Source organism: Cupressus sempervirens, chromosome 5 (assembly GCF_028749045.1).
Source record: "Cupressus sempervirens isolate cs-2001-9-10 chromosome 5, ASM2874904v1, whole genome shotgun sequence".
Taxonomy (NCBI): Eukaryota; Viridiplantae; Streptophyta; class Pinopsida; order Cupressales; family Cupressaceae; genus Cupressus; species Cupressus sempervirens.
Genome location: NC_143122.1, coordinates 5,240,443 through 5,312,531, shown reverse-complemented (window position 1 = coordinate 5,312,531; position 72,089 = coordinate 5,240,443). Strand labels below are relative to the sequence as shown.

At 35.7% G+C, this 72,089-nt stretch overlaps 1 protein-coding gene across 2 annotated transcripts; it reads left to right on the top strand.

Annotated features, from left to right (window-relative positions):
• Positions 1 to 19,208: 19,208 nt before the first annotated feature.
• Positions 19,209 to 63,840, top strand: LOC149554325 (serine hydroxymethyltransferase 4-like). 2 transcript variants are annotated; one of them, XM_089828445.1, is made up of 5 exons: positions 19,209 to 19,432; positions 19,840 to 21,203; positions 32,820 to 33,225; positions 34,683 to 34,784; positions 62,655 to 63,840. In XM_089828445.1, the coding sequence occupies exons 2-5, from the start codon at positions 19,869 to 19,871 to the stop codon at positions 62,936 to 62,938; spliced, it is 2,127 nt and encodes a 708-aa protein (XP_089684571.1). In that variant the 5' UTR covers positions 19,209 to 19,432; positions 19,840 to 19,868; the 3' UTR covers positions 62,939 to 63,840. The 2 variants fall into 2 exon arrangements, with proteins under 2 accessions (XP_089684571.1, XP_089684570.1); XM_089828444.1 differs by having other exon boundaries at positions 19,209 to 21,203.
• The last annotated feature ends 8,249 nt before the right edge of the window (positions 63,841 to 72,089 follow it).

Here is a 72,089-nt window from a genome sequence, read left to right as displayed (position 1 = left end):
TTGTTCTCACATAGTTATCATATGCATTGTAAATTTCTAAATCTCCTATGGCTCCAATTTTGCAGTTACAACATCTGTGAACATCTTGGACCATAACAACTTTATCAAGAATAACTGATAATGTACCTGCGGGATCATTCTTGTATGCTACTTCTGGAATGGGTTTGAATTCAAGTTGTTTTACTTCATTACTGACTAGCTATATTTCATGACTCTCTTTACCCTTAGTGGTTCCAGACCCAGATGCCATTATCTATCAAACTAGGGTTTACAGTTTAAAGCAAGTTTATAGACTCTACGTAGCTCGGCACTTAAGTAAAATACCTCAAATCGATGAAACTTGTGCTGAATCGCTATTGAAATCTTCACAAATGACTTCTGAGTTGTCCTTAATCTTCTTCGCTCTTCTCGGCTTTGCTTCACGTTTGAATGGTAAAAAAAAAGATTGAAAATCAAACTATGTACCCTTCAAAACAGAGTAATTAATGCTTAGTGTCCTGACAACTGTCTACTCTACACTTGAAGGATTTTGACATAACTCGACACTTATTGTATTTTCACTTTTCTCGGCTCCCATTAATATTTCACAGCTCGGCATCATCTATCAACTCGGTCGCTGTTAGCAACTCAGCACCTGAAGACAATTTTAACAGATCTTGCAAGACTCTCAATTTTGACTTAGCATCTTTGCTTATGTTGGTTTCTTCTTTGTAGTTATTCTATCTTTTGGGACTAATGTTTGATGTAACTTAGTTTATCAATCCCACACACCTATACTTGTTTAATTTGATGAAGTGTGATCACTTGACCTATTAGGTGAAGTGATCTCTGCACTTGATGTGCTACTCTCATCTTTCTTCTTCCATGTCTTATTCATCTCACTTCTGATGTGTTCAACATTTATCTTTGCCTCTCCATTGCTGAACTCAGAACTTCGTGCCTTTGACCTTGTTGGGCAATTCCTGCTGACATGACCAATTTTTAAGCAACTGAAACATGTAGTTTGACTGAACCATCTTTTATAGTTCCCCCCGAAATGTGTTCTTATGCAATTCTGGGGTGTATGTCCATATTTTTGACAATAATGACAACTGTACCTGGTATTGTAATCCCAAAATTCATGGTTTGATGTCCTTGTTAGTTGATTTGATGTCCACATAGGCTTTGATCTGCATTCAAAAGCTCTATGTCCATATTTCTTGCAATTATGACAGTGACCCTCAAATCTTGATGTCTTAATAGTCTTGGTTCTACATTCATATGCTTGATGACCTTGCTTCTTGCACTTATGACAATGGTTCATACTTTTAGGTTTATCATGCTGATGGGCATTCTTGCTTCTACATACATTAGATGTATGTCCTTTCTTTCCACAGAAATGACATGTAGGTTTGACATTTTTACCTTTATCGCTTCTTTGTTCTGCACTCTTTGATGATTCTCCAACTTCAGTGCTGTTGTATCCAAGTCCTGATGTATCATGGGTTGATCTTGGAGATTTCAGTAATTGTTCAAAATACTTGATGGCTTCATTGGGTTTATTGAAGTTTTCTGAAATTTCCTTCTCTCTTCTTAGGTCATTCTACAAATGTTCATTCTGCATCTTCAGTGTAGATATCTCAATGTCTTTCACATTAAGTTCATGATGAAGGTTCATTATTTGGGCAAGTGTATCCATCTGCATGTTTGAGATCCTTGTCAATTCAGTACATTTTTCTTCAAGCTTGTTTGCAAGATTCCTTTTATCATTTTCCATCATGGCTTTATCTTCATCTGCTCTTTTCTTTTGTTCAGTGATTTCACATAACATTATGGCTTGTGATTCATGTTCCATTTTAAGAGATCTTATCTCATTTGCTTGAACTTTGTTTTTTTCCATCAGTTCTGCAATTGTTGCATCAAACTCTTTAGTATCTCCATTGGAAAGTATGTTGGTGGTATCAATCTCCTTGTAGTTTATCTCATTTTTGGCTATGGCTAAATCTTTCCTTCTTTTTAATGAGTTTCTCAACTTGTTTCTAGATTCCTCCAAGCTATGCAAAGCAAGTTGCACATCTATCACCTAATTTTCAATGATCTTTCCAAGTTTGAAAGCTTCCATCTTTAGATCGTTTCCTCCAAGCTGTTAGGCTTTTTCTTGTGAGAACCTAACTGGCTCTGATACCAATTGTTGGAATATTCAAATATGGAAAGAATACTTATGAGGGGGGGGTGAATCAGAAGTATTGTACTTTAACCAATAAAACTTTTTAACTGAAAGTAAATTGCATGCATGTAAATACATCAAGAGAATATGAAACTAAAACATGCATCAACAACACATAACACTGGAATTTGGTAACCTAGAAACCCTCCAGGAATAAGAAGGTAAAACTGGGGTGGGAATGAAACCCATAAAAATTATTGTAGCAATATTGTTTAACCACTTCTGATGGTCTGCCCTGTTAAAGGCCTATCTTATTAAAGACTTTACACTGTGTCAATAGTGACCTGGTTAAAGGATTTCAAACACTTAACATGAAGTGTCACCCTGTTAAAGGATTTATTCACCTTTTGATAAGGATCTACAGATAGCTGTTAAGCCAACCTATCTACATAGGATTTCCTTTCTAATACAATGGTAAGAGAGTATTAGGTATTATAAACCTGATAGTTTTGCAATCCTTGTTTGCTAAATGCAGGTACTTGTTCTGGCTCTTTCTCTGATTTCGATCCTCTGAGATCTGATTTTTATTTTTCTTCTTTGCTTTGTTCTGATCAACTGATTATTGAATTGCTACTCTTATTTTCTATGTCTCCTTTCACTGAATTTCATTATTTTTTTTTAAAACTCTCCTCTACTTCTATCATCTATCTCTTCAGTGAAACTTTTGTCTTCCTTAAAAAGACTTCAAAGACTTAGGGTTAGATATGGATCTACGATCCATATTGAATCTCAATTTTCTCGCTCAATACTTCCCTTTTTTCTGATTGGTTGCATGCCTTTCCAATTTTCTAATTGGCTCAATGCAGATTGCATAAGAAATGTAAAATATTCGTTCTTATCTCAATATCTTTCAAGATTTACCTTATGTTGGCTACACAAACAGTTTACATCATGGTTTGTGCAATTACAAACTCTTATGCTGATATCCTGAGTTACTTGGCTCCTAAAGAATTACTGATACTCGGCACATGTTATTTCCTGGATAGCTCGGCACCTAAACAAAACTGTATCACTCGGCACTTTATGCTACTCGGCACTTGTTAGCACTCGACACCTTATGTTACTCGGCACCTTATGTTGCTCGGCACTTGTTATCACTCGGCACCTTATGTTACTCGGCACCTTATGTTGCTTGGCACCTTATGTTGCTCGGCACCTACTCTTTGTTCGGCATGTATAATGAAAAATGGTTAAGTGTATTGACACTCAGCTGTCAAAATTATTCTTTAAACCAACATATATGTCTTTTGACATCCCACAAATTTGTTTCAAATTCCCCCAATCCCCACAAAAAATAAGCATGAATGTGCATGCAAAAAATATATTTAACAAAAAGAAAATGATTTATACTTAAATTTTGATGAAATTATTTCTACCCTTTTTTTTGGGGTTCTATTATTTTGGCCCTATTTTTTTTTTGCCCTATTTTTTGGGTCATATTTTTTGACCCCTTTTTTTAGGCCCTATTTTTTCAGGTCCTATTTTTTTTTGCCCTATTTTTCGGGTCATATTTTTTGACCCCTTTTTTTGGGCCCTATTATTTCGGCATCCATTTGGCTTCATATTATTTTGGTCAGCTATTATTTCAGAAATTCTTTTTTAGTTTATAATTTAATAATGATAAAATACATACTAAATATATGATTCATCTACTTTAAATAAATCATTAACTTTAGTAAAATATAGATTTTATTGATATAGTGGCATTATCATTCACATTAATGATAAACTTTAATTATAAAATATGAAAATATAAATACTTTGAAACATGCAAATGTAAAACTATTATGAAACATTCAAATCTAAAGCATGCAAACCAAAACTATTTTGAAATATGTAAATCTAAAAACAGTATGAAACATGCAAATGTAAAACTAATTTGAAACATGCACATTTAAAATATGCAAATGAAAAGTATTATAAAATATATAAATCAAATGGATTTTGAATACAAATCTAAACCTAAATCAAACATGCAACACTAAACTACTAAATGCAAGCCTAAACAATTTTGAATAGAATTCTAAATCTAAATGAAACTAATTAAAATTGAAATCTAAATCAAAGTAGAATATTATAACTAATTTTGAATCTCAATCAACATCTAAATCTAAATCTAAATGAAAATCTAAATTTAAAAAAAAATAAAATTAAAAAAGAAATCTCACCTGCAAAAAAATTACTCCAAAACTTCAATCTACTCCTCTTCAAAAACTCCAATCTAGTCCTCCAATAATCTCCACCTCTTCTTTCCAACAAAAACATAAAATGAAAATGAAATGAGGAGCCTTTGTCTTATAACTTGTGAGAGGCTCCTCATATCCCCCAATGGATGTCTCTTCACATTCCACGAATTTGTTTCAAATTCTCCCACTTCCCACAAAAAAGAAGAAGCATGAATGTGCATGCAAAATTATATTTAACAAACAAAAAAATCATATTTAAATTTTCAATGAAATTATTTCAGCTCTATTTTTATGGGCCATATTTTTTTGGGCCTATTATTTCGGCCTCCATTTGGTTTCCTATTATTTTGGCCAGCTATTATTTTAGGAATGCTTTTTATTTTATGATTGAATAATTTAATATTTAATTTAAAAGTTTGTAACTGCTCCCTTTTTTTTTATTGATGAGGAATCTATTTTGGCATATTCTTGTGCTGGACATTTGTTTTGCCATTGTATAAAATGCCTCTTGACGTAAATATCATACAAAGCATTTAATGGAAGCTAAAGTCAATCATTTGAAGCTATATAGTTGATTTTGAAGTTCATTCAAATCACCAGGTTATTGAATTTTTAGAGCAAAGAATTAAAGCGATTTGCAAAGTGATTTGTGCAAAGTGTGAAGAGATTCCAGTGCATGCTTTTGTCTTAACATTTAAGTTGCGCAAATTTGTCTAAGTCGAGTTGTAAATTTGTGTGAAGTTGTTTTATTTGAAAACCCTAGATTACCAAGAATGACATTATTTGCATCTACAAGTGAGAAGAGGGAAGCATTGAAGGATAGAAAAGCATAAATTATTCATAATGATGCATGTCCTCCACCTAATTTCAAGGCATACCCTAACATTACATTAACTAGAGATATGTCAAGGAGCTTCATTTATGATTCCACCCCGAGTGATTATAGTTCACAATGTCAAATCATGTTATATGTGTAATATTGGAGAGATAGGCAATTTTGAGCTAAGGAATGCCTATGACAAGCTATATAAAATGGGATGTTGAAAGATAAAAACAAGATCGTGGTCGAGAAAGAATTAACTCATGCTCTAGAATTTCCAAAGGTATTCAAGGTTGAATGAATTAAGATCATGTTGAGCATGATACATGACATGAAGTTATGGTTGGAGAACGGGCCACTCAAGATTATAAAGTCCATCATTCATCATGTGATTGGTTACCCTATTTTGGACTGAGTAAAGACTAGTGTTCGTTTTCAAGCAAGGGATGTGATTGAAAACCTCATGAATGTAAAGTGGAATGGTTCAGGTATGTTAATTAACTCTATTAAGGATCCAGTGATTGAGTTTGTAGTTTGAGTGATTTCTCATACATTTTATCATTTGAGCCGACTAAACAACGTGCCATGTGTAATTGTTGACATGGGTTATAAATTGGTCAAGAAGGACCACAACTATGATTTGGCTAAGTTTCAATTGATACATCTTGCAGAGAACCTTGGAGCTATAAGGAAAGTGAAGAACACATCTTGTAAGTTTGAATCTCTTATCATATGTATATTTTTTATGTATATAATTATTTTCCCACTATTGGAGATGTTGTCTCAGATAAGGCCAGACCAGTGACCAAGAAAATTAATGAGTTCATTAATCAGATAGGTGAGAATTTTAAGACCATATTGGATGGCTATTTTGAAAACTTTAAGAGGAAGATGACGAATAGGTTAAGAATACCTAAGTTGGTTATTGATCATTACTATGATCGCATATGTTTTCTTGTTCATATAGATTATACATATATTTAGGCAGTAATACTTAGGGTGGCATGGCTAAGGTCTATGTATTATGAAGTTAATGTTGATGAAATATATGTCGCCACCATAGCTTTGTTAGCGTAAGAGATTGATAAGAATGCAAAGTCATTTGGTACATATGAGACTACAAAAATCAAGACAATGATGCAAACCAAGGTCCTTGAGATAGAAAAAAAAGAAAGAAAGAAGAATATCCAAGACTTAGAAGAAAAGCTTTGAGAAATGCCTCTACATATTACAAAAGGTAAAGGAGAACTTAAAAGTAGTGATGAAGGTGATGATGAAGAAGATAAGGAACAAGAAAATAACTTGTTGTGGTTGAGCCTAAGGAAACTAAAAGAAAATATGTTGTTATAGTCAAGCCTAAGGTGAAGAAGAACTTGAAGAAGGTGATAACTCAACCAACTGCCACACCATAGAGAGTCAATAAGTAGAGATCTAAGGTAGCAAGTCCTACAGCTACCAAGCCAACAATAAAAGGGTTAGTAAAGATTACAAAGCCTATTAAATAAGAAAGTCCTAAGAAGAGGACATCAGATGCTAAAGGGGTCAAGCAAGACCAACAATAGAAGAAGCCGAGAAGAATGTTAGTTGTTAAACCAAATGATGATTCAAGGATGATGAGGCTCAGCAGACTAAATCAAATGACGATTCAATTTCAGATTGTGTCGAGGAAGGAGCCACAAGAAATTGATAAGGTATGTGAGAATGTGAGGAGGTCAGTAGGATTAGTTGGTTTCAAACATATTAAGTATGAAACTTTAGAGAAAAATAATAAAGATAAAGTAGAATAAGCAATTATTGATATGATGGTGAAATTTATATGTACACCAATTGAGTTAGGTAAAGAATTACCAGAAGAATTGTATAATAAAATTGATGCAAAATAGAAATGGGTTGACCACTAAGAGACAAATAAGAGAGGCTACATTCGCCCAAGTTATGCCTAGTCTAGGAAAGAAACACATGTTAATAGCTTTGAAATACTATGCTAAGAAATTTATGTCGAAGACAAGGGCATACAAAATTTTGAGTAATAAAATTAAAGAGTTGAGGAATAAAATTAAAGAGGTTGTTCAAGAAAGTAAGATAGTATGGTAGAAAGTTTTTGGATTGATGCTTGTAGAGGTAGAACAAGAAGAAAAGGATGTAGGAGAAGTTAAGCTCAACAATAAAGAATACATCTATAATTATATAGAGCAATTAGTTGAGACAGTTCAAAAGATGGCATAGGAGAGTGTAAAGAAGACTAAGGTAGTCACAATTGAGGATGAAACTCCAGACACTACATTGCCTGATGTGACTATAGTTGAACATGAGCCAGAAAAGAGTGTATATTCTAAGCTAGAGAAAAAGGATCAAGCTCCTAAATCTACTAAAGATACACTTGTTGGGACTCAAAATCACAAGTGCATTTTGAGTACCTATTCAAAAACTTTTCTAATGTTTACCCCTATAAGAGATTAGCATGCATATGTACCCAGCTGTCATTTTGAGGCCTATGATGTGTTTTAGGTGTCCCTCACATTTTATTCAGTGTTTGCATGTGTTTCATAATGATAAGTTACAATTCTAAATTATTTTGTGAAGTGCCATTTTGAGCTTTTAAGAAATATGCATTTTCCTTCTAAGTGTCAAACAATGGTCACAAGGCTAGTTTGCATTTGAATATCTTGTACCCAATAAAATTTCATGACTCTCCACTTTGGGAAAATTTAGGATGAAGATCAAAGAACCTATGTTTTATATTTCAAGTCATTTTGATATGTTTTGATAGGATTTTAAGTTCCTCAAAGTTCAATGTTTGTCTCTATCATGATTTTGCACTTTGCACATTAATCTGGGTAGCCTTGTTTGACTAGTTATAACTTTAACCCAGATGACCCTATTGAGAAAATTATTTTTCCATTACATTCTAGGGGTTAGAGACATGTTATGCTCTAAATTTGATTTTATAATAAATCCATTTGACTAGTTTTCAAATGTGATTCCAAACACAATTTTTAAAGTTTTACTAGTAACTAAATATGCAGATTGGTCAGGAAGCTTGTTCGGGATGTTGTAAATTTGAAACCATGATAAATGAGGCCAAACCAATTGTACCACTATATTCTATATTGAAAATACTTCAAGTGTGCCAATTTGTGAGTTTTCACCAACCCGTTTGCACACTTTCCTAAAGCCATTCCATTTGCAAAAAATCCATGTTTTACAAGGTTGTCCAATTTTGTAATCCTCAGAAGCCAAATTTGCATGCTTTCCAAATGCACCTAGATTATGGTCATGAGCCAAAAGTGTGAATTCATATTGTCTGTATGAAATTTTGCCAATGTCCCAATTTTTGTTTCCCCAAGCATTTATTTGACCTATTTTCAAAGCCAAAACCAAATGCATTTTTCCATTTCTAATATGTTGTTTGCATGATCAAATTGAAATGAGCAACTTTGACAATCAATATATTTTGACCCATATATCGTCATGAGTTGAGAATTTGCGGTACTAATGATTGTGTAACAAAGCACAAATGTGTCAAGTGTTATCTTAGTCAGGTGTTTTGGTTAGTTTTTAAGTCTGACTTATAGACCTCTCGACATAAAAATGACAATTTGCAGAATAGGTGAAAAGGGAATTCTGAATGATTAATCAGTGGTGTATGTTGAATTCAATCAGTGCAAATGAGTTCAATAGATCAGTTTAAAAGGTCATGTTTTTGAATTTGAATTTTGTTTAGCTAGACCCCACTTTGGGGCCCGACTAACCAAACCAAATTGCCATAATATTATGGATTTTGAGGATATCAAGAAATTATAGTGATTATAATCATTGAAACTTCCAATGGGCACTTGTTCAGTCTTGATTAAATAAGTGTATGATTAAATACACATGTTGAGCATACTAAATGGTTCAAAGGTTCATATTTATAAAACTACTGTATGAGACTTTGGGCTTGAGATAAAGTGTTAAGAGTTATTCATAAGCGACATGGAAACCATATTAAGAAGACAATCAATGCAATTTCCCTAATGCCTAATTACCTCAGCAAAATCTGATATGGGATGCATATTGGGGGAATGTTGACTTGGTGACTCATTGATTTGATTGGGAAATATTAAATGGAGTTTGAATGGCATAGATTTATTTATAATTTGAGGAAGATTTTATGTGATCAACATTGAATTCTTTACCCAATCTACTACTCACGAGAAAATAAAAATACAAGAAAAATAAATGAATTGCCTTCAATTATCCATCATCCTTGACTAGGATCTAGACATGGTTTATATGATGTTGTGGTGATATCTTGTATGGATGGTGTGTTTTGATTGGAGCAATCAAACTTAAGTAAATGAGGTGCCAATTAGATGAATAGCCAATATCTCCAAAAGAAGTGCCTCAATTTCAAATTCTTTTCCAGTTTGCTCACAAGAAAGAAGACAAGTTACTCTTTTCAATTGCTTATGCAGTTCTTTGCAAAATCAAAAGCAACGATTATTGAAATCCAAATCATGGACTGCATGTCTCCAATTAGTAACCAAAGATAAATACGATTGAGATGCATTGGCTAGTCTAGGGTAGTGTTTCCTCAACCTTGAGTATAAATGCATTACAAACCACCTAATTTTCTGAATAGCTTGCATAGTTTTTGATGTCGTGAAATGTGGAAAAGTCATATTGACTTTCCAAGATGAAGGTGTAGAGGAACAATGATAATTTTAGATTAATCTTAATTTGTTAATTTGAAATGGAAGTCTCCAGCATAAGCAAACATGTAGGATCATTGACACACATGGAATGTGGAAGTTAAAAGCTCGACAGATATGAGAAGAGGTATGTGCCAAGAGGCTAATGTCATAAGTGAATCTGAACGATTCCTATTGCCACTTTGAATTGATTTCTCTCAGATGGTTATGTAAATTTTAGAAGATCACCACAAGCAATAGGGTTGAGAAGTTGCTAATGGTGGGTAGGGATGTTCATGTCTTGAAAAATGGAAAGGAAACAAAGACAATGATTTTCTTTCTAAGCTACTTGCATTTTAAACCTTTTCTCATGAGATATAGATGGATCTACAAGCCTGAAAGTGTCGATGAGTTTGCAGAAGAAAAGCTTCACATCTGCATCCAAACACAAGTTGATATTGAACTCTCTTCCCATCTATTCATAAAAATATAGAGAGTCAAGTGCATTTTACAAATGTTTTCCACTATCTAGGTTGCAGAAGTTATTTTGGAACCCTAGTACTGATTGCAGTTGTGCAATTCATTTCCATGATTTTACCTAAGTTGATAGCCTTGATTATTATTTTCTTTCAAATATGCATACAAGCACCAGATAACAATGGTAGTTGTTTGGATTGCTCGTTCAAACATGTAAACTAGTGCCACCTAGTTGGAGGATGTGTTTTGGTGACAAATTGTTCATCCCTGAAATGCGCCCTGAGAATCCATTTTACTTTTGTAGGCATTTTTTATTTTGAAATGCTAAGGGTTTATCCACATTCATAGTATTTCAGATTAGTAGTTTCTTTTTATATGCGAGTGTTAGATGCAAGAGATGTCTAAAAGGTCTACACCTTTTGAGATGTGAGTATTGTGTGGGGTTTATTGGACTAGTTTGTTGATGCCAGTTCAAATCAATTTTGAACTAATGAACGCATGATGAAGGGGTAGCTAGCCAACCAGCTAGATGAATAAGCATGTGACATGTGACATGCATTAGGAGATAAGCTAGCTAGATGAAATTGACAAGTGGCATTCGATGGATTAGTCACTGATGATGTGGCAAGTGTTGAGGTGGCATACAAAAAATATGATAGGCAGATACGTGGGAGGTGTGATGATGAGGCAAGCTTAGATTGAATGCACCACATTTCACCATGTGGCACAATATCGATAGTTGTCACATTCTCACCAAAGAAAGTTGGGACCAATTAGAGGGTGCCATGTGGTGCTAACTGGCAAGTGCTCAGCTAGATGCCAATGGGGCGGTGATGTAGTAGATGACAGGATTGTGTGGGCGAATCAAACATCGTGTGGTAGTCAACAGATGTTTGACCAAGTGGGAAAGTGGAGGAAATTTTGAACTAATGAACGAAAATTTTGAACTAATGAATGCATGATGAAGGGGTAGCTAGCCAACTAGCTAGATGAATAAGCACGTGACATGTGGCATGCATTAGGAGACAAGCTAGCTAGATGAAGTTAACAAGTGGCATTTAGTGGCTTAGTCATTGATGATGTGGTGGGTGTTGAGGTGGCATGCAAAAATATGATAGGCCAATATGTGGGAGGTGCGATGATGAGGTGAGTTTAAATTAAACGCACCAAATTTCACCACATGGCACAAGATGGATAGTTGTCACATTCTCACCAAATAAAGTTACTCACTAGTTAAGAAATGTGAAAATGTGACCCAATCAGGATGTGATTGCAGGCTAGTGGTGAGGTGTCAAATCTAGGGACCAATTAGAGGGCATCACGTGGCATTGACATGACAAGTGCTCGGGTGGATGCCAATGGGGTGGTGATGTAGTAGATGACTGGATTGCATGGGTGAATTAGATGTTGTCACATAGTAGTCAACAGATGTTTCACCAAGTGGGAAAGTGGAGGAAATATTTGAACTAATGAGCAAAAATTTTGAACTAATGAGTGCATAATGAAGGGGTAGCTAGCCAACCAGCTAGATGAATAAGCACATGACATGTGGCATGCATTAGGAGACAAGCTAGTTGGATGAAGTTGACAAGTGACATTTGGTGGCTTAGTCACTAATGACGTGGCAGGTGTTGAGGTGGCATGCAAAAATATGATAGGCCAATATGTGGGAGGTGCGATGATGAGGCGAGTTTAGATTGAATGCACCAAATTTCACCACGTGGCATGAGATGGATAGTTATCACATTCTCACCAAAGAAAGTTGCTCACCAGCTAAGAAATGTGAAAATGTGACCCAATCAAGGTTGGACTATGGGCCAGTGGTGAGGTGTCGAATCCAGGGACCAATCAAAGAGCACCACGTGGTGTTGATGTGGTAAGTGCTCAGGTGATGCCAATGGGGTGGTGATGTAGTAGATGATTAGATTGTATGGGCAAATTAGATGTTGTCATGTAGTAGTCAACAAATGTTTGATTAAGTGGGAAAGTGGAGGAAAATTTCTAATTTCCAAATATATATGTGCATAAAGATTCATTTCAAAAGTTGAAATAAATGGGTGCATATTATAAAGTTTTAAACTATGATAAAGTGAAAATAATTTAAATATTTAATATGTTGGCAATATGACTAGATAGATGAATGAGTGTTGTCATTTATGGAAACATATGTAATCAGAGTTAGAAATATGTCTAAGTGTTGCACAATTTGCAGCATCATAGAGACAGTTACAGTATGTATGGATGACAAACTTTGAGTTAGCTCTTGCATACTTGAGGATAAATAGTTGACAATGTCATGATGATGTATGTTAATGCGCATATATTTACAGATTGTACGACATAACTTACAGAGGAATTGTAAGTAATTAACAAAGCAAATAAGAGCATGTCAGTAAATTGAATTGTACAACTTAAGGAATTATTTTGGTAAGAAAAAAATTACTTAATCATGATAAGCCAAAATCCTAAGTTATAATTAGTTAGGTGTGTGACTATATTAAGGCCAACTAAGCATAGTTTTGATAATTTGCAAGAAATAAGTAAGAATCATATCTTGCACAATAAGTGTGAAGTATGTATGCAATGTGAACTGTTGTGAAGAAAGTACAAGTGATATGCAAGCCTTATGTGATATAAAATCTGATGTATGATGAGAACAAGTGCAAGATACAACATCGAGACACGTATTGTATGTATATCTACTCTTGTGAAGAAACTTATTTGTATACTACATGTTAGGGTAGTGGGCTCGTCTTGCATTCCTTGTAATTACTCTACCAACTCCTAACAGGGTTGAAGCAACTATTAATAGGGTTGAGGCTTTTAACAGGGCCTAGTCCTCTAACAAGGACTCGAGACACTATACGTAATTCATAGACTCCTTAAAGGGTCAATATCCTTAACACGATTCTTTTGTTTAGTGGGTCATCTTATGGGTATCATCCCCATCGGGGTTTTGCCTTGACCAGGGTTTCCCTAGATAATAAATAATGTTGTTATGAGTTCTCTCTATGTATGGTTATATCTATTGTTCAATATTGTTGGTTTAATTTCATATGCAAGTTATAAAGTAATTAACAATATCCTGTTGTGCGCAAAAGTTTGTAGAATACTAATTCATCCCCCCCAACAATATTATCTATTTCTAACAATTGGTGTCAGAGCTCAGTTACTCAAAAGAGGCTTAATATCTTGAGTAAGATCTCTACGGATATGGAACAATTGAAGAGAGACCTTGAAGAAGCTCTTGATCAAATTGATCTTCTTACTGGAGAGAGAGATAACCTAAAAGATAGGTACGAGGATGCAAAAGTTTACTATGGAAAATTGAAAGACAAGATTGATGATCTAAGATCTAGAAAGGAATCAAAAGAGAAGACTAGTGATAATGATGAAGTAGGAAATCTCAAGAAAGAAAATGATATTATGAAGCATGAGTTGAAAATTGTTGAGCTTAAGTTAAGTCTTAAGAAAGATGATAAAAAAATTGAACCAGATCTGAAATTTGAGAATGCAGACCTTAGATCCTAGTTGAGTCAAGTAACATCTAAAATAGATTTTACTAAGATAGAACATGCAAAATTAGAAATTTACAACACTATTATGAAAGGAGAATTGACATAAGCTAAACAACAGTTAGAGAAGCTTTATACCAGTAGTGAGAAATTTGATGAACAAATATTTCACTAGAGACCTTCTAATGATAAGATGGGCCTTGGATATCTTATTGGAGAAAAATCAGCCAAGAAAGTTGAAATTAGAAAATAATAAGATCTAGTTGTTGAATCCCCTAAAGAATTTGATCTGAGTAAGATTGAATAAAGCATAACTACAGAAGTATCTAAAGAAGTTGAACAAGTTGATTTATATTTGAAACATGATGAACCTAAGAAAATAGAGCAATTTGATGAACCTAAGCAAGATGAATCATCTAAGGAAGTTAGACATGAATTCAGAGGTAGATGTGTCATATGCAATGAAGTTTGTCATATGAAGAGAGATTGCACATGTATGTCTTTTAAACCTACTACTAATTTCTATTGTTATAATTGTCATGGTTATGGACATAAAGCAGTAGATTGTAAGAAACCTAAGTTTGATAATATTAATGCAAATACTAGAATGTTTAGGAATACTAACCCTATAGGTAATGGGAGAGGAAGATCACAAAACAAATCTAATGATGGAGAGAAATCTAATGGTGAAAGGAAACAAGTGGTATGTTACAAATGTAACAATCCTAGACATATTGCAAGGAATTGCAAAGCACTTGAAAGTCACAATGGAACCAATCAGAGAAGAAATGCACTTGTATGTCAATTATGCAATAACTTTGGACATAGTTCTATCTCTACTCTTTTGTCGCACTTGGCTTAGATTGACTCACTCAGCCTTCTATATGCTTAGTTACTACTTTAGTTTTCTTCTTCATCTTGCTCGGTCATAATCAACACTCAGCTAATACTATTTTCTTGACTATCTTATAAGTTCCTTAATCTCATGCTTCAACTTCTTCATTGACCTAGTGAATTGTCACTCAGTCAAGCTTAGTATTTTACTCAACATCTCTTTTATACTTCAACTCAATTTTCTTCTTCACTTATTATAACGTTTAAACAACACATTATCTTGTCAAATTCTAACTGATCAAGTGCCCTTGTAATTCTATCATACTTACTCCTCTTTACTCAACAACTTCATTAGTTCATCTTGTTATCTTCTCTTTTCAAATCCTCTTTATCAATCAGCTGATATAACACTCTACACTCTTAGAAAATATCTTACTAGTAAGGTTTGACATCAATGACAACATAACGATTGTTGCAACTATAGTTTCCAACAATCTTAACCACTTGAGGTAGATCTAATGGTGCAAAAATTAACTATTCTTATGTTTTAAGGATTTAAGTAATTTTTTTGGAAAGTACACATGAGAGGATATATTATTTCAACCTATTACACTACTTGGAAAGCTATGAGACAAATTATTTTGCACCTGAGAATGGCCCTACTACTCAAGATGCAATTTCACGCTATGAGGAGAAAAAGAAAGCAAGCTATGCAACCTTTAGTACTTTATCAAAAATGAGTTGACTAAGGCTATCTTATTAAATACTTTTTTTGAACTTTTTGAAAATCTAAAAGAGATCTATGAAGAAAATGACAGACTTAAGTATTTGAAGAAGTTAATATGAGAACCTAAGAATGGAAGGAGAATATATTACAAGTTACTTCAGAGGATTGCCATTGCAATGGATGAAGTCAAGAACTAAGGAGGTAGTATTAATGATGAATATGCTATGGATGATATCTTGATGACCTTACTAGAAAGTTAAAGTAACAAGATCTTGGCTAGTGAACTTTGGTAATGATAAGAATAGATATAATAACCATATTTTATTCTAAGAAAATTTGCTAAAGATAAGAATAGATATGAGATAGCCTTTAATGCCACAAAGACAAATGAAGATCTAGATGATGATGATTCATATGAGATGGAATAAAACTTTGCAAGGAAGCTAGAGAAATTTATTGGAAAGTATAAAGGTATTTTACTCCTTAATTTTTGGAGTCTATTTGATAAATATAGATATGCACACATTTTAATTAAACATAACAATGTTCACTTCAAAACATTAACACTTGATATATTTGATTAAATAAATACTTGTTTGCCCTTGAAATTTTCATATTATAAGACACAAATTATCAACCAATAAATGACTCTAAAATTTAATGATACATAAATAATTCTAAAATTTAACAAAATAAAATATGAAATATATTCAATGCCATTTATTTCATTATTGCTTCTATGAAATCTCAAAGTTTATTGTTTCTATGAAACCTCAAAGTTTATTGTTTACTATTGTTTCTATCAAAGCTCTCAAATTTTATTGTTTGAAATCTCAAAGTTTATTGCTTCTATTTGAATTCTTAATGTTTATTGTTTCACTTTAGTTTTTCTAGCATTCATAATGTTAAACCTTGTCACAATAATATCTACTAAACATGAAATAACTGTGTTGTCTTCATTAATTCAACCAAGCATATGACGTCAAATTTGTGATTCTACAAATAAGATTAATTTGTGGTGAGCATGTAAGACAAGGAATACCTATGAATTATTTTGCAAATAAGCTCTCCAATTGCAAACATGCATAAAACTATAACTCCCAAAGCCAAAGCACACACATTCTCCCCACAAGGCTACACTGATTATAAATTCTCAAGGTATCTAATGTTTCTCATTTTTTATGCCTTCATGCAATGAAAAAATATATAAATATGTAATCTTATTTTTAATTTCAAAAGTGTAGTAGAGTTTAAACTCTTATAGTTGCAAGTACAAATATATGAACTTTGTTTTTACTTTTTCTTTGAAGTCATTCTTAATAACATTCCTCCCTTGAACATAATAAATATTTAGTGCTATTTAAAGATTTGTGTTGTTGATAATATAGATCATCCTCTTGTATCCCATTCACAAGTTCATGTTTAGAATTGGATTTATTGAAAATAAAATGTTTATATTCTACGATTATCTTTTATTTTTTATTGGGTTTTTTAAAATTTAGTTAACAATAGACTATAACATATAATTTATATCTTTTTAATATTTCATTTACTTTACCACATTAAGTTATTTGCCTTGATATTTGTTTGTGTTAGTTTAGTTACTTTTCTTAAATATTTTAGTTTTTTTTACTATACTTTGGTTAATTAAATTAGTTTAAGTTTTAATAAGTTTTATAATTTTTTCTAACTATATAATATATTCATTCTATTAACTACAACAAGTGCATGACACTACTATGTGACACTTGTTTCAGTTCATTTCTAAGTCTACAATATCTTTTTTATGTTTCTTTTTAATCTATTGAGGTCCATGATCTCAAGATCCACAAGTTTAAATAGTCCAACCAACACACTCCTTCAACAAACAACTGTGTGTCCACTAGGCTATCCAACACCATAGTGACCCAACATCTAGGTGGTTAGGAGGATAATGAATTCTAATCTTCCCCTCTTACTCATCTTTTGTTAGCTCGTGCTTAAAAGTCTCGCTAATTTGTTCAATTTTACATATATTCCTAAAAAAATATAGAAAGAGAAAATTAGTGATTTCAAAATAGTTTGTAAATTTTATTTATTATATCTCTTTAACTTTGATTTGCTTGTTTATCAAATGTGAATTAAAAGACACTCTTCACCCTTGTCAATAGACCATAGATTACAAGAAAAATCAGTATTGAAATTAAATCAAAAGTGATAAAATTGGTCGAATGTTTGATTACCAAATATAATAAATGAAGACAAGAGATGCATTTTCATTCTTGAAAGTGAATATTGTATTCCATATAACTAAGTCCTTGTTTGTTTTGCGAAATTACCCTGGAATTGGGATACCCTTGGTTTTGACAAAATTGGTGTTTGGGGTGAAATTCTCAAAACAGGATTAGAATTCCAATATTCTAATTTTTGGTCAAAATGAGGTTTCTAGTCTTCTGTCAAGATAGCAGGAATTGGGAATTGAATTCTAGGTTTGAGATTTTGGGGACTAGATGAAAATTAGAATGAACTTTTTTTGAAGTCCAGTGAGTTAAAAACTTTGCTGCCCACTGCAATGGCAGTGATGTTGGTGTTGGGCAAAAAGGTGGCCACATTTTTGTTGACCCAATTGGTCACCGAGGAGCTCAATTGGCCGATGCCTAAAAGCTGATTGTTGGGCACACTCACCATTACTTGAACGCTATTGTTCGCCATTGCCAGAAGCATCTGGCGATCCACGTCAAATTATCCGACATGGGTAATGTTCTATTTCTTCAGTAGCGCTACGACATTTGATACCGATGACATGTCTGAGACATTTGTGCCAATGTTCACTCCCACGAATGCCCAACCACAAATCCCATCAAATCAGAAATGCTCGATCAGGTTTCAAGTTCAAATCCTATAAGTTACAAAAACATAAACACTACATCAAAAATACTTGATCAGGTCCCGAGTTTGAACATAACCAATAAATTAGAAACGCTCTATCAGGCTTTGAGTTCAAATCTTATAAGTTACAAGAACATAACCAGAAAATTAGAAATGTTCGAGCAAGTCCTGAGTTTGAATCCTATAAGTTACCATAACATCACCACTAAATCAAAAACACTCTATTTTAAAATTCCAATTCCAATTTTACGGGCCAAACGCGAAAGATGTATCTTCCCACTCATCTTCTAAGTTAACCAAATAGGACAAATCTTTTTTCAAAATCATATTTCAAAATTCAAAACCTGATTTAAACCAAAAACCAATTTTGCTAATTCCGCAAAACAAAAATACCCTAATTTTTTTTTATTAAAATAGTAGACATTTTTCTAAACATTGCTCACAAAGATTTATATGTTTTTTTTTATGAATAGTTGCTATTTCCGACTGATGTCGTGCGTTTAGATCCAGCTTAAGTCGTTTGAACTATTTCGCGAGGTAATCTTATATCCCCGACCCCTTTTTTGTGAATTGTATTCTAAGTATATTTTTTTAATAAAACATGACTATTCATCAAAAAAAACATTGCTCACATACGAATTCTTAAAATAATTACTTTAACCAAATACGAAACCGATTAAATGAAAAAAACAATTAATTGTAAAAACCGTAAAGCCAATATTGACAGGCAGCCTTGACGCAGAACCCCGCCGAGTCGACCGGAGAAGCCTGTCCCACTCACCGGTTTAACCATGGTGCATCCCCCCTGGCGCCCATTTTGTCCAAAGATATTCTTTGGCGTTTTCCGTTTATTTCGATGCTTCCTACCTAGATATATCTTCGAATTTAATTTATATTTTCTGAAAGACAGCCGTATTGAGTTTCTCCTAAATCTTTGTAAGCCTCCACACCAAAGAGATTCAGTTTCTGAAGCGAGGGTTCGAATCCTGTAGGTAGCAAAGCATCTATGGGCAGAGCAAAGTCCTCCGATCGCATTGCATGCTGTAAATTGCATATTCACTGTTTTGGGTGTCGTTCCTGTTGTCCTTGTTGTCGAGCCAACTAGTGCTCATATGCGGAATCAGAGGTAATTGTGGAGCTTCAATTTATTTCCTAAACCATAGAATCCCTTGTGCATTTTAAGGGAATTAAGAAATTGCACTGTGTCTGCTTTACTTAACCTATGACCTCAAGCACTTTTTACTAATCAGGGCTATTCATAATACTCTCGAAAAGATAACGTTGAAAGCTCAATAGCCACGTTTTATAAAAGCGAGGGACTGATAGTACTGAAAATATTGAAAACCTAAAACCATTTTTTCCCCCAAAAACACGGAATTTGGATTGCTTGCCCTTTTCTGTATTTGTTTTTGGTTAATTGAATGGGTTTCTCAGAAGACATGGATCCTACGGATACTAAACCCGATTTATCTCTTGGTTTTTTTCCCATTCACGGTGTTGCTAATCAACCTTCCGTTCTCACGTCGATGCCAGTTTCCATTTCAAATTCTCTTCAATTGAGCATGGGCAGTGGGGACGTTAACGACAGCTCTCTTACGGACCAAAATTCACGGCAACATGGTTCAGTTCAATCCGAATGTAGCAATAGCAACGTCAATACATTTCTACAAATGTCCAACGATGGTCCTCAGTTGCAATTAATGGGTCACTCTGAAATTAGTTGCAGCAATAACAGCAACAATACCATGCACGGGATGGGTGTGGCACCAAAGCGCGAATGTAGTCCTCTAGGCCCTTTCAGAATAAAAAGGAGGAGGGATGATGAGGATTCACATATAATTCCACAGCAACAGGCCAGACATGCATATGGATCATCCTCACCTTGTATGCGTTCAGGCACTCCCCCAAGGAGCCCTCTTCATAGTACCAATGTAAATCAAGTGAATCAAAATGGTCGTCAGTATGTCCAGAATATCCCCATGAATATGCATACAAGTAGCGTTAATATGAGTATGACCCCCCCTTACTCATCAGAACCCCATTCACAACCTCAAAGCCCCATTCACAAGCCAGTCCCCTGCTTACAGGGACTTCAAGTACAAAGGCCGTCTAATCAGAATTCTTGCCATGCTTCTTCTCCTCTGCAAACTTTTCAGTTGTCTCCCCATGCCAGTGCCTTTCATGAACCCAATTCCTCATGTCCTGACTTGGAGACACGGGGAGCTGCAGTCAGAGCATGGGGAAACCAGCCTCTTTCTGCAGCAGATCCTGATTTGTGGGACATCATGGAGAAGGAGAAACAGAGGCAATGGAAGGGAATTGAACTCATTGCATCTGAAAATTTTGTTTCTCAGGCTGTCATAGAAGCTCTGGGGAGTCATTTGACTAATAAGTACTCCGAGGGGTTGCCAGGTTCACGATACTATGGAGGTAATGAATATATTGATCAGATTGAGTCCATGTGCTGTCAGAGAGCTCTAACAGCATTTCATCTGGAACCTGAAAAATGGGGTGTGAATGTTCAACCCTATTCATGCACTTCTGCTAACTTTGCTGTTTATACTGCTCTTTTGCTACCGAAGGATCGGATTATGGGTCTTGACTCTCCATCTGGAGGCCATCTGAGCCATGGATACTATACATCTAGTGGCAAGAAAGTCTCAGCGGCATCCATCTTTTTTGAGAGTTTCCCTTACAAGGTCAATCCACAGACGGGCTATATTGATTATGAGAAGTTGGAGGAGAAAGCACTTGATTTTCGTCCAAAGATCTTAATTTGTGGTGGGAGCTCCTATCCAAGAGAATGGGACTATGCACGTTTTCGACAAATTGCTGATAAGAGTGGGGCCATCCTTATGTGTGATATGGCTCATATCAGTGGCCTTATTGCAGCTAAGGTAAGAACTCTGTGTGCTAATGTACTGGTGAATTACATGCAATGCAATTACAAATGCTTATGTTAATTAGGAATTGGAGTGGATAAATTCCAAATTTATATAAATATAATTTTGGAGGAAGCTTCTAAGCCTGATTATATTCGAAATTACAGCTCTTCTGCACCCATAATACATGTCCTATAATGTCTGAGTTGGATTTACTCACTATTATGGAATTCTAGCCTGTATTTTTCAAGGGAGCTAAATTTGGCAGGGTGTTCCCTATAATAGAATAATCAACTTGTGGACCTTGGTAGCTTTTCCAGCTAGAGCTTCTACCTGTAGTGCATATCTCAAGTTTATTTCCGTTGGAACTTTCATTTCTACCTGTCTTTCTGAATATTGGCATTTAATTGCCTGACAAGTAGAATTTCAATTCTACATAGTAGGGGATAGGAGACAACACTTGAGCACTTTCCAATTATTTTTTGTTTTGTTTGGTGGGTAACAATTATTTTTAATCATTGCTAAAAAACAAATACAAGTGTGTCTACCTCCTTCATTTCTTCGTCGCACTGCTTCTGTTGCTGCTCCATGGTTTCAGAATTCTCCTAGCCCTCTCTTTGTAACAGGTGAGCACAGAAAACCCATTCAATCGGCTTTCAAACTTATGATTTCCTGCATGTTCATTCAATCTAAGAGCCCAATTTTTTCAAAAATTGACACCTCGCCACATCTTCCACAGCATCAAAACATCCCCAAAAAACAGCACCTCTCTCAGCACTGCACCATTTAAACTGCTAGGTAAAACACCCTAACCCGCATCCTTTGGCGTCGAGGAATTGCAGAGCGTCAACGGCAAGGAATGACCATCGGAAAGCATAAGACCCGCTTTCCCTGAGCTTCCTGAAAGCACCTTATCTCAAGCTTTAGTTTACCCATGCCACCGCGATGCCTTCCTTGTAAGCTTCTTGATCATAGCGCGCGGGCCACCAAAGGAAAGAGGTACGTCCCTTCTCCATGCCTTCTTCCCATTTTGCAAAACATTCACTATAATTGGAACCGAACCCTGGCGCTGCCCATTCTATCAAAGATTCTACGCCTATAATCAGATCACGGGGAAAAAGCGGGTGCATCACCCACAACACTATGTTCTCCTTCTCATTCAATTCCAGTCCCCATGCCATAATCATTGCCGCTATGTCAACATTGACCTTCCAGTGGTGTTTCACCTCCTGGAAGAGCAGCCCTAGAGTCTCTTTGACAACCGCCATAACCCCTGGTGATGGGCATTTCAGGAGCAATTTCAGCCGGTGATCCGTCACTGGCCCAAACAGAGCTTTCTGCTGTTTTTTAGTTTGAAAGGTGAAAGTAGCCTCCATTGCCCCCACCGTCAATTCTTTCAAACAGAACCTTCAAACCATAAACCAGCTTTGCCTCTTCTTTAAGAACCTGCTATTAATGACCACACTCACACCCAATCCATCCTTTAGATCATTTAAAGCCTTATTGAATCACAAAAAAATGGCCAACCATCAAAAAAATCATTGCCCTGTCATCATAAAAACTTCTTGCATCCGAAATCTTAAAGGAATAAATTTCGCACATGTGAGTGCACTGTTCCTTTTTAAAACTCCTGTCCTACGTTGTCAAATCTTTCAAATTCACAATTCCCTATAGATTCGAAATTTATTGCCCATTTTGACAACCTATCTGCCTCATGATTGCCTTCCCTTCTTACATGGCTAAGTCTAAAATCTTCTAAACTGTCCAAAACACTTCTAATTTTCTGCAAAAAATTGACTAAGTGCCAAACATGAATCTGATTTAGCCGGATGGCCTCTATCACGACCATTGAATCGCCTTCTAGGCGCAACTTTTGAATCCCCAAAGCTTTTGCACATTGGACTAGCAACAAAGCCGCCTTGAATTCCGCCATATTGTTAGTGCCATTCTCAATCCTCTTTGCTGCCAGAGCTAAAGTATTTCCTTTCCAATCTCGAACAATCACTCCTGCCCCTGAAGATCCCAAATTGCCTCTAGCCGCCCCATCAAAATTAAATTTAAACCATCCCTTCTCCGGAGCCGCCCAACTGATCTTTTCCACAACTACCTTCTTACTCTTCTGAGTGAAACATCCCTCTATTTTAATCCTAATCACTGGCCATAATCTCTGTATCCAACTATCATTTTTAGTGAAGCATATTTGTTTCATCTTACTTCTAAAGGTGGCAGCCAAAACAACCTCTTCAGTTGAAATATCAATCCTCCCTTTGACACAATCAACAAACTCTTCCCTCCCTTGAAAAATGCATCTATTTCTCTTCATCCAAATTTCTCAAACGACAATTGAGGGAGTCACAAACCATATGTTTGATAACATAGAATTGCAGGTTGACCTTGGCCAACTAACAAAGAAACCTCTCATCGAATTTAACCATGGACCTTGACAGTTCAGCTTCCTTATCACTCCACTCCACATTCCTGAGCAAAGGGGTAGCTCAGGAGGAGATTATCCACCGTTTCTACTTCATGTTTACACATAACACATCTGCTAGGCCCTACGAACCCAAACTTCCCTCTTCGAGCATCTGTCAGTATGCACCCCTGCATTGCTAGCCATGCAAATGTTCCAGCCTTAGGTAAGCAATCCCGATTGCAACACAAATCACTCCCTACGAAGTCATTACCCTATCCTAAAGAAAGTAAACCATAACCTAATTTAACGAAATAATCTCCATTTGAAGAAGCACACCAGGAAACTTTATTCTCCCCATATGTTTTACACACCTTCCTTTCTAAAAAAATGCTTTTCAAGAGTTCCTTCTGCTGATCAGATATGTCCTCTCCTTCAAAAACTTTCCACTTCCATTCACTTCCATAAGGCCCCTCTACTTGAGTCACATTGTCAGCAACTTTCACCCACCACAATTGAGACATAACTCTTCTTAACTGTTCAAACCTTGGGTTGTCAACAAGGGTAGGGTAACCATTCCACAAGTCCTCCCAAAAGTTTGATTTCTCCCCATTTCCCACCAACTAGGAGATATGATCCGTTATAACCGATCTGCACAAAACCACAAATTTCCATATAGCTGAACCTGTAGGAGGGTTTCTAATGGTTAAGATCCTTTCTGGTTTAGGTGAGTCTAGATATTTTGCCCAAAGAATCCTTACTCAAAGTTGATCCGAGCATTTGTAAATACTCCAAACTAAGTTAGCACCTAATGCTGTATTCATAATCTGCCAAACTCGTAAACCAGCTCCCCCAAGTTTCTTTGACTGACAAATCCTATCCCAAGCCAGTAAAGGATGCTTCTCATCCTCCCCCACACCAATCCAAAAGAACTTCCTCATTTTCTGTCTTAGAATATTAATAACTTTTGTAGGGATATTCAAACACATCATTGAGAAAATCGGCACAGCTGACACTACAGACTTTAACATTAAAATGTGTCCTGCTAATGTGAGCCGTCGACCCTTCCATCTCTCCATCTTTCTGACACATTTATCCACCAAATATTTCCAAAAATCAGCCCTGTTACGTCCTTGAATCAGGGGAATACCCAGATATTTACCTGGAAGGGAGCCACACTTTATGTTGAGGATTCTTCCTATAGATCTCTGCCCACTAACTGGTACATTAAAAAAGAAAATCTCTGACTTATTGCAACTGATCTTCTGACCGGAAACCTGACCATAAAGATCGATTGTATTCTTCATTACTCTAGCCTCCCTTTCAGAAGCATCCCCAGCCAAGAAATTATCATCCACAAACTGCAAATGAGAAACAATCTCAACACCATTAGCAACCTTCACCCTCGTCCAAGAGCTTGACGCTCTCTCCCTAGTTATCAGTCTGCCTAAAACCTCTGCCATAATAACAAAAAGAAAAGGAGAAAGGGGGTCCCCTTGACGAATCCTTTTATCCATTTCAAAGAAACCTTGAGGGCTTCCATTTACCAATACAGAGAAGCAAGGCATGAAATACAACTGTTCACCCATTTCACCCATCTTTCATTAAAACCAAACCTCTAGAGAACTTTAACTAGAAAACCCCTATCCACCTTATCATAAGCTTTCTTTATATCCAATTTAACCATCATCTTCTCTAGCTTCCTTAGCCTAATAGAATGAATCATGTCATGGGCTATAATTAGTCCTTCATAAATAGATCTTCTTGGAGATAAACCACTTTGTTCAACGGAGACCACCGAATCTAAGACCTTTTTCAGCCTATTTGCCATTACCTTTAGAAATAATCTTATATATTGTGTTATATAAGGCAATTGGTCAAAAATCCTCAAATTTTTCCACCGTCTCCTTCTTTGGGATCAAAGCAATAAAAGTATTATTCAGATCCTTAAGACAAAACCTCCTTGTTGAGACTCCTCCACAACCTCCCATACTTTCCTTCCCTATAACATCCCAAAGTTCTTGAAATAAGAGTGCAGAAAACCCATCAGGGCCTGGGTCTTTGTCCCTTCCCAAACCCCATAAAGCCTTCCTCACCTCCCTCTCCGAGACCCTATACATCAACATTCCATTTTGACTGTCAGATATCTGTTGAGGAATAACATCTAAGACCTTCATTACCTCCAGCTGATCCACCTCATTTCTATGCCCTTGGTTCTTGGAAAAGGTTACTGCTTCCCTATTTATCTCTTCTTGTGAACATAGCATTTGACCTTCTACCAAATTTATTGAAAAAATCTTATTTAAGGCTCTTATTCTCACCGAGTTGTGAAGGAAATTTGTATTTCTATCCCTTTCATTGAGTTAGGTCTCACGAAGTTTTTGTCTTGAAAAAACCTCTTTCCTTGCTAAAACTTCATCATATTCCTTTCTTAAAAGTTTTTTCTTGACAAAATCCTCCTCTTGCATTCCTAAGCCAATCACCTTTTCAATTTAAGACCTTCAAGGAGGCTTCTAAAAACAACTTTCTATAAAATATATTCTGGTAATGTTCCCTATTCCAAATTTTTAATTGCTCTTTCAAGAATTGTAATTTTTTAAAGAAAATAAAGGCTTTGTTACCTTCATACATGGGAGCATGTAACCACCAACCTTTCACTAAATCTTTGAAACCATCCGCCCTGAACCACATAGATTCAAATTTGAAAGGGCATTTATTCGAGGAAGACTCCTCTTGAAGTCTTAAACCTATAGGAAAGTGATCAGACCCATGAACTGGTAGGATCTCAACATCAAACGTCCAATTACATCCTGACCAATCACCAAGCAGCAAGAAGCGATCCAGTTTCTCAGCAATATTCACAAAACGTTGTCTATGGTTTGTCCATTTAAACTCCCCTTTCTTAAAAGGGATAATGTATAGCCTGTTATCCATCACAAAATTATTGAAATCATTTTGGCTTACAGAACACCATCCTTGCCCACCTCACTTCTCCAGGAGACTTAAAATGGCATTAAAGTCTCCCCCCAAGGAGAGCAATTTCATACCCCATCATCTTAAGCAATCTTGTTAGGGTTCGCCATATATCCCTCTTCTGACTATCTTGGGTGGGGCCATAAACATTTATAAGATTGAAACCAGCATTAAGTTGTTTAGAGAAAGCTCTAACCCATTGCCAATGCTGGGCACACTGAACCACCTCCACTTGCATTGGTTCCTCTCTCCATAAGAACCCTAGGCCTCCAGAAGCCCCAGGAGCTTCAGATCAACAACTCTTCCACCTTCCAAAACATCGACTTATGAAAGCAACATCCTCCTTTATCTTTGTTTCTTGTAAAAGAATAACTTTCAATTTCACTTGATCAAGACCTCTCTTGATCAAGCGGAGTTTGTTAGGGGGTAGGGGCATTGCAATCCCTGACATTCCAGGAAAGGAACCTCATTGCCTCCAGGAAGAGGGATAACCTCTTCCCGATCTTAATTTGCTTTGTGCTGCTGCACTACCAGCTTCTTGGAGCAAAGTCTTTTTGCCTTTTCGGCCTCATTTCTTTTTCTCCCCAACTCAAACTAAAGAATCCTTCGCATCCGTTTGGGATAAAGATCTTTTATCAATGAAGATACAAATCTCCTCTAAACCCAACACATCTTCTTCATCCCCATCAGTTTCCTCCTTCGATTCCGATTCCATCATTTGACCACTTGAATCCTTCACAGACTCAAAATAGCATTCTAAGTTTGGTGAGATCTGGATATTTTAACCCTTCATCCTCCTGACCCACCTCTACTAAAACATCACAACCAAGTTCTTCATCCTCTTGGCAACTTATCTTTTGAAAAGCTTCGTTAGGGTTTTTTAGTCTACTTGAGAAGTCTATCCCTCGGCCATCCTTAAAAGGACACAAGATCCTCCTCAAGTTCTGGGGATATACAGTTTTTAGGAAGACACTTTGTGTCAAAACCATCCGCCTCTCTTTCCATTCGCCCCATGTCCTTTGTAGCAACCTCCTCTTCTTCACCTTTGGAACCCTCAGACTCATTTCCTGTTGTTTCTATCCTAACTACTCCCCCCCATTTTTCTTCTGGAGAGACTACATCCTTCGTCATAAGCATTAAGGCTTGCATATTCAACACACTTCCTTCCCATCTAGAAGCCTCTCTAACGATTCCTATTCTATCTTCGTCTTTGGAAAGGATCATTTTGCTGCCATTGCTAGACACTCTGTGCATGAAGTTTCTAGAGGCTTTTGAGAGGCTGATATAGTGAACACTCTTTGTAGTAGTTTCTCCTCTTCAGGGCTTTTCCCATTCCTAGAGATCACAAATCCATCCTCCTCAAGATCTTCACTAAGACATGCCGTGCAAACCATTAAGTTATCCTCGATAGAAAGTGGTTGTCACCATACCCCTTCTGTGGTATGAAGCTCAATAAGCTCTGGTAGTTGGTGACACGCATTCCATTGGATGCATATTCTAGGAAACATTTGCAAGGTCACTTTGCCCACCATCTCTACTGACTTGAAATACCTACCCAACTTATCCCCTATTAATCTATAAGAAGCCTCATTCTAGTATTCCTGTGGGAGATTACGCAAGCCTATCCATATCAAGAATGTTTGAATAACTTCCTTTGTGGGATCAAAATTTGCCACGCATGGTTTCATATAGAAACCTTTCCCTTCCAACATATAAGGACCACTATTTAAGATCCATTCTCTATCTTGTGCATAGTCAACAGTCACCATGTAGAAATCATTTTCTAGGGATTTAAATCCTTTAACCCGCCCCCATTGTTTATCACACCAGCATTTAACCTTTTCTATCATAGGCCACTCTCCACTCCATTTCGTAAAGAAAGCATGACATTTTAAAAAACTAACTGAATATTCCCATACCTTTGTATTTAAATCCATACCAGTCACTGTGCATTTCATTTGTGTTGGGTTTTCTGTCATAGCTTTCTTCTGATCCTTTGCTATTTTTGGCCTCTAGAACTTTTGGGCTACCATGCTAAAATACACCTTTCCACCTGAATTTGTCAAGACAAATCTATTCATTGGGTGCTCAGTTGGTTCCTGTCCTCTACGATCATACTCATTTCTTCCCTCCGCATTTGGCCGTTCCTTCTAACACCCTCGAGACTTCACAAGAGCCCTATTCTTACTGTGAGGACTCTAACGCTTTTGACTGTTATTTGCCGAGAAATCTTTGACCGTTTCTCTGTATCTGAAGTCATTATGACGTCTAAAAGGACTCCTTCCCATCCTTTGCTACAATATTTGACCATGATCATACAACTGCCATGGAGGCCTCTGGTTGAAACCAAAACTCCAACGCGGTCGCTCCATCTCCTTTCAAAAGGGTTTGTGGTAACCAGTGTGACTCGAATTGGAGTTGATGCGTAGCATCGGGATCATTAGCCTAATGCTACACCTCAAGACTCGCCTTCACACCAACTCGACTATTCACTCACCCTTTTCCAATAATTACTAATTGTTATAGTATTTGTATATTAAAGCCTGACATTTATCAAAGTGTAGTATAAGTAGCTGTGACTTAAGTGTATTAATGTTTTACCACTATTACCCATATTTGAATGAGATATGCTCATTACATCCAAAAAACAACAAACCATGTGATGCCACATCGGTGCACCAACAGAATACGACTTCATGTACAGGTGTCATAACATAATGCACGACAGTAAATCTGATCTATTTTGGGGCCTTTTTGGACAGGTGGGGGGGGGGGAGTATTGGTTAATGGGATGTTGTTGCAAATGCTCAAGTTAATTAGGAATTGCAGTGGATAAATCCCAAATTTATATAAATATAATTTCCAAGGAAGCATCTCAGGCTGATTATATTCAAAATTACAGCTCTTCTGCACCCATATTACATGTCCTAATGTCCAAGTTGGATGTATTAGCTATCAGGGAATTCTAGCCTGTGTATTTTCAGGGAGCTGAAATTGGCAGGGTTTTCCCTATAGCATAGAATAATCAACTTGTGGGCCTTAGTAGCTTTTCCAGTCAGAGCTTCTACCTGTTCTTCATATCTCAAGTTCATTTCTGTTGGGACTTTCATTTCCACCTGTCTTTCTCAATATTGGCATGCGAAGGCCTGATAAGTAGAACTTCAACCCTGCATAGTAGGGAAGTAGGACACAACACTTGAGCATTTATCAATAATTATTAATTTGTTATAGTATTTGTAGATTAAAGCCCGACATTTATCAAAGTTCAGCACAATTAGTTGTGACCTAAGCGTATTAATATTTTACCACTATTACCCACAATTGAATGAGATGTGCTCATTATATCCAAAAAACAACAAACCATTTGATGCCGTGTTAGTGCACCAAGTTCCAGCAAAACATGATTTCATGTACAAGTGTCATAACATAATGCACAACAATAAATCGAATCTATTTTGGTGCCTTTTTGGACTGGCTATATTGATTATGAGGGGGAGGAGAAACACTTGATTATCATTCAAAGACCTTAAGTTGTGGTGGGAGCTCATATGCAAGAGAATGGGACTACGCACATTTTTGACAAATTGCTGATAAGTGTGGGACCATCCTTGTGTGATGTGGCACATATCAGTGGCCTTATTGCAGCTAAGATAAGAACTCTGTGTGCCAATGTTTTGGAGAACTATATGCAATGAGATTGCAAAGCTTAAGTTAATTAGCAATTGGAGTGGATAAATCCCAAATCTATATAAATATAATTTCGGAGGAAGCATCTCGGCCTGGTTATATTTGAAAGTACAGCTTTTCTGCACCCATACTATGTGTCCTAATGTCTGAGTTGGATGTACTGGCTATCAGGGAGTTCTAACTCGTAACTTTTCAGGAGCTGAAGTTGGTAGGGTGTTCCCTATAGCATAGAATAATCAACTTTTTGACCTTGGTAGCTTTTCCACTCAGGGCTTCTATCTATTCTGCATATCTCAAGTTCATTTCTGTTGGGACTTTCATTTCCACCTCCGACTTGTTGAAGATTGTAGCTGCGATAGAGATCTTTATCTCTAGAAATATGGGCGTTATTATTGTTATGGTCACCTTCAGCTGAAGAGGACATTTATGATAATGATTGTAATATTAAATATAGAGATATGTGTCATATGACATGCGTTGAGGCATGCATATGGAAATACAAAGAGTCGTGTTTTGGGAAATTCAAGAGACCTTTGGTTTTTCTGCTAATATTCTCCTTTGTTTTGAACATTTTTTGATCAATAGAAGTGATATTTTTGGCTGTGTGGCTGGGTTTTTCCCTTCATCTGGAAGGGTTTTCCCAGGATGATTTTGTGTCTCTGTTGTATCTAGCTTGCATCTATTTTATTCTTCCTTATTGATGTTTATCATTATTTCGGGCAAAAGCTTAACATGTCTTTCTAAATATTGGCATTTAAAAGCCTGACAAGTAGAATTTCAGCCATACGCAGTAGGGGATAGGACACAACACTTGAGCATTTTCCAACAATTATTAATTGTTATAGTATTTGTAGATTAAAGCCTGACATTTATCAAAGTATAGCACAAGTAGTTGTGACTTAAATGTATTAATGTACCCATAATTGAATGAGATGTGCTCATCATATCCAAAAAACAACAAACCATATGATGACACATTGATGCACCAACAAAACACGACTTTATGTTCAAGTGTCATAACATAATGCACAACAATAAATCTAATCTATTTTGGGGCCTTTTTGGACATCTCAGTAAATAGCATGCTAATGTGCCATCATGTTTAGTCATCAAGACCTTAGGTTTAAACAGGAGGCTTGCCAATTAGGCTGGTGTAAAAATTTGGGATGATTCGAAGCTGTCACATAAGATTTTGAGATATGTGAATTTAGTGTGCTCAACTACTGGGTTCTCTTCTCTTGTACATTGACTGATTGGTTCTACTTGGTAGCCCATATTGAATATTGCATTCCATTAAATGCATTTTATTATATGTTTATAAATAAGCATTCTTAGTTCCACAAAGGTCCATTTCCTAAGGTTTGTGTTATACCTCTTGGATATTGTTCACGCTTCTTCAGCAGGTTGCATAATCACACGTAGTAGGTTATTTCACACGATACTGTAAGTTCAGCTTTGGTATCATGCAAGTGCCAATTTTTTATGCAAACATTGCAAATTCTTTCCTGTTTTGTTTGGAGTGATGTTGTGGATGAGAATGCATTTGGCGCATCAGATTCACGATTATGTTTTCACAATAAAGTTTGGTACATCTTAATGAGGGTCAAACCCCTGTTAACCCTTGAAGATTTCGTTGATTTCCAATGTCATAATTTTTGGTCAAATCCCTGTTAACCCTTGAACGTGTCGTTGATTTCCAATGTCATAATTTTTTTAAGGGAATGAATTGCATGTCTTGATAGATTAGAAAGATTAGAAGTTGATATATATGATGATTTCTCAGCGTTAGAATTGTTGTTAGTGTGAATAGTCAATGAATTTAATTTTTCTACAATCCAAGGTCTGTTATATCTCCCATAATAGAGATGGTTGATGGTATTGCCATGGAGATAAGAGCAGAGGGTTCATTTGATTTCTAGCTATACAATCTTCTTTGGAAGAAAAAATCGTGTGGGACAATGAGGGTTAACTATTTTCTTAAATAGTGTTAGGGAAAGAAGAGAAGCAGGGGATAGGAAGGGTGACTTAGGTACTGAATTTCAAACCTGTAGTATTAAAAGATCATAAGCTGAAGTTGTCTTCATTAGAGAAAGCTTTTTTTTTTTTCCTACTTTGTCAAAACTTTGTTGTTAGCAATTAATGAAACATGACAAACCTTTTTTGCATTCATTGGTATCTACAGAGTTGTTCCACCAGTGTAGACTCTATTAGGGAAGTTACTTGTTTTAACAGAATCTGGTTGTGTGCAATAATAGCATATGAAGCAAAATTTACACCACCTCGAACCAACATTTAAGCTCCTTTTTTTTGAGTTTTCATTTGTTGACAAAGGAAATGTGACAGCAAATTTATGAGTTGTTCTTCATGCTATCCACAAAATTCTGTCAACAAAGCAGTGTTGAAATTTTATTTTTCATTTTATATTGACATATATATCATATTTGATTTTTTGTTATCCATTGACTTTTTACTGAGAAAAATAGCTAGAACCATAAAGTTGTGTGATATGCATATTTTTCTCTATTGAATTTTGGAAACTGGAATTGTGTTATTGTACACAGGAATGTTTGAGTCCATTTGATTATTGTGACATTGTCACATCAACAACTCACAAGAGCCTTAGGGGTCCTAGGGGTGGAATAATCTTTTATCGGAAAGGACCTAAACCACGGAAGCGAGGCACGTGTCTTCATCAAGCAGATGACAGCGGGCACTATGAGTTTGAGGAAAGGATTAATTTTGCAGTTTTCCCATCACTGCAGGGTGGACCCCATAACAATCACATTGCTGCTTTGGCTGTTGCATTCAAGCAAGTAGCAACACCTGATTACAAAGCATATATGCAGCAAGTAAAGAGAAATGCACAGGCATTGGTGTCTGCTTTGCTGAAAAGAAACTGCAAATTGGTGACAGGAGGAACAGACAATCATTTATTATTGTGGGATTTGAGGCCTTTGGGATTGACAGGTATTCTTTTTAATTTTAACCCATTCTTTCTATCATGAGACAAGATTTCTGCTGCTCTTTTTTCATTTAACTGATGCTTATTTCTGAGGTAAATACAGAACTTAATTTATGTAATTTAACAATGCACAGAAGCTTTGGCATGGACAGTAACAAAGTAATAAAATAATATTTGGAGTTCAGATTAGCAGAACTCATATTTTAGCTTCACTTCCATACCTCATAACTAGCAACCATTTGCTACATGCAACTTGGTAAGCATTGTTTAGGAAACATTATTCAATGTTTCTTGGATATTATTGCTGAATGACTTGGACATTTGGTTACATTTTTTTGGAAGGGAATCTGTCTTATAGTCTGAATTAGTTTGTTCCTAAATTTTATAAACATCTCCTGCTATTTGTGCCTTTTTAAAGTTATTTCATTGTTCTCCTCTTGTGCACGCCTTTTATTCTTTATGCTTTAGTTTTTCTTTTCTGTTTTGTAGAGCAGTTTCTAGAGACAATGGATGCAATCGTTATTATTCAATGCATTTTAAATTTTACATGTAACTCTGTAAATTTAAGTATTGTATAGGAAACACTATTCAATGCTTCTTGGATATTATTGCTGAATGACTTGGACATTTGGTTACATTTTTTGGAAGGGAATGTGTTTCACAATGTGAATTAGTTTGTTCCTAAATTTTATAAATATCTCCTGCTATTTGTGCCTTTATAAAAGGAATTGCATTGTTCTCTCCTTGTGCATACCTTTTATTCCTTATGCTTTAGTTTTTCTTTTCTGTTTTGTAGAGCAGTTTCTAGAGACAATGGATGCAATCGTTATTAACACTCTCTCTGCTTTAATTTTTTTTTTTTCTTCTCAGTATTCTGTCTGTTATAATCTTTCATTTGTTATGCTTCTGTTTTATTTTCTCTTTTGTTTTATTGATCAGTTTCTAGAGAAAATGTATATAATTGATATTAATGCCCAAGTTGTATATGGGTGGAAATCTTCCTCTTTAACTGTTTCTTGGCCTCCATTAGTTAAAAGAATAGCCCTTTGTCTTTTAATAGCCCAAAAATGAATTTTGCTGTTGTTTTTTAATAATCATCGTCAGGGTTTATCTTCTTCTCTCTGTTTGTTAATAAATAATTCCCAGTGATTTTGCTTTATGTTTCTTATCAATGCCTATTCAAAGTGCAAACTACTCCATGAAAAAGGAAATAGTAGGTAAAATCTGAAGTACAGTGTCTGAAAAATTGGAAGTACAATGAACTATAAAAGGACATATTGAATAATGCTTTATGCATAATTATTTATCAGCTTGAGCCTACGACCAAAAGTCAAAAGATAAGCTAACCTAGGAAATAGACTCCAGTGCATGCTTTATCCCCAACTTAAGTTCATCTTCTATTTCAATTGTCTTGTTTGGCAATTTTATAAGTAATGATACATAAATCTTTGTGATCTTGCAGGGAATCGTTACGAGAAGGTCTGTGAAATGTGTCATATAACAGTAAATAAAAATGCTGTTTTTGGTGACAGTGGTGCTATGTCTCCTGGGGGTGTGCGCATTGGTAAATAACCCTCTTATCTCTTCTATATTTATGCTGCAACCATATTTTGCTTTCATTCAGTTTATAGTTGCTTGCTATGCAATATTATTTGGGGCATCAAGGTTATGTGACTGCACACAAATATACTAAAAGAGTGCAATTACTGATGTTTGATTTCATGGCACAAGCATATAATAGAAAGCCAAAATCCAGTCATGGTTGTTCAGTTGATGTTTTTATCTTTTAATTTTGAAAGATCTAAATTCATTCCAATGAAAATTATCTTTGATTTGTAGAAGTAAAATAACTTTCTCAGATCATGAAATTGTTAAAAACTTGGCTCTTCAAAATAATCAGGGTGGATGCAATACACACTGAACATTTTCTGGTCATGGTAACATGTTTTTCTGTATACCCATTGCATTTAATCTGTTAGGAGTGGCCATAAGTACTACGCTATTTGGTTCAAGTTGAATGAATAATTCTTTTTGTTACTAATACTGTAAGCTCACTTTTTAACTTTATGAGTATTTTTTTTAAATGTTGGATTCAGTTTACAAAGAGACTCCTATTGGCTTCAACTTACATAGCATACCAAAAGTAGCCCACAGAGCAAGAGGACTGATATCAAGCTTGCAAGGAGCATGATAAAGTAGCACAAAATGTAATAGCTATCCAACAAGTTCTTCTCAAATTATTTTTTCAGACGGTTAAAATCTAGAATGCCAGTTTGGGTTCGGTTCCAAATATATGCAGCCTAGAAGGCATGAGTTAAGATTAGAATGTCGCATAATATCATAAAAACATTTAAACAACAAAAACACTTGTAAATTTGTTATCATAGTGATGGTGCCCTAAATTTCAAAATTTTGAGCATCCATTTGAGCATATTTTATATAATCTCTACCCCATTTCCTATCATTTATACAATGCTCATGAAGACTAAATTTAATGCTTTTCTTTGTCCCTCAATTACATTTTCATCAAGATCCTCATACAAGTCATTATTCTTTGGGACATTCAGGAGTATCAAATTCCATGAGCAACAGTGTGAAGATATATATACTTGCTGCCTACTGGTGTTAAAGACATTCTTAAGCTTAAGTCGCATCATAATATACTTGAAGATAATGACAAGCAGCGTGTTACAAAGAACAGTTATACTCAGGAGATCAGTCTTCAAGAGCGCCTTTTATTGCTGAGAAGAAATGCTTACGCAGTAATTAATCATATTCAAAACATTTTCTAACAGGGGGTACATGAGTTAACATCCTTTGATGTGTAATATGAGTAACAAAGACAATTTGAGGATTAATTATAAATGTTTACAAGCTTGCTTATATGCATGACACACTGCTACCAGTAGTAAAGAAAGGTTTGAGTTTGACATCAGAAAAATACCATGAAAGATTCTTCCAACAACCTGGAGCTGGGTCTGCAACCGGGTTTAAAGATTCTGTGTATAGATTGTAAAATTTGCTTGGAAGCTATTATATACTTGTGACGACAACTCTTATCAATCCAGTCCAATGATATTTTCAGCACAAGTTGAGGATCCAGGACTAAGGGGTGACATTACAGTACAAATAATTGGTGAAATTGTGGCAAGATCTGGTAGTGTCAATGGGCTTATTAGTAGTGGATCATTTCTCTGTAATTTTAACAGAAGACTTATCCCGAGATGAGATACCTTACAGAGCAGAAGGATCTTTTCTCTGTAATTTTAATAGAAGACATATCCCGAGATGAGATACCTTACAGAGCAGAAATATTGATACTATTCATGTATTCAGAGCTTCATACACTTATAATATGAGCAAACAAAGATCCATTTGGCAATGCTTTTCCAGTCACACAGAGTGGATAACATGAAGAGTACAGGAGAGTCTCAATACCAAAAGTAGCGATAGTGTATGAACATACAGAGTAGTGATAAAACATAGGCCCAGAAAATGCTTCTGTTATATTAAGACAGTTGCAGCCTTTACTCTAAGGACGACAATGAATCTCAATGTTTTGAATTGGCCTCTGCATATGGCCATGCAAAGTTTTTGTGCATTAAAGTCTGCCGTGAAGGGACACTGAATTTCCTATGAAGAGATTGGATGTTTTCGTTCCAAGAAATTGATAAGGGTCAGACTACTCAACGCAAAATACTGGCTTGTAAAATCTTCATCATCGTGACTAGAAGCATATTCAATTAATGTTGCGTCTATCATCCTCTGCACACAACATGTTGGGTGTTCGAGTCAGCATTGGAATAAAGAAATCATTGGGATGCATATCTTGTCAGACATATACATTGGTTTATCCATCGAAGGTGAGCATAGAATTTCGTACACCCTTGGCTCTTCAGATATCCAACAATATTCATATGCGGAGAGCATATTACGTTGGATGGAGAATAATAATTGATGCACTATTGTCAATGCCTTTTGGAGCAATACAAAATTTGAAGACTTCTGCCATGAGATCTATAGAAACTACAATGACAGGGCGACAAATATGATATCGAGCTTCTCTCGTAATGTTGACAAACATTGATCATCATGTGTGCAAATGGTTCCGAAGTATGAAAGGCGGAAAGGGATCACAGTTGGTTGAATCTGGAAAATTTGATAATATAAGCTCCGATGTCGAAAACGGCATTCACAGGCTTTGTACATAGTCGGAGAAATCATTGAAATAAACATGATAGATATAAAATATTCTTGAGCGGAGATCAAATATATTATCAGACAGTGGAAGATTTGGAGAAAATTAATAATGTTATCCTTCAAAATGAAAGTTCATCGAAGAAAGTAATTTTAATAAAAATTAATTGATGAAGATTATTATTAGTGGCGAGGCACGATTATTACTTTAGAGGTGAGACTTTTCCTTTAAAAGGTCATTTCTTTAAAATAAAAAGGTATAAGTAGGGAAGAGATATTTGAAAAAAAACCCAACATATTCGTTATTAAATATTAAGAAAAAAAAGATTCATATATTTATTTGTATGGAGGAATAAGGAGCAGAATATGACTTTGTAGTATATTCTAATATTACATTTCAATGATTTATAAAACCCTGTTACTTTTTGATTATTCAAATGGCACAGAGAATTAAATTACAATTGATTGGTCCTTTATAATCATTTGAAAAAAATTTATATCAGATAAGTGGACGAGGTGATCTATAGCATTTTAAACTTGATCATTGCACATATTGTGAAATATTTAATTGTTTCTGAATTTCTCTCCAATTTTTCTCCCCGACCTTAGGAGTTAAAGCAAATCTAGACTAGTTTAGAATTGTGTATATATATATTTGATGCATCATGTCTTGATTATTAAATTGTTTATAGTTTATGTGCATAGAACATTATAAAGTTGTACATTATAATCTTCACTATAGTTGACTCTGTTGCCCGAATAAGCTAAAGCACTAATCCTTTTATCATTGAAGTATTGGATTTATATTTGAAGTCGCAAAAATTATAATTTCCTTCTTACAAACCCCAAATCCATTGTTAAAAACCTATACAAAACATTCATTTCAAACCATCACATAACTCCAGATTAATCAAGTTCAAAGACCTTGCCAGGCGGAGAACTCCAAAGCTTAAATTCACTATAGAAAAGCCTTGAACCAAGTAGTCAACATTTGAGGTGAAGGTCTACCCTCTGGGTGTAGCGGAACTTAAAAGTGCAGGGGAATTAAAGTCATTCCCATTTGTTGGCCAGAGCTGATTGAGAAATCCTATTGGAGAAGTGGCAAGCTCTTGGATTTCCAATCTGCGGTTTTGGGAACCAACACATAGCATCATGAATAATGACTATACCAACATATTTCAAGTTCATCATCAAAGATTCAAAACATCAAAAATCATAACATCAGTTCAAGTATCATTGTTCGAAGTTCAACTAATGATTAAAAATTTATTGATATTCTTCTTCATCATTCTTTTGTTCCTCGTCATCATCATCATCATCATCATCTTCTTCTTTGGCATTAGATGACTCACAAATAGAGCTAAGGCCAATGGGATCAGCTGCACCAATAATAGTATTGGCATCAAAATCTATAAATTTATCAAGTCCAAGCTGAGAATTGGAAGCATCCAAGTCCACAATCTTGACATTTATATCCCACCTCTTCGTCTTCCCTTCCTTGTATTCTTTACTCTTGTACGAGACTAGAGAGAAGTCGTAATGCACAAGTACAAAGTTCTCCCCTCGTTTTGATTGCAGCCTATTGCGCTTCATTGAGTGGATGAAAGAATACATGCTTCAATGTCTTGCTGATGCAGATGAATTGGCAACCTATGAAGACAAGACAAAGAAACAATTAGAATAAAATTAATCTTATAAAATAAAAATTACTAGCAATTTATGAAGAAAAAGTAAACTAATTTAAAAATAAATAAAACTTGTGATATAACTTTAATTGCAAGGGGCTGCAATGTTTGGAATCTTTGGCAACAGAGGTACCACCAACTATAAGCATCCTTCCTAAATCAATAACGAAGAGCATAGATTAAAATCTCTCTGAGAAGTGGTAGATTTGTTTGCTTCTCGGGAGAACTTTTACAAAATGAGAACACTTATGGTTTTATCACAAGAAATTCAAGCCGAGAAGACCTTAATTCTCTCTGATAAGTTGGCCACTTCTTTGCGATAAATTGTGAACTTCTTGCGATAAGTTAACTACTTCTCTCAAGTGGCATCAATAAAACTAGGATGCCCAACGACTTGCCTATTCATTGTTTATTTTGCAATTTTGAGTGTTTGGAGGAGAGGAGAAGGGTTTTGATGGAGAGAAATAGTCTTTAGCAGCCTTGTAGATTGATTACAGGTGGATTTGAAGTGGATTCAAAGCAGATTCCAGGAGATTTTTCAAGCAAATCTAGATTCACAAGTTTTCTAAATTCTTTTTCGTTTTAATGGGAAGGGAAAGTAAAAGGATGTCGATTAGTTTCATATTTGTACTTGACATTTGTATTTGCTTATCTTTATACAAAGACAATTTTCTATTTCTAGTTTGCATAGAGTTTTGAGTCTCTGAATATGGCAGCTAGCCATTGGCATTCTACATGAGGATGCAATCTTGTTACATACTTCATTTATATATATCTATATCAGCTTGTTTGGTTTGTTTACTCATTTACTAACTCATTAAATGCATGTCCTTATTGAATTTTCCAAAAATACGCATTTTTAATTAAATTTAATTCATTTTTAAAATTCCCAATATTTTTCCAATCTGTTGCTGATTTATCTCCAATATTTGCCAATAACTTCATTTTTTGGCTAACAGATAAGTGGCAGAAAATGAGATTTTGCACTATGAGGAAGAACATCATTACTTAGACATCTTGCATTCACAAACTCTATGGATTGATCCATAATTAAATCTCGCATTTCATCTTTAGGATAGTCTTTCAAATGCTGATTTATATCCATCAGACATTTTTGAATCTCTATAGGGTGGCAACCTTCCTGGTAGATTAGTATATTGGGTGCTATAGTATTTGGGCATTAATGTATAGGCAAGTAAATGTAGAGGAGTGGTCATTTTGTTCCATTGTTCTACAATAATTGCTTGCAATTCTTTGAAGGTCTCTTGGTGGTCTTGCTCTTTTTCATTAACAATTTTCTTGAACTTCTCAAGCATTGGGTCTATGCAATCATTGATCTCTCCAATGCAAGGCCTATCCATGTCAGTGTACCTAAGCATTCTTATAATGGGCTCAGTGATCTTAATGAGATATTCCACATGTTCACACTATGCGTTATCCGATATCCTTTGCTTTATTGTGGTTGCCCTCTCATTGTTGCTTTGCCTCCATATGTGACGTAGTGCAAGGCTGGAGAATCCCCAAAGGAGATGTCCTAGCCCCCAACAATTAACCACACAACAGAAACACAACACAAGATACATGATCTGATACCAAACACAACTCTTTATTCATAAATCAACTAATTACATGCAATGCGTCAGGTTGTAAGGCCTTCTTGGTTACGACCAAATACAAAGCAAGTAATAGTTCTGCAAGATCCCTTAAGATCCAAACCCAAACCCTAGTTAGTCAGATCTGTAACACAATAGTGATAGAAACCTCCAGCAAGATCTCAACTTGTGCTCACAAGCCACCAAGCAATCTCCTTGTTTTCCAAGCCGTAGCTACTAGCTCTTCTCAAATTCGGTCCTCTCAACTACTCCATGCTGAACTGAATAATGACTCAAGACTTCTCCATAACCCCCTACTTATACCCAACCAAGCCACAAGTCGGCCTAGCAAGTTACAATTTAAATAAACCCTTACATTAAATGCATATTTAAGCCACAAGTTGGCTCACAACAAACATTAAATACAAAATGTTAACCCTCATGTTAACCCACGATAACCACACGAAAATACTTAGGACAAGCCCCCAAGTTTACAACACTGATTAAATGCACATAGGAGAGATAACCAAGGCCACACATAGGTCCTCACACACCCCCCATATCGATCCACTTCACGATCACATGCTACATACATTAAATACATAAAGTCAGCCAACCAAAACCCCAAGAACTCTAGTTGGTACGATCACCCTACCGAGTGTCTGTTACAAACGTAAATGGCAGAATACTTGATTGATTAATCAGAGATTAAAATGATCTATATATACAAAGAGGAGAGTCGAATAGAATAGAAACATTCTATTCTAGACTACACCTAAATATTAGAAACATTCTAATATTTACAAAGATATAATAAGATACAATAGTGAGCATTAAAAAGAAACATGAAGATTATTTTAATACCCCCCCTTAATGCTCAATCTATTTACTACACCACTAGATCCTCTGAATTTAACAAACTTGTCAAGACCAAGGGGTTTTGTGAAAATATTTGTTGGTTGCTTTGAGGTAGGAACATAGAGTAACTGAATAGATCCATCTTCTACTAATTGTCGGATGTAATGGCAATGAAGCTCTATGTGCTTGGTTCATTCATGAAACACTGGGTTCTTGGCAAGTTTGAGTACTCCTTGATTGTCTGAAAACAAAGAAGTCGGACTTGCTTGAGGAATATGCATATCTGCAAGCATCTGATAGAGCCAAACTGCTTCACAAGTTGCCTTGAAAGCTCCTCTATATTTTGCTTTTGTAGAGGAGAGTGCATGTGCCTGTTGCTTCTTACTGGTCCAAGTAACTGCTACAGATCCGATACTGAACACATAGCCAGAAGTTGATTTCTTTTCATCAACTAAACCGACCCAATTGGAATCGGTGAATCCACTGAGCTAAGGAGTAGTACTCCTTGTGTAAAGAAGACCATAACCTGAAGTACCATGTACATAGCGTAATACATGTTTCACTGCAATCCAATGATCAATCTTGGGGTTCGTTATGAACCGTGAGATGTAGCTGATTGCAAAACTGAGATCAGGTCTAGTAGTAGTAAGTTAGATGAGACTACCTACTAGCTGCCTGAAGAGTGTTTCATCTATAGGAGGAGAATTAGATTGTGTGGACAATTTTAGACTAGTCTCCATAGGAGTGGAGACAGGTTTGCAATCCTGCATTCGAAACCTGTCAAGCAAATTTCTGGCATATTTGGACTGAGACAAAAAAATACTGTTGTCAGTCTACCAAACCTCAATACCTTAACAATAATGAAGCAATCCAAGATCTATCATATCAAAAGTTTTGCATAGATCCTGTTTGATTTTTGAAATCAAATGTTCTGAACTCCTAGTAATGATCAAATCATCCACATAGACAACAAGAAAAAGAATATCCTTACTAGAGTGTTTAATATACAGATTACTGTTTGACGGACTACGCTGAAATCCCTGAGCAATCAAGTACTGATCAATCTTTATGTACCAAGCCCTAGGGGCCTGTTTAAGACCATAAAGGGCCTTTTGGTGTTACATCCCAATTTTTGACCTAGCTTGAAATATAGCCGTTGAGGTTCACATGAAGTCAGTTGGCAGTTTAATTTGATATAATCTGGCGAAATGGTAAGATAGTTGGTCGTTATGATTTCAAGTGAAGATGACATGTTAGTTGATCGTCAATCGCAAATTCATGGAATTAAGATGAAGGTTAACTATTATGATTATTAAATTTAATTACGGAGAAATTCCTTGTAGGAAGCATGTCAAAGGGGTGGAAGCATTGTCAGAAAAGAATTAGGCAGGGCATCACCATCACTGGGCAGACAGGTAGAGGACCTAGCGATTTGAAACAGGATACATCTGTGGAACTGCATGAGTTATTTAAATAAATAATTTAAATATAATAATTGAGTTAAAATATAAAACGTATCTTAAAGGATTTTAATTTATCTTTCGTTATATTGTTTTAATAATTATTTATAAATGTGCATTTAAATATAAAAATGATTTGGCATCTTCATATTAATAATTTAACAGAGTGATGTTTATATTTGCATATAAAATTATTTTAATATTCAAATTATAACCTTCCAACTCTCTTTCCATTCTTTTATTCTTTTCATTTTAATAAATCTTTGGTTACAACCGATTAGACACTTGGCGTTCTTACTTTTCAATTAATCTTTTAAGTTACAGAAGGCAAAGGGCCACCTTATTATATTATAAGAAATCAAGAATGGGAGTTGAAGGTGTTAATTGTTTTAAGCATCCGATTGTCTTTTCTTCTTATGGGCGATTTATATTTAATTCGAGTTTTTCATTGTTTTGGCGGTTCCTTTCCAAATAATAATATTTTGCTTCAAGCCTTCCGTACGGGGACTATCTGGGCTGAAGTCATGAATCAACCAAGATGTTCAAATCGTTTTCATTTAACTACGGGTCAAGAAGCAGGATTGGTGGATTTATTTCAGTACAAGTCTAGACTCAGATTTTTGGTCACGTAAGATATCTGATGTACCCGTAACTTCCTTTACACTTGATTAAATTGGATACAGATTTTTGTTTCTTCAAGCCGTCAATGATAAGACATTGTTCAAGCATAAAGAAGTCGTTTTTCCTTTCCAAGTCTAACGTTTCCTTGAGATAATAATATTGCTTTTATAGTTTGCTGTATTTTCTTGTAGTAATATGATATTGTTTTATGCATAAAAGCCTGCTGATTTTCTTAGCCATTTGTAATCGAATATTTGAGATGATTGAATAGAAATTCTCTAAATTCATTTGCATAAATGTTATCATTCCAAAAGGAACCAATCCTGATGTATATTATTTGAGTGTGAGATAATAAAATCTGAACATCAAGAATTTCACCAGGCTAAGGTGCCAGTATGTGGTGAATAAGGTGTAAAGTATCCTAGTGAATTTTAATTTGATAGCACCAAGGAATCATTGGCTTGATGGCCTCAGAATGGTGAGGAGGTGTAAAAGATATCTGCAAGAGAAGAATGACATCAAAACTAAATAAATAATACAATAAATTTGCTTTAACTCACGCATGCTCCACTCATCAAGAATGTTGTCAATTTTGAGATCATAATCATGTAATCACAGAATGTTAAATGATGATTGTATGCAATCTTCTTGAATAATTGTTAGAGCCATCTGCTCTGAGAATTCCGGATACCTGGGACTCACCCAACTGTGTAGCCAAGAAGATGGGTGATGAGGTGTGAGAAAGGAATCATCAATAATATGAACCAGTATCAGTTATGACATTTCAATATTTATCATTTAATATGAATTAATTAATAGCTCATGCATATTCCCTGTTATGGTGATCTCTTGCTGCCAAGTCGTATGGTGTGTTATACATCATGATGCCCAGTGGATGGTAAGATGTCCCTTGTCAATTCCAGGTAGGGAGGGCCTTTCTCGTCAGAGATCGTGTGGGGATCAGTTGTGGTCCGAGGTTGGGTGGTTAAGCCCCTGACAATGTTTCACCTCTTCCCAAGAATGTCAGACATGCGTTAGGCAGAGATAAGCTATGCATTCAATTGTTTATCGAAGACAGGTAATACTACTTTTATTAATGAGGAGGTAAGTTTAAATTGAGATATTTCATTGTTACTGTTGTTTTACACCTAGATATAAGAGATAGAATCATGGATTGCTTTTATTTATATGAATATCAAATATAAGCATATTCCTAATCTTGAGATACTGTCACAGTTAAGTAATCGGAGGAAAAAGAATTTGAAGCCCTAATTGATTGAGAGATGATTGGAACCCTAAATGATATAGTGGTATTGGGAACCCTAATTGAATCCATGGTATTGGAAGCCCTATTTGAATCAGTGGTATCAAAAGCCCTAAGTGAATCCATGGTATCGAAAGCCCTAGTTGAATCCGTGGTAGCAGAAGCCCTAAGTGAGATAGCGATATCAGAAGCCCTAAATGAATCGAAGGTAAATGATGCCCTAATTGATATAGTGGTATTTAATTGTAATTATCATTTAATTTAAGATAGCAATTTGTAAGATGATAGTCATCATATGAAATTGTTATAGTGTATTTGAGGACTAACTTGGGTGGTTGCAGAAGCATCCCTAGTTTGATTTCAATTTCAATTTTTTGAGATATGTGGTTATCAATTTCTGTAGTAATTTCATTTGATGGTATTTCAAGTTTTTAGTTAAGAAATTTTGTTTGACTGACTTTAACGGTAAGTCTTGTTCACATGAACATGAATGATATAATTGTCTACCTATGAAATGAAGTAGAAACTGTATTCTTTGAGTATGTTGATTTAGACCCGGGAAAATCGGGATGTTACATCTGGAGTCTACATGCTTTTGGTTCCGAACTGACAACCTTGAAACTTGGGGGCTGCATCATTTAGATTTCTTCCTGTAATTCACCATTGAGAAAACCACTCTTCACATCCATCTGATGAACTTTCCAACCATATTGAGCTGCAATGGCAAGAAGAATGTGAATAGTGCTCATCTTGGCAATCGGAGCAAAGGTCTCCTCATAGTCAATGCCTTCACGCTGGGTGAATCCTCGAGCAACAAGTTTGGCTTTGTATTTTTCCAAGGTACCATCTGCATGATACTTGACCTTATAGACCCATTTACAGCTAATGGGTTTCTTCCTAGGAGGGAGATCTGAAAGAACCTAGGTGTGGTTCTTTTGAAGCCTCTGAAGCTTAGCATCCTTTGTCTGTTCCCATTCTGGAATTCCTTTGGCCTTTGCATATGTCTGGGGCTCAGGGATACTGTGGATGTTGGCCATAAGAGCAACATTAATTGTGTTGTGCTGAATGCTCTTATTTCTAGAGGTTCTACCCTCAATGAGTTCATCAGGATGAAAATCACTAATCGTTTGAGCCCACCATTTTGGCCGAAGAGTTGAGGAGCCAATATTAGATGCTGTTGGAATAGCTGGATGAGGAGTAGGAGCAGGAGCTGTATTATTTGGAAGTGGCTGAGGTGGTGTATCAGTAGCATCCGATGACTCCTATAAAATAGAAGAACCCAAGTCAGAGATTGTTGAAGACTGAATCTCGGAATGCGGTGGGGAGGCAGAGAGCGGGAATGGTTCGAGTTCCTCATCAAACACAACATCACGACTGAAGATTAAATGATCAGTATTTACATCAATCAGTCTGTAGGCCTTATGTGTGTGACTATATCTTGTAAACATGATTTTCTGGCTTTTGGAATCTAACTTAGTGCGTTTGGTATCAGGAATCCATACATATGCTAGAGAGTCAAAAACTTTCAAATGGTTGATCCTAGGTTTGCGATCAGACTAGGCTTCCTTAGGAGTCTTATGGTTAACTGCAAGGGTGGGTGACTGGTTAAGAAGATAGACAGTTGTGGATACTGCTTTTGCCCAATATTTTTTGGGAACATTTCTATGTTCTAACATAGCCCTAGCCATTTCTTTGATGGTACGGTTTCGACGCTCTACAACACCATTTTGCTTAGGTGTGTGAGGTGTGGTGAATTGATGTCTAATGCCATGAGTAGTACAAAAGGCAAAGAAAGAAGAACAAAATTCCCCCATTATCGGTCCTAAGAGTACGGATGGATGAACAAGACTCCTTTTCTACTAGAGCTTTAAACTGCTGAAATACAAGAAAAGCATCTGATTTTTGCTTAAGAAAATATACCCACATTTTGCAATTGAAATCATCCACAAAGATTAAGAAGTACTTGTTCCAGTAATAGAAGGAGTATTCATAGGACCACATACATCAATGTGGACCAGCTGGAGTACTTTAGATGCCCGCCATGATTCACCATCCTTAAATGGTTTTCTAAGTTGCTTCCCTGCTTGGCAAGCTCTGCAAACGTGATGGTTTTGGGTCTGGATATTAGGTAGGCCATGGACTAAATTATCCCGAGCAAGTTGTGCTAGATATTGAATGCTCAGGTGACCATATCGCTGATGCCAGAGGCTGCTAAGAGCAGATGATTTGGCGATGAAGGCACGCTCAAGGGAATTGCTTGAATCTACAAGCCTATAAATACCATGATCCTAAAGACCAACAGCAAGTGTAGTGCGAGAAGCACGATCAATAATCAAACACTTATTTCCACTGAAAACGACATTCGAGGGGAGTCCTTTATAATCTGACTAATAGACAAAAGATTATGTTTCATGCCAGGAACATAACATACATTGAGGAACATGAGTCTTTTTCCTCCGTACTGAATTTGAACATTGCCCTTGCTGACAATATTGTATTCTTTGCCGCCTCCAAAGATTATTGAGTTAGAATAGGGAGTGAATTCAACAAACTAATCACACCAGTGAGTGAAATGTCGGGAGGCACCAGAATCTATGTACCAAGCAGAAGATTTCACATGATCTATAGATATGCTGGCCATAAAGGCATGATAGATAGATTCTTTCTGCTCTGAGTGTTGAGCAGCATTAGCTTGCCTTTTAATTGTTGCTGATACAAATGCTCATAATATGTGAATATCTCAAATGGCACAAACTTCGAGGTGATAAAATGAAAGACCCAGAAAAATCGAAGTACATAGATGAGAGCTCGAAAAACCTAGAAATAACACGCTGTCGGAATCCATATCTGCTGGTTCGAAAATCGAGGCACAAAAATAGAGGTACCCACAAAAATCTAATGAAGACCCATTTGAGATCTCAAAAAGCCCACCACGAATCTGAAAACAAAAAAAATTTCCAAGGTCAAAAATTAGGGTTTCGGGCAAAACCCTAGCCGTCGGATTGTAGAGTCAAATTTGTAGAAAAAATGAATAAAAAACACAAAGCCGTCAAACAAGAACAACTGTAGTCGGAATCCAAGCTGTCTGAAAAATGCAGAGTTGTTTGGAAAAAAAGACAGAGCCGAGGTGGTTTGTAAAAAATTGTAGAGCCATCTAAAAACGGCAACCAAAAAAAAGACTGAGTTGGAATTTGCGATTTTTGAAGGTTTTTTTTTTCACAATTACTAAAAAAACAAACGTTAAGAAAAATGTGATAGTAGAAAATCGTTAAGACAGAATGCAAAGTCGTGATTGGTAGCAAAGCCGAGCCTTGGGCAGTGAAAAACGAGAGTAGTAAAAAAAAATGATTTTACAAGGGAGGAAAACCCGTGATTTTTCTAAGGAAAGACCAAATATGAGCCGCAGATTTCATAGTTGAACCTGTGATTTTCAGAGAAATTTTGAAAAAACAAAATAGATAATTTCAATAAAGAAATTATAAATTTTTCAAAAAATTACTCTCAACTCTGATACCATGTTACAAACATAAATGGCAGAATACTTGATTGATTAATCAAAGATCAAAATGATCTATATATACAAAGAGGAGAGTCAAATAGAATAGAAACATTTTATTCTAGACTATACCTAAATATCAGAAACATTCTAATATTTACAGAGGTAATAAGATACAATAGTGAGCATTAAAAAGAAACATAAAGATTATTTTAATAGTGTCAACAAAACAATCGAGCATGTCTATCGAGCTCCCACAAGCATCATTGAGAATAGGTTCAGCTGAGCACCAGATTCTATGCCGAGTTCCTCCAACGACTGAGCACCTCGGCCAACATTAGAGCTAGTAACGACCAAGCACCACTCCTCTAGTGACTGAGTCCCCAACTCCAAAGCCAAAATCCTTCCAACATGCAGGATTACTAACTACCCTAGGATGCTCCTAAATCAGACACCCTAGGTGTGAAAAGATGTTCTCAGTAGCTGGAATAACATCTTTTGGGATTCAGGTAATAAATCGCAAACTAGTTCTTCACATACATGTCCTCCAAGTCTTCAACTTGCACACTCTTTCCCTTGTTCCACTTTTGCTTCTTCACATCCATCCTTGGTGTACCGCAGGTTTGCTTTCCACGTTGTGTTGGTTATCAAAATCGCTGGTTAGAAATCTACGAGCCTTGCCTGCTCGATGCTGGGTATCTAACTGATTTTGGCCAACTTGACAGGATTTAATCCAATCGTCTGCGCTTTTGGTTCCACTGGACCAAGGCCTGTTTACCTGAATCTTGGATGGCAAAACTCAATTTCCAAGACGATTTATAGCGGATTACAGCAATCAAATAAACTCCTCAATTGGCAAGCATCAAGGAAAAGTTCTGAATTGTAGTTAATTATTATTTTTTAACTTTTGTGTGTTTGCTGAAAAGAAAAAGGTTTAAAAAAAATTACTAATATGAATATGATTCAGTCTCCTTAAAAGAAAAAGTTAAAAGATTGTCAGCATGTAAGTTTAAGAATTCACGAACAGATTAATGATCAGTGCCGAATCTCAACGGGTGATAGAGTCAAGTGTATATTCTTTACATACAACTTGATGATATTAATAATATTGTATATGTTAACAATTTAATTATTACAATGCCACGATTTGATTCACCTTTGCATATTCAGATTAGTTTGTAATAATTTAACCTTAATTTGGATAAAACAGATACAAATAGAGGAAAGATAATATATTCCTACAATATTCGTATTAATCAAATTTGAATAGCTGAACAATTCAATGTGCTAATTGGAATATCAAATTATAAACATTTAATCATTAGAATCATAAAGGACAAGACATGTATCCTCTAACTCTAAAACCAAATAAGTTTCTTACTGATTTTGTTGCTGTAGTAGTTCGTATTGAAGATTCTCAAAATTTGCTGGAGCTCTATGCAATACAAATCAGCCACAGGCAACTTTAAAAATTAAGTTCAATTATCCTTAATCTTTATCTGCTTTGTTCAATATTTCAACATTTTCCTATTGAAGAGATTAAAAACGTATGCTCAAAGTATGCAGGGAATTGTAAATAATATCTGTTGTCTTTCAAAATTATTGTGTCTTTGTGTGACTTTACATCCTATATTTATAAGCATGAAAGGATGTCAGTTGGTCTAACCAAGCATCACAACCTTTCAAAAATAAAACTAATCAAAAGATTTGTTATAGTTTAGGCAAAGGCTGGCGGCATTTTGAAATCTCTTTCCCTTACGTAAATATGTTCAGGTCCTTGCGTTGTTACATACCTGTTTTAGATTCAAAACAATCATAAGTAAAATATTCAAATAATAATTGATAAATAATATCAAAAGAGCCATGAAAAAACCATTAAATAATAATCATAGCTTAAGAATTTTAATAACTATAGACTTGCGAATATGAAACTTGTCCTCAAACATCCCTGTTTATTCGAGAGCCCCTAGCAAGCAAATCTCAGACTCCTCAATGTCACCGTGCAAACAAGCAATGATATGTTGCAGAGAAGCTGGTGAAGCCCTGTGTCGTATTCTCTTTGATGCAAATTCAAAAATTTATGCCACTCCAATTTGACGCATGATTAGAGAACAGAATTCATTTGGATACTATTGTCGCAGATAGGCTCCTATCTCCTCTCACGAAATTAACCATCGTTCGGACTTTCTAAAAATGGTATGGTAACTGTTGCCTTCGTATTCCAGATCTGCATGGGCTCCATTCCCTATTTCCATATATCGCATATTACAACTCATTTCGATGGTGAATTGCGTGCGCCTGTAGACAATTTTTGTTTATGCCTCCACATTCCTTAGTTTTATTTCATTCATACTCTGCACAGTCGTGTCAACATCTGTCTCGTTTGATTTCTTGCCATAAACATCCGGATACAACGGTGATAGCGCTTTCAATATCTCTTACTTAACCGCTCGACTCCTATTTATATCCTCCAACATCGATGCTTGTTAGCCCTTTCGCTTCTCCCAGACTTTTGCTGCTATTGCGAAGCATTCTCTTAGGGCATTTCTTCTGACGTTGTAGAGGCCTTGGAACTTGAAATTTGCGATCTTGTCTAATTGGAGAAGTATCACGGGAGGCAAGACTGCATTCCTTTGACACAGTTACAACATTACTAAACACGGGACTTACAGGATCAGGAACTCCAAATTTTCCTTTCTTCAAATAGGAACGAGAACTAGCACCAGAAGTGATCGCATTTGGAGTCAACTGTAATATTGCGTTAAGTGTACAGATTTGTTGTGTCCCCCGAAGGAAAAGTTGTTGAAACCAAAAAATCATTAAAAAGTATTAGCGAGTGTCGAGCAATACTTCCAGTGGATGAGGATTCCAAAAACCTGACAAGTGACTGAACTTCAAGAGTCGTCTCTCTTCCAATTGAAAGCATCTGAATAGTACCTCATTCTACCAATGATTCACTGAAGGAGAGCATTTGAAATTTCTTCCCAACTATAAAATTTGACAAATAATCGGTATAAAATGCATGTAAGCAACTCCTTATAGTTGCCCCATTAGGCTGCTTTTCAAGCAATGCCCTTATGGAACCAAAAAACATAGTAAAAAGGCAATGTGCTTCCTTGGGAATAGACTTGAGCACATTGGGTCGACTTACTTCCTTATATTCTTTACTCTTTTCAACCACCAATATCATCCAAATGTCATCTTATGGCTGATAAAGTACATGTGAATGTTTATCAGTATCAATTACTTCACAAGGAGCCTCTGGGGAAAAGATCCTTCAAACATATCTGCAGGAAGTGGCATATTAAGGCAAAAACATTGAAGAAGCACATGCCGAGCCTTGAAAATGCACTATCTAGAATTCCCTGTTCAATCAGTGGTCGTGCGTCCTAATAAGTTAAAACTTCAAGCCATTGGAGAGAATTAGCAACCAAACAAGCTCATCCCAAAACGTGACCCTCCTTTGATCATTTGAACATTTTGTGATGAAAAATTTGAGATCAACATTGAGAGCTTTTTTGTCCTTGTAGGTCCCTCATCATTCGCCTCCTATATGATGTCACAAATGGAGATAAAAATTTAAAATTTTGAACTCCATCACGTTGATCTCTAACCCTCTCAGAATCCTTCAACTCAACTCAACTACCAATACTCAGGTTTCTTGTACCAAGTTCTTCATTTTTCAAAGGATTAGGGAATGCATCTTGCCACCTTTCTTAATAGCAATCACATTCTTGACACAATCATGCATAGCTCTGCAATCATACTGCCAAGGTCTACCAAGCAATATGTGGCAACTATTCATGTCCACAATATCACACAAGACTTGATCCTTATACCACCCAATTTGGAAATCAACAAGACATTGCTCCCTCACTTCCAAAGCATGTTCATCTTGTAACCAGTCAATCCTATAAGGACAAGGATGTCTCACTCTCTTCAAACCAAGTTTTTGAACCATCTCCTCAGCAACAAGGTTATTTGTACTACCACCATCCACAATCACATTGCAAATTTTACCACTAGACTTACAATATCTTGAACAAATTACTCTTTTGACAAGGTTCTAGCGCCCTTTTACCAAATAGTACTCGTTGAGCCAGCAAGCTCTCTCCCTACTTAGGTTCATTGACCGAGCCTTCAGCTTCATTCACAACAACTCTTTTATCACCAGCCTTCTACGAACACTCAAAAGCTCTGTCATTTACCACATCTGTAGTAACTACCCTTAAACTGACCTCTACTTGTCCTTCTCTTCTGATCAATAGGTTTTGGTTCATTTTCTGCCCTCGGTTTGTCTTTCATCGAGCAGTCCTACTTCTCCTTTCCTCGGGAACTACCTTGATGTCTCCTCTTCAACTTATCTTTTTCCTTCAGAGCATACTGATAAGCATGCTCAACCGAGTCAATCTTCAACATACCTACCTCATCCTAAATATTGAATCTCAAGCTATTAATGTGCTGAGCCACCTTCTCCTTAGACAAATCTCTATGTCCAGATTGAATAGTCAACTTCCAAAACTCCTTGGTATAGTCCTTCACAGACAAATCCTTTTGTTTTAGGTTCTGCAACCTTTTAAACAACTCAAGTTCATAATCAACAGGAATGAACTTAGCGTTCAATTTAGTCACCACCAATTTGCATCGAGTGATCTTCATTTCACCTTCCTCTTCCCTATCTCTTTGCAATTCAATATGCCCTTTCAACTTAGTTTGTGCCAACCTCACTCTGAGCGAATCTCCAATATCCTCTAACTCAAAGTAGTCATCCAATTCACCAATCTAATCAATCATGTCTTCAAGATCCAAAGTACCTGAGAAATTAGAAACCTCCATCTTATGCTTCAGCTTCAACTGAGCTCCAAATCTAGCAAACTGACCAGCCCTATTTCCCATAGGTTTCTCAATTCGTTCAGTTCTATCTTCACCACTCGATCCAGCAACCTCAAAGTCTTCAATAAATTCCTTATAATCATCTTCAGTGCTCACATGCCGAGGTACACCACCTATAGCACTTATGATCTTAGCGACCATATCACTCTTCATTATTATCATCTCAGATCTGAAATTTGCTTTAACCTCCTCCATTTCAGATCTAAAATCTACTTTAACCTTCTCTAAGATCCTTTCTTCCACAACATCATAGAGATCATCAATCACCCTAGGGTCCAATCTTCTCAGAGGCATCTTCCAAGATCTTTGCAAACCTTTTGCAACAAATCCACAAGATCAACTAGATCCTTGCTCCAATGACCTTCACCATAGGTCCTGGTGCAAATTGCCTCAACTTCAGCAATATGTCTACACACTCAGAAAACTTCACTCTGATACCACATGACGTAGTGCAAGGCCGGAGAATCCCCAAAGGAGATATCCTAGCCCCCAGCAATTAACCACACAACGGAAACACAACACACAAGATACACGATCTAATACCAAACACAACTCTTTATTCATAAATAAACTGATTACATGCAATGTGCTGGGCAGTAAGGCCATCCCGGTTATGGCTAAATACAAAGCAAGTAATAGTTATGCAAGATCCATTAAGATCCAAACCCAAACCCTAGCTAGGCAGATCTGTAACACAACACTCTGATAGAAACTTGTGCTCGCAAGCCACCAAGCAATCTCCTTGTTTCCCAAGCCACAACTACTAACTCTTGTCAAATTCGCTCATTTTAGCTACTCCATGCTAAACTGAATAATGACTCAAGACTTCCTTATAACCCCCTACTTATACCCAACTAAGCCACAAGTCGGCCTAGCAAGTTGCAATTTAAATAAACCCTTACATTAAATGCATATTTAAGCCACAAGTTGGCTCACAACAAACTTTAAATACAAAATGGTAACCCTCGTGTTAATCCTCGATAACCACACGAAAATACTTAGGACAAGCCCCCAAGTTTACAACAGTGATTAAATGCACATAGGAGAGATAACCAAGGCCACACATAGGTCCCCACACACCCCTAGATTGATCTACTTGATCACACGCTACATGCATTAATTGCACCAAGGCGGCCAACCAAAACCTCAAGAATGCCGGTCGGCACCATCACCCTACCGAGTGTCAGCAAAACAATCGAGTATGTTTGTCGAGCTCCCACAAGCATTGCCGAGAAAACCAAGCATTGTTGAGAACAGGTTCTGCTGAGCACCAGAAACTATGCTGAGTTCCTTCAGCTACTGAGCAACTCGACCAACACTACACCTAGTAACGACTGAGCACCACTCCTTTGGTGACCGAGTCCTCAACTCCAAAGCCAAAATCCTTCCAACATGCAAGATTACTAACTACCCTAGGATGCTCTTGCATCAATATGGGCCAATTATTGTTGATTACCATATTGCAATGTGCCTCTTTCGCTTGCACTAGTTGACTCAAGATGATTAAATTTGATGCAAAACAACTCTCAACAACCTGCAATATAAATTAGAGCAAAAAATACAACTATTAGACACATACTATAAAATAGAATGCACACTATATAATCAAAATACGAAAATCAGAAATTGTAAGATACTAATTTAAAAAACAACTTTATATTACTTGAGTTCAAGTTCACTTACCTTTAGTAGCTCCAAACATGAGAAATTGGTGGATATTCCTTGGGTCATGTGGTGGTTTGTGATGAATATCTGGATGTCCTCAACCTTTGCTTACACCTCTTTGAACTGATGCAGAGCATCATAGAAACCAACCAATCAATAAATGGGATATATGCCGATCTCTTCAAAATCCATTAATAATTCGATTAATTAATTAGAGGTATCTCATGAGGTAAAACAAAATATATTTCAACCCAAGTAAATCAATACTTCACCATTCACATGGTCTGACTTCTATTCGAGAGTATATTATTCATAACTTTTGTTCCTGAAAATTTCTTGGCAAACCCTTTGGAGGACTTGTTCAAAACTAGTCTTACTAAATCCTATCCAAATATGAGCCCAATACGATAAATAAATTACAAGTTATGGTCTCTGTACCGAGACCCATTTTAACTGTCATAAACCAGAAACAAAACTTGTAATCCTGCCTAGGGCATCCAATAACTTTCTCACGACAAATCCAAATGATTCCAAACCAACTTCATAGTAGCTTTATATGAATCTAGTTTCTGAATATTTAAGTCATTAATTTTTTCAATGCATCAATATTTATGAGCATAAATCATTGCCTGCAACTCCATTGGAGGTATTTAAAAACCAGTTTTCACTAAAAGATGTATAACTTCCACAAATCTGAATGAAAACGACTCAAACCAAAATTTAATGAAGGATGATTCACATATCTTTCCAATGAATCTATTTAGAGGTTCTGATTATTCCAAAGCAAATGCTTCAATCTGACTATAGTCAGAGAATCCCAAATCTGTAGACAATCACTTTCATCAAAATGCTCATAACTTCTTCAAAACTTCATGAAATTACTCTAAACCAAAAAGAGAAGGAAGCTTATCCATCTTTCTATCCAAATCTATATATTATACATGGTTTCCAGGTTGTACATGGCCGTAAAAGTCTTGGAAACAACACAAAAACCAAAAAACCAAACAAAACAAGAATATAGAAAATCTCCAAAATAGATCCAAAGTGTTTCCTTCTTCTCCTTCTCATTAATGATTTGGAATGACCATTACAATGCTTTTATTCTGGTTTTTGTGGTTTATAACTTCCCAACCACCTTTTGAACCAACCTATTACATACTTTTAACCCTTTTTGTACTTTTTGCAAAGTTTTAAAGTTGCAACTTTTACATTTTGAACATTTTGATCCCACAATTTTGATACTTATTACAAATGGCTTGTCTAGCCTTTATACCTTGACAAAATGGACTCAAATACATTACAAATGACTCAATTGAATTTAAATATCTCATATAAGATATCTTATCCTCCTTGTGTTCTTGTTCTTAAGGTGCCCCTGCACCATGATCCAACCAATTTTATTCCCAATCCTTTGTAGCATAAGTTGAGTGAATGAACCGCACAAGGTGGCAGCTCTACTATTCTTTACATTGTTCATTATGACTTGAACAATGTTTATAGCACCCACTTGTTCAATGGATGAGACAAGAATATTAATAATAAGTGGCCCATCTTATTCTTGCCCCTCACAATCTGCAAATCTCTAAAACATTACCCCTCTAGGGGACACTGCCAAGACATTTATTAAGGGATGATTTCTTGCATCTTTCCATCCATCTGAAACAATTGATACCCTTGTCTCAATCCATGAATCCTTTATGTGCTTCAATTGATCATTAATCCCCTTGACCTCTTAATCCAATAAGGTGGTACGTACCTCTTTCATAAGCAGGGCCCTTATACCCTCTTGCAACTGCATTGACACTTTTCAACATTTTCTTCCAATATGGAGAGCGAACAACACTAAAATGGCTTGCTGCATCAATGTCTACAATTTCCTAACTTTGATTTTGAAATGTAGTTTCTAATGGTCCCTTTCTTTTGTAAGGGGTGCTTAACTTTGAGTATTAAGGCCAACTGAAGTAGTATAAAAGGGGTGGTCTTCTATCACCACATTTGTGGAGGGGGTTGCATTCCCTTTGTTTTTTTAACTTTTATTGCCAATGATTGTATTTTGCCTACGTTCTTCTCTCTCTTCTGCTGCCTCGTGCTCTGCAATATTGTTTCATTTGGTATAGGTGCCCCTTTTTTCCCAGGGCATTTCTTGACTCCTCTTTCAGGGTATCCACACAAATGGCTTGCCACATGAAGTAAGAACTATTCCTTTTTACATCACAACCTTCACATTTCCAATGGAATGCATTACCTCTTGGAAGGGGTATTATAATATTAACACACTTCCACAAAGGAGAATCATAATGGGGTTCTACTCTTTGTTTGGTATTGCCTACTGAGGAAAAGGTAGATGCCATCGTAGCTCCTTTTCCAATGGCAACAGATTGTACATATTCATTCTAAAAGCAAGAGAATGAAAATTCTGGAAAAAAATTGGTAGATCTTATGGCCAATAAAAGCAATATGAAAAAAAAAACGCTTAAACAAAAACTAAAAGTAAATAGAACAAAAACTTGCCTCTCCTACTCATTGTAAGCTTGCTAAGGTGTAGGAATGAGGCACAACCACTTGAATAAGGTGTACAAATCAATCTTCCAACTCCTTGCACAACCAAAATCTTGCTCAACCACTTATTTGCTCTTGCTTAAGACAAAATAACCTATTTGCACACCACAAATGAGAATGAGAAATCAACATAAGCCTTTCAATCCACTTTTTATGATTGTGGATGTTAAAATATTATAAAATTTACAAAAAACATAAACTTAAACACTGTTCGTGGACCCTAGTTTGATCATGGTTTGGCAGTGAAATGCCTGGCCCACCTAGTTCCAATCTCATGTGGCTTGGTTCTAACTTGGCAACCATGGATTGAACCCTATCCGAACCCACAAACAGACCAAACGAGGTCCGCAACTCAGTTCAAACTTGGCCTGGTCCGGGGGGCCAAATATCTGAATTGGACATCCTAGATTAAAATCAATCCAGCAAAAATGTTTCCATTTTTAAACAAGCATAGTTGCCAGGATACTTGAACTTTGTTACTCATCTCCTGTACTGTGAAGACACCCCTGTTTTGTAGTTCTATATGGAGACATCTCCAGATGTTAGGAGACTTTAGATGAAGTTTCTTTGCATCTCCTACAATTATTCCTTGAAAGCAAGGAAACTCTGGATAGAGTTTTCTCATATATATCACATAATTACATTGGATTTGTGTTGACAATAGAAAGAATTGAACAAGTATGCTATAATAGATTCGCAGTCTTTCTTAATAAAGTTTAGTCTTTTGATGTTAGAAAATCTCCTTATTTCATCCTTGAGAGGTAAGAATAAGAAGATAAACAATAATAAAGCTTAAGATGTATGCATGCATTGAAGTTTTATCAATTGATTGAAAATATACTTCTCCGAGGTCCCCCATGGTAAGTTTTTGAAAATAATGGGATTCCTACCTCCCGATACTATGAATTTAAAAATGATGGGATTCTCCACCTAGTTTCTTTGTCATCCCTTGAAAGTAAGGAAAATTGCATAGAGGATATTCAGATATATCAAATAATTATATTGGATTTTCTGAAAGTGCTGTTATTTGGTTGACAATGGAAATAATTGAACAAATATGCTAATAAACTTGTAACTTTTTGAACAAAAAGTTGCAAAAGTGTTTTGATGGTATATAACATTTCCTTATTTCATTCAAAGAGGTAAGAATCTGAAGAGAAACAATAGTAAAGCTGAAGATGTATACACACATTGATGTTTTCTCAATTGATTGAAAATATTCTTCTCCGAGGTCCCCCATGCTATTTTAAAGAAGTATTTGGATTCCTCACCTAGTTGCTTTGTCATCTCTGGCTAGTTGTGGCTTTTTAAGTCTACCATGATGATCCTTAAATGTTAGTTTTAATACTTAAATGTTTGTTTTTATTTTAATTTAGGCATTTTGTCCATTGCATATTATATTTCATTATGGTCAAGGATGATCAAAACATTATGGAATTGGGTATTTAAATTATTTTATTTTCTTAAAATATGAATATAAATTGGTTGAGGACTTTAACCCCGGCCTAAACGTCCAAGTCATATCTGATCTTTTTTTGAAAATAGTGTACCATCACCATCTGTCTCCCATATCATTACTGTATCTGTTTCCTGGTAACTATGCAAACAAGTTAAAACTAATAGTAATCATGCAGAAACAAGAGCAATCATTTATCTTTTGTCCCTACAAATTTCTTATCTGTCACTTATGAGGGACTCCTCAATATTCTTTCTCAAATTTTGAACTCCAGTTTACATAGAATTCTACAATGAAGCATCTGGATGCATACATATAGTAACCACAGTTAAGGAGTGACAACATCGTCTTCGTTCTTTTTTGGGGAGTCTCCTTTAACAGAATTACCAGTTTTCTGAATCAGATCAACATTAGCATCACATCTACCTTGATCAACCTTAATATCAGAAACATTTGAAACCTCAAAAATATGAGGAATAACAGGAGCAAGAGGACCCTTGTTGTTATCAGTTTTGGATACCATTTCCATATCTGTCTGTTACAACCTACCATCCTTATCATAAACATCATCATGAGAACCAGTGCTTTATTGAACACCTTAAGGATGAGACATCTGAGATCCATCTCGCTTAAACTACTTAAGGATGAGACATCTGAGATCCATGTTGCAAAATGTCCGTGAGCAGTCCTCTGGGACCTTGAAATACTTTTTTATTTCGTTCAACCTAAATAAATCACATAATTTCATAATAGATGAGCTAAATCATCTTCATGAGCATAGGAGGAATTACACAACTAATATTACTGAAAATAATATCAAGACGCTGAATAGAAGACTTGCTAGCATATGCAGACCAAATGCGAAGAAGGCATTGCCACAGAGCTTTAGGAAAACAACAATTGGAGAATAATTGCATAACAAATTCAATTTCACTGAAATAAGTCAGGCTATAGGCTCGAGAACAATAGAATTAACACCAACCACCAATTTTTGATAAAGATAGCTCCAAGCATTTACAATTACAAAATTAACTAACAGAAAAGGCAGGAGCATAACTATGTTTATTAGTGACTTACATTAGCTTTTTACCACCTATTCGTTCAGGTTGGTTTCACCATATCATGCCAAAAAATGTGATAGAACCTATCATCTAAGTCATTTTTTCTTGTCATAGTATCTTTTCTTGCTCTTTAAGAACTTTATATTTATCCTCAATAAGCTCTCTTGGAAGCAAATCTCAGTTCTCTATAAACATCCCAACGTTATTCACCCACAGGCTACTGTATGATTTGTTTGAGCAACCTCTTGTATAAGCAAGAGAAAACTTTAAACTTCTCAACTCCACCATAAAGATCTGGAACCCAATGACTGATCTTTATTGTCAGAAATAACATTATGGCTTTCAGTAAAATTCTTGACCAAAACTATTGTCTTCCATATGGAACAAAAAAATGAAGGACTCAAAAGTCTTAATCTTTAATTTTTTCCAAATAGAACATGCAAAACTTTTCAATCAGACACCTACCTTTTTTGCAATGTCCCCTTGCTAATTTGCTTTAATAGTTGCACAAATTAGGTTAGTGTTTCATCTTACCAATTAGATATTTCTCTAAATATTGTTACCCTGAATTCAAATCCTATGGTCATAATGGAAACAACATATACAAATTTTTATAAAAAATTTAAAAAATAAATAAATAAATAAATATATATATATATATATATATATATATATATATATATTCAATCAGGGTGAGGCAAGCCACATCATATCCATTGATTATCAATAATGCTATATCGACACATTAGAGTTTGGAGGAAGAAACATGATGGGTCTGCGTCTGCTTGAAGCCATTTCTACACCAAGTCCAAACAGCCCCCTTATTTGGCAGCTTCTACTTGCTTTCCGCATCCTACCTCAGCTCCTGGAAAACACATACCATCTTGTGTAGTTGAGCTGTGGTCCTAAGTGGGTTTCTCGTCTCTTCTACGTAAGGGCCATCTGGTCCTAGGAGCCATTATGGTAAATTATAGGTTGACCTTCCTACTTAGCCATCTCAAAACCTTTTTCTCATACGTCAGGCCCTTCCTTTCAAGTTGGGTTTGAGACAATCAGACATTTCTCACATATTTGTCATCATAGGAAGCATCAGCATTCCTATTGGTATATGACAATCAACATATTGTATATAGACTTGAGCATTATTCATTATATAGATATAAACAACATATGTTTATCTAATAAACATGATGGATACGGATGTTAACATAATAGATAATACCAATGCGTATGAATTTGATGACAGGGCCCAAGATGTTTAGAGTTCTGCTGTGACTTGAATGCTAGAACTGGTTTTGATTTCCTCTTTGATTGCTGCTCACTACTGTTGGAACGATTCCTTTTCTTATGTGATCTGATTGCTGCTTGTGTGATATCCAATTCTGTAATTCCTGATAAAGTATTTTGATTAATGTTTGATAATGATGTGATTTTCTGCTGTATGTATCTAATTGCTGGATGATAAGACTGCTGATTGTATTGTCTTCTTTTGAATGACCTCTGTCTTATAATTTCTTGATCGCTGATCATCATGACTCTGATTGCTATTTATTAGGAAGGCTGCTGCTGTGTTATCAAGATTTCTGCTTTTACAAAATAATCATTCTTTACACTGCTTACATTTTTGCTGTTCAATATACAGTGTGGATTTATTGATGAATTGATTTTCACAATCTGTTGGTTATCTTCCTTGACATGATTAGCTCATTGCTTCTGGGATTACTTGATGTGATTATTTTGTTTTGCAATTTGTGTTACTCTTCGGGCAAACAAAGGAAAACTCTTTTTGAATCGTATAAGTTACAACAAAGTATTTCATAAAAATCGTTTTTTAAGACTCACAAATTTTTGCTGTTAATTACTTAAGTGAATCAAACAAACAAAAAATTCCCACAGATTTTAATCGGGACTCCTTTTAATCAAGAATGCAACCATTGCATTGTTAGGAATCAAGTACAAAAGTGAGGGTTGTTCGCCTTATACTATCTGCTTTGCTTCGATGCTTGTGACGTCCCTTCATTGGCTTAAATGAAAAACTCAGCTCTTACCTCTTGATAGCTTTCTCTCTTGAAACCAGAACTTCATTGGATGACTATGAACCCTTCAATATTCAGTTTGCATGATTGAACCCTCAGTATCTTCAATACTCAGTTTGCATGTGATTGCTTCAAAATTGTATCATCGAACCCTTTATAGGAGTGTATACATCAGGAAACAGGTTTATAACACCCAAAACCTTTGAACACAAGACAGACAAAAACACAATCCAAATTCTTTTTTATAACTAAAACCCATTAAAAAGGATGCTAAAAATAATAAAGAAAAGTCCCTGATTAGCACAAAACCAAGACAAAGAATTACAAAAGGGAGGAATGAAACAGTAGAACCAAACAGAGTGTAAAACAAGGAGAACAATGGAGCATGATTATTCATCTTCCACACCTGAGCGCTCTTTCATTTTCTATTAAGACTTGTTGTCAATAGACCGATTCTTTTGAAACATTTGTTGTATTTAAAATAGATTAAACTAGTGCATGTTACGGTAAGTGCTCACTGTTTTAGACACAGTTAACTTTATGTATTATACCATTCTCACTGCTTCTCGTTGCTTATGTCTGAGTTGACAGGAACACCGGCAATGACTTCAAGAGGTTGTGTCGAGGAAGACTTTGAGACTATTGCTGAATTTCTTTTCAAGGCTGCACAGATAGCAAGTACTGTTCTAAGAGAAAATAACAAATTGCAGAAGGATTGCACTGTTCTCAGAGAACCTGGCAAACTGCAGAAGGATTTTCTCAAAGGTCTTTTGAATAACAAGGAAATTCTTGAGTTGAAGGCTAGTGTAGAGAAGTTTGCTTCCCAATTTGAAATGCCTGGTTTTGATGTCTCAACAATGAGGTACAATAGTTGAATGAAAATGCTCTATTGACTAGTCAATGTTGTCATTGATCCAATCATTTTTTTTGCATACATGATGGCATGGCTTATCTAGAGCTTATACTAGCCTAGCATATCCCAGTTACGATGGATAAGAAGGGTATCTGTGGCAGGGAATTGAAAGAAAAATATAATAACAAAATGGTATGTTTCATGCCATTTGCAGTTATCATTTTAACACCATTAATTATTGATAAAGCATATCATGCTTCGGTGTTCTGAAAAATGCTAGGCCATCATCCCTGCAGGATGACATTAGCGTATATAAGGTCCTAAGCATTTAGAGACATTTATATATAGATGATCACAGAGGATTCATTATAGATTTTTTGACCAAACCATTGTTTTGTGTAGTCAGTGAGCTCAACCAAAACTACCATAGTTTCAGCCTGCAAATTGACTTCAAATTTGTTCAGAAGAGTTGAATTCTTTTGATGCACATGTTGGGTTAAAATATAAGGGCAGCACATATCAGTGGTTAAATTAATGAGTAATATGCTGTGTGATTGCACTGACTAAATTTTTGATCCATTCAAATAATAAGGCTGCAGGCAAGCTTCAGAAGAGAACGTTTCCAAGATTGAGCACTACAAGGTAAGTAGTGAAAAATTGACCCATTTTCCATCCATTCTGACTTGGATAGTACAACTTGCTGAGTTAAATGTATCCATGCAAAAGATGTATAGTGGACTGGATGCTGGTAGTGTAGCTGTGTAGTTTCAAGGTCTGTTGCTTGATGTAATTTTTAAAATCTAATGAATCGAACTGGAAAAGAGAGACATGAACTATTATCAGTCTTTTTAGAATGTTGAAAATATTTATCAGCATTTGACAAAATTTTAAATGAAGACTTTGCGGCTGTATTGTCTTTTTCCATTAACATATCTATTGGCATTATAACAGGAAGACGACCAAGACATGAAAAAAATCTATTTGTGATCTTTTCGTTGTGTTTTGACTTTTGAGATGCATAACAGTGGACTTGACTCATTTTCTATCTGTTTTAAGCTGGATGTGAGAGACTTCTAAGGTGAATTTATCCATGACAGTAATATTTTGTGGGCTGGACAGCTGTCACTTCTTAAGATTAAAAGTTTGCAGTCAAATTATTTGTTGCATAATGTAAATTTAGTATACCAAGTTTTGAAAGAGAGCTGCATGAATTGTCAGGTTCCATAACTGTCCAGATAAAAAACTTTGCAGCCCTATTGCTGCTTTTCCTCAATTTATGAAATGGCAAAAACATACAGGTAATCAATGTTACAGCGGTGTGTCAAATTTTTTACACGCCTTTCTATATGAACTTTCTGAATGGTCAGCCAGCAGGTGGATTCATTCGTTGATATACTACTAGTTGTGATAACCAAAAGAAAATTCATCTTGTGACACTGGATTTGACTATTGGTTCCTATTATGTTTTTGAGCTGTGCGTTGGGTTGTAACTTCTTATACATGGACAGCAAGTGTAAGGTTACCTTCTTTGTTTATTACAACGTATGCACACACTTCTATAGTAGCGTCCTTTTTTTCTGCACTATTTAGGCGTTATGTTCCAAGGGTTTTCAAATCCATGTATTTGCAATCAGTGCTAGAATGGCAAGATGGTAACAATTTCTGTGGATTTCTATTTCCAGGGTACTTCAATGCAATTCAAATGACACATGAATTTCTCATATCACAAATCTTTGTTTATTCAGTAAATATGCACCTTGCTATCAAGTACACTGTGCAGTTGTACCCAATCTAAATCAGCAGCAAATTCTTTTAAGGTTGCTGGGTCCCAGGAATTTTGGAGGCACATCTTGCCTCTAAGTTGCTATTTGAAAATCTATTTAAAAAATATTTAGATTAGTTTGGTAAGTGAGTGAATCAAACTAACATATATTGTTGAAATTATTTTTAATCAAGAAACTCCACAAGATATTCTCAGAACTGCTTTGTTGATGGAGTCTACCATTAAGTCAAATGAGCTGTGTGCATTGTGCACCCATTGGTTGTAATAATTTTCTAAAACACACAATATTCGAGTTCCTCTGAATGTGTTGAATCAATTTGGTACTGAGGAGGTATGATGTTGTCTGTCCTGACATTTCTTATGGGCCTTTTTTATTTGGGGGTTTTCTATAGAGAGATGGTTGTACATTGTTTACAATTTATGCACATGCAAATCTCTATGCTTTTATTATTATTTCAGATTACTCGTGCTAGAATTGTCTTCATTGGCATCATTCCATCTTGTCATCTAAAAACGCACTTCTAATCACCTAAAGTTGTTCTTCTCCTTTGGCACTGGCATGGTTTTGGTGAGTAGAACCTAGGAGTAGTCCTGGTAATTTGTATATAAGCATTCAGCAAACCTGTTCAGTTTCTAATTTTATCGTTTTCTACGAAGTTTCATGTATCGATCCATTCTAAAAGTGTAAGCTCAAATCAAATTAAATTCATAATAACAATATAGTGAGGGATATAATTTTGACTTTTGTTAGGTGTGATCTGAAGAATCTTATGACTAAGAACAAGAGAAATTAGTTATTTGATGATACTCGCTTTCATTGTTGTTGAGATGGTGCGAATGATGATACAATCTATTGACCCAATTGATTCTGGATGTTTCAAGTTGAGATATCTAGGCCACTAATCCTCTTTTGCTCCAGGTCCGTTTTTATACATGGATTTTTAATAGTAAAATTGATGGGTTACAATTGCTATTCTAAATCGTTTAATGATGTCAACTCTAGGATCGCTAAAGGTGATAGTATATTTAATTGTATGGCAATTGTTATTTCCCAAGGCCTTGTGGGGCTGACGTTTGAACTGATATGAATGTTTTGAACTGTAAGCGCTTTAGACATGTTCAGAAATTTGCATTTGTCAAATGTACCCTACCCATCGCACCTATTTAAGACGATTGCGTTTTATGTTATATCAATGTGTAATATAGAACACTCTAGTATTAAGATAACTGAAAGTCCTTTTTTGTTGTTGTCCGTTTCATGCTTATCATTATTTATCCTTCTGGTGAATGTTGTTCCAAAAGTTCCAATCTATGTCGTATACTAGAAATCTTCACTTCTAAGTAGTCCTATAAGTCCATAAGGGTGGAGGTTCTTATACGGTTTGCAGGTTGCCTTAAGTTAAATATCATTGTTAAACTCAACTCTGGAATTTTAGGATTTGTCACTTTGGATGAAACTTAACAAACCATAGGTAAAACATCCCAATGTAATGTTAGTCTGGATAAGGGGATGCTAACACGTCAACAAAAAAAACGACAGAGAGATTTGTTCGAGTCTCTGCATAAATTACTCAGTTTATTGAAATAAAGTGATATAAGCTTTGTTGATAATGTAGCTTCACTATTAGGTTAGAATCTGGCTTTGATTTGCGAGAGCTTTATGTGGTACAACATTGAGTTATGAGGTCCTATCTCCCTCAAGCTTTGTGGTACCGAAGGGCGTGATGTGTGGTCGTCATCAATGCAAAATTGGTCATGTTAAAGAGCTTATGAGTTTATTAGGCACACTACAATTTATAGGATACTTGTAAAATATAAAAATGCAGTTCCATTATTATGTCAAGTTGATATAATTGGGTTCTCTAGAAGAGCCTTAAAGTTGGGACTTGAGGTTTAATATGCTTAAAAATTGGTTAAAGACTGCCTCAAAATTGTTTTACAACTCTAAAAGCCCTTCTTGAAAATTAATTTCACATTGGTTGGAAGAGTTAAGTCTTTAACAACACATATAGCTAGTTCCCAACAACATATATACTTATTCCTAACAACACTTATATTTAGTCTTTATCAACAAACGTATCTAGTCTAGTTTACATAGATTCTAACAACATATGTATATTTAGTCTTCAACAACAAATATATAGTCTAGTAGTTCCCAACAAATGTAGATTTAATCTTCCACAACAAATATAGTTAGTCTCTAACAACATATATACCCTAGTATATAGTGGTTCTTATGGTGGTGGAGATTATAGATTGATTGATTGGCTAGGGACGAATATGTTCCTTGCGTGGCATGGTCTCTCCTCTTTTATGGTTTGAAAAATTAATAATAAAATTTATTATGTAGGAGGCAATTCTTTTTCTTTTCAAGGAAAATATATACAATGTATGTGGTGAATGTTTTGCTTGTAAATGTTTTTTCAAAATTGTGTTTGTGAATATTATCTATTAATAATCACTTTTCAATACTGGTAAGTTGTCATGTGGGCCAATGCCAAATGGAAATTGATTGGAGACATAAATCTACAAGATGTTATCGATAAGCACAACCACTGCTATGTGTAACTAACATTCACATACCATTTGATGATTATAGATCAACAATTGAAGTTTTATTTCACGACGAATGTCTTGAAGGAAATCTCTCTATTTTGCAAATCTTTGGAGTGGTGACACATCTTCCTTCACATAGTCACACTTGTAATGGACATTAAATAAATGTCTTGTCACTACTAGTAACATTATCTATATTTGATCTGCTTTGCACACACGACTTTCAATTTGGTAATGAGGATATTACCAACAAACCAATCCATCAATTTTGCACAACATTGCATTTATGGGAAAGATTTACAAAGACTTAATCATTTGAAACAATTGGAATTGGAAGGACAAACGAATGGCTAGGGTTAGAGAAGGAACTGTGAGGCTGTTGAGGTTATTTATAAACAATAAAACTTATTTCTTTCTCAATTCGTCTTTGGTAGATAAATTGTAGTAGATGGTTTTGGTTTAGATCATTAGTCCATAACTAATTGGTCTAGCTTAGGTCAATAATACCTAGATAATTTGATTTTTTTATTTTTGAAGATTTAGATAGACACTCCTATTAGACTTGGATTCACATCCGAGGAGGCACAAGAGGCATTTTTGGGCTCCTCCTTAGATGAAATCCCAAATTATTTTGTAGAGAGGGTGGAGCTTTAATAGCTATGGTTGTGAAAATGGTGCTGAACGGCGAGTTTTTGCAAAATGAAGACACATAGCAAGTCAACACGAACATTACATCCCAATTTTTGACATCTCTTCTTGACCTTGGAGGAAAAAAGGTGGACATGTTGATGTTGTTGAGGAAGGTTTTCAAAAAAGAATAACTAGGGATGATGTTGATTTTGTTGTGTTCGCAAACAAATATGGGTGGAGATCCCTTGGGCAAGTGAAATACCCAAGTTTCTCTCAAGATAGAATGCGACCATGCCACCTTTATTGTTGGGCTTGAATGCTTGGTAGTTGAAACGCCGAAGGAAATGGACAGTGATTGTCAGGGATGTTCTTTGTAAGTAGTTTTTGCTTGATGAATGGAGGCATGCCAATACGACTAGCTTGATAAATTCTTACAGTTAATCCTCTCTTAAGATTTCTACTTGAAGGGGAAAATCACTAGTGTTTCCCATGGCCTCTCACCTCACATTTTTTTGTTTCTTGTTTATACTATTACAATCACACCTCTAGCTCTAGCACTAGCCCACAATGTGATTTTATGAAAAAAGTAATGAAAATTCTTCAAGTTCATTTCAATTTGCATTTTATAGATATAAAAAATGATTCTTAGACTTCTCTTGAATTTTAAATTTTAAATTAATTGCTTTATCTATCTATTAGGCATTCAAGTATGTTTTAGTACAGATAAGGAAGTGATGGCATTTTCATTTTAAATTTGAATATTTTCTATGTCATTGCCTTCTCGATTATTATCCATTTAAAAAATGTTTTAAGGTTTTTTAATAAGTCCAAAGACAAATCAAGTTTTTTTAAAAATAAATAAAAATAAAATCAGTAAAAGGCAATAGCATGTATTTTACTAATTTTAAGAAATTTTACATGTTGTTTACCCCATTGGGGGAAAAAGAATAGGGAAGAAAACCCTCGGTCTTGCCTGGAACGGAGACGTTTTGTCTACTATATACATTTGTTATGTTATAACTTGGGGACTTTGAAAAGGCATTCTTTCCCTTTAGTACATTAATAAATTTATGCAAATTTCCTTCGATGGAGTAGTATTATATTATCATCTTATATGCTTTTTACATTTAAGAGCTTCTGACTTCACATATCTCACTTCTCAAATGCTTGATTTGGCATCTTTTACTTTTCGAGTTCTTGATCTTGCATTTATTTCTTTTGGTTTAGATCAATTGTTAGTATTCAGGAATCCATAGAAACGAAAATAAATCTTAAAAAAGGAAAGATTGTAGACATTAGATTAAAAAGCTTTTAGGATTTTTTCACGCTGATCTTATTAGTTCCTGCCAAAGGCAAGATACTATTACTTTCATTCAATTCAATTTTTCTAATGTTATTATCTTTATTATCCAAGAAACTTTAAATGTTTATATCTTTTCCTAATTTTTCATTATATTATAAATCACATTTTTCATTCATTCTATTGGGCCATTTTATTTTTGGTAGGGAGAAAATTCAATTTTCTCCAACAAAAATATAATATTTTCTACCAACTATATCATGCATTAATTACAACTTTATCTTTTCCACATTTGTGACTAGTTCATTAGATTTTCAAAAAGTAATATTTTTATCTTCCACCACACCACTTTGAAAAGAAATGAATGTGTAATCAATATTAATTATCACTATTTGTTTTTCTTACCAAGTTCACATATAGAGTTAAATATTTTATATTTCTTATTTTAAATATATTTATTAGTTTTACATTGATGTTTATTTTTGTCAATTGTAAAATGTTATCTCTTTAAGTTTACACTATATTTTACTAGCTACTATTTTACAATCTTGCTCTAATTTTTTAAAATTAAATATTTCAACTTATAATTGAATTGGTAGAAATCAGTAGTTCATTCATATAATATAATTTCTATTGTTATTTATATATTTCTTAAAATAATATAATTATTAATATTTTTAAAATTCCCTTCAACTCTCTCTATCATTCTACCTTTACTTGTTCTTATAATAACATACTATTCTCTCTTTTAGCTCTCTCTTTCTATCTATAAATCTCTATTTTCCTTCTTTTCCAATTATTGGCAGGAACTTTGACGCATTGTGTTTCTTGTTTCTAAGATGATTTTGTTACATTGTTAATGCTTCTAACCAAATTTAATAGAGTTTTAAATCTTCTATTTCATTAATGGCTATTTTGTTTGAGTAAGATACGATCCTCCCAATTTGATCCCTACCTATTAATTGGTTTTACATTCAAGATTAGTAAATCCAACTTGGATCAAGCTTTACGTAAATGGGCTTAATTACGCCGAGAGGCGTAACCTACAGTGGCAAAATGGGGGGATCTTAAGTGGTGTGACTGTGTTAATGTTAAGTTGTTAATATTAAAAATTGAAAGTCGACTAAGTAAAATTAATAAATAAATATACCTTCTATATCCCGTACAATTACCAACTTTCATTCAATTTTAGTTTAATTCGTGAGTTGTATTCTTCTTCCCTCAAAGGCTTGGCTCAGAAAGCTACTTTCTCTAATTATATTCACTTCATCACTACTGTAAGAAAAAATCTCAATTTCACTTAGACCATTTAGATTCCACAGATTCATCATGAGTTCATTGAAGAAGAAATATTTCTTTGTAAAGGGAACAACCCAAAATCTTGATACTCATGTGCGTCTCCATGGTTGTTTGGGTGGAGGCGCTAATAATGGTGGATGTGATGCGGGTGTGGGTAGTGTTCTATTTGCCTCACGATTGGATGCTTCTATGGGTGGGGGTAGGGCTTCGTCTGCCCCTCGTTCGACCTTTGTGTCTCCTGCTCCTTGTCCAGGGTCTCGTGGTTCTGGATGTAGGTCTTTTGCAGACGTGGCTGCCTTTGAAGCCGGTTTACATGGTGCTTCCATTTCATCTGGTCCCTCTCACATTTCGCTTGTAAGTGCTTTAAAGCCTATTAAGGTTTCTTTAGATCCAGAATCAGTTGAAGACATTTTCCATACGATAGAAGACCTTTCTTCTCTTGCTGCCATTTTTCGCTTCCGCAGCTATTGGCCCTCTCTTGCTGATCTACATGGCTAGATCTCCAAGAACTGGATGCCACTTATAGATAATAAAGCCCACATCTTCCCATGTGCTAAAGGTTTTTTTATAGTTAAGTTTCAAAGTACCAATGACAGAAAGATTATTTTGTGTCACAATATTTTTGCTTGGTAGGGCAGATTTCCACTCATGGCCAAACCATGGCACATGGATTTTGATCCTCTCTCAGAATCCTTTAATAAGTTCCCTATGTGGGTCCGACTCCCTAATCTTCTGTTACATCTCTGGCAAGATTCAAATTTTGAAACTATTGGGAATGCTATTGGGGATTTCTTATATGTGGATGCTGACACTTTGGATATTCTCCATTCGACATGTGCTCACTTTCTTGTAGACTTGGATGTCTCTAAGGGCCTTCTTGAGGCGATTTTCTTGGATTCCCCGAGGGGTTCTTGGACACAATTGTTGGATTACAAGGGTATCCCTTTTCGATGCAGGAAATGCCACTTGATGGGTCATATTGCTACTTGTTGTGCTACTGGGAAATCCAAATCTAGGTGACCACCTTCTTAGTGGTCAAAGGCCTCCTTTGAGCACTACACGGTGAAACATTCCTTGGTTGCTCTTGAGCATTCTGAAGCCGAGGCTAGCTCCGAGCCGTTGGCTGAGGTGGATACTCTGGTGGATCATTCCTTGGATGCTTTTAAGGATTTTGTGGCTGTGGATTGCATTCATTTTGAGCCGGTGGTGGAGGTGGCTTTGGTCTCTACCCTTGGTTCGGATGTCCCTCCTAGGGGTCAGACGTCGTTTGATTCTCTCACGGAGGTTGTTGTGGCTTCTACGTCCCCTGGGTTCCTCAGGTCTTTGTCTTTTGAGGCTTGGGTTGCTGAGGCTACAAAGTTTGAGGATGGTTGGATTGCGGTTAAACGAAAGAAGTCTAATGCTTCTGCCCCCCCTTTAGATAGGGTCCTTCGGTCGGGTAAGGGAAAATTCATATCAAAAGGAAAATCTTTTGTTTCCTTATGATGATTGGTTTTTTGTGTTGGTGAACTGGTTGCTTTACTAGTTCGTTGGATACTGGTATGGGGGGTTTTTCAGGTTGTTGTTCCAGTCTGTTGACTTTCCAGGTTCCAGTATTGTTTTGGT

Bases quoted from the DNA above. Each gene is read 5' to 3' on its own strand.
- LOC149554325 (XM_089828444.1), top strand. From the start codon at position 19,728: ATGGGTTTCTCAGAAGACATGGATCCTACGGATACTAAACCCGATTTA. The intron at 21,204-32,819 runs GTAAGAACTCTG...TATTGTACACAG, and splicing joins GTGGCCTTATTGCAGCTAAG to GAATGTTTGAGTCCATTTGA. The intron at 34,785-62,654 runs GTAAATAACCCT...CTGAGTTGACAG, and splicing joins TCCTGGGGGTGTGCGCATTG to GAACACCGGCAATGACTTCA.